The sequence below is a fragment of the Theropithecus gelada genome, chromosome 20, assembly GCF_003255815.1.
Source record: "Theropithecus gelada isolate Dixy chromosome 20, Tgel_1.0, whole genome shotgun sequence".
Lineage (NCBI taxonomy): Eukaryota > Metazoa > Chordata > Mammalia > Primates > Cercopithecidae > Theropithecus > Theropithecus gelada.
Window position 1 is genome coordinate 17,570,825 of NC_037688.1, and position 72,089 is coordinate 17,642,913.

Sequence of the window (72,089 nt, forward strand, 5' to 3'; positions counted from 1 at the left end):
TATGGGAATGTGATTTTGATTTTACTGAGCAGCGAGATTATCAAGATCACATATTCCATGAAAAGCAAAGCTAAGTCAGTCAGTGGGAGGAAGATAAACCAAAGGACCAGAAAAAAAGAATATGGGAAAAAAGTAAAGATAAATTTCAATATCTGCACCTTTTCCTTTCTACAATGAAGAGTACGATGGCTAATAGTTTGCTAATTTCTCATATTTTGTTTGCTTGACAAATTGTTTGAAGGTAAGGATAATATTGTACATCCTCCCCATTCCATGGGCTTGGTCTATACACATTTAATTCTGAGTCCTGGCACATGGAAACTGGGTTAACAAAAGTTGCCCCTGATAATGTGGCTTCAGGTAAGAAAAAAAAACAAAAAACAAAAAAAACACAACAGACCCCAACACAAAGATATATTGAAGTATTGTGATAAAGCTTGATTATCTTGGATGTTCCATTTCCAGTATTGAAAACTTTCCCACCTGCCACTTGATATCTATATATTCACTCAAGTGCTCAAATGCACACACTTGTGGCTCATGGACACATATTGAACATGCACAAATACATACACACATACTTCACAGAATAAAACAAGAGGAAAATGAATGATCATTTCTGTTAACAGGCTGAGGGAAAAATGAGGTCAGATTCTGGACAAAAGCGGTAAACACATGCAGTGGTCCCAAGGAAGAGACCTATGGATCTCCTATGTCCAGTTCATCTGTACTTCCAAACCCATTATTCCCATACACTCTTTATAACATTGGCAACCACAACTTAAACCTGAAACAAACACTGTTCTATAACATTGTTTTTGCTACAGTTACTATGAGATTGACCAGCAATGTTTAATAATGGATCTTGTTGCTGGTCATTTTCATTATCTGGAATGAAGCGCTGATTTCACATTTGATGTTTGCAAGCAGATCTGTTCATTTGTTCATACATTAGTTACCAAAAAACAATTGATTTGGCAAAGGTCTTTTTTTTGTAGATGACTATTTTTTCGCTTTTGTATATAAGCCTCATTTCACTTTTGTTATTGTCTTCAGTTCCCCCATGCAGTGTTAGCAAAAAGGGCTTACTGTCTTTATTGTAAAGAAAGTGAGATGTGACTTTTCATTAGCATTAACAGCAATTTAACCTGTCACCTATCATATCCTGGTCTATATGCTCAGGACAGAGAGAGCCTGGTTTATCAGACCAGGCCTCTAGGCATCTTCCCAAATATATAAGGAATCAAGGGCTCACTGGGCCCTAATATTATAAAGGTATTTCCCTGCAGGTTTTGAGCTGGAAGGGCTGGTTTTGCCTCTGCTGGCGTCCTCAGATTTTCTAGCCACAGGGTCAGAATTAACAATGCCCAGAATTGCCACTTTCTGAGTGTGTACGAAGTGGCTTGTTTCCCTGACTGTAAATCACCTCTCATTCTCTTTTGTGTGCAGAGATCTTTGGAAATATTGAGATTCAGTGTGTGCACTGGAGCTTGAGCTAAAAAACGAGAAATAATGACAAACTGCAAAAAAAGTCCCCATGATTATCTTAACAAAATATCCTCTGATTTCTTCCGGTGACATCTATACGAACATAATCCACTAATCTAAATTTGAAACTTTTATCTAATTATGATGTCTTAGGTTCACAAAGCAACACATGCTTCAAGGTGCTGTACTCCTTACTGCCACTCTGCTTTCACTGATGTCCTTTTTTTTTTTTTTTTTTTGCCTTTTCTTGTTTTGCCCCTCTTTGAAGGCCCAGCTCATGTATGTAGCCTTCTCCTGTCAATTAAATCTAGGCAAGATACTCAATTGCCTGGGTTATCAAGTTGCCCTGTGCTCCTTATTCTGATTCCCCATCCTTGTCCCATTGGAGCTTGTGTCCTTTTTACTAGTTGTGTATGCCTCTCATCTTGCTGGAGCTCTTTGAGATCAGGGACTGTGACTCATTCACCTAAACATGGAAGGATGTGATTTTCTGTTTTCTTCCCGAACTTCGTTCCTGCCCACTCCTATTTCTTATGGGAAAAGAGATTTTAGAAGAATATTGGGTATTCCAGATTTCTATAGAGAATGATTATTTTCTTATTTTTTAATTTTTTAAGGTACATAGTAGGTATATATATACATATTTGTGGGGTACATGAATTGTTTTGATACAGACATGCAATATGAAACAAGCTCATCATGGGGAAAGGGGTACTCATCTCCTCAAGCATTTGTCCTTTGAGTTACAAACAATCCAATTACACTCTTTAGGTTATTTTAAAAATGTACAGTTTATTGACTGTAGTCACCCTATTGTGCCATCAAATATGTCTTATTCATTCTTTCTATGCCCACTAACCATTCTTATTAGCAAAGCAGAGGCTTAAAGATGCTCCTCACTAAAGTTTACCTATTGCCATCCAAATTGGAACCAGGGTGAATCCTAACAATCTCAATTATAAATAATAGGTTCAAGGTTAAGCTAGAGCCTTTGAAGAAGTGAAGAGGAGTAGAAGCTGAAAGAAGAAAAGGGAGCAGGAAATAAGGAGCATTTGGGCCCTATCTATGGTTATGGCTAAAAGAACTGACAGAGTTTGGCTCTTAAAAGGACTGACAGAGTTTGGCTCTGTGTCTCCACACAGATTTCATCTCCAATTGTAATCTGCACGTATCGAGGGAGGGACCTGTAATCCTCAGGTTTCAAGGGAGGGAACTGTAATCCCCATGTGTGGAGGGAGGGAGCTGTAATCCCCACATATCGAGTAAGGGGGGTGAATGGATCATGGGGCGGTTCCCCCATGCTGTTTTTGTGATAGTGAGGGAGTTCTTATGAGATCTGATGGTTTTAAAAATGGCAGTTTTTTTCCTGCTCTCTCACTTCCCTTCTGCCACCTTGTGAAGAAGGTGCCTGCTTCCCCTTTGCCTTCCACTATGATTGTAAGTTTCCTGAGGCCTCCCCAGCCATGTGGAACTGTGGTCAATTAAACCTCTTTTCTTTATAAATTACTCAGTCTTGGCCGGGCGCAGTGGCTCACGCCTGTAATCCCAGTACTTTGGGAGGCTGAGGTGGGCGGATCACCTGAGGTCAGGAGTTCAAGACCAGCCTGGCCAACATGGTGAAACCCCGTCTCTACTAAAAATACAAAAATTAGCTGGGTGTGGTGGTGGGTGCCTGTAATCCCAGCTACTCCAGACGCTGAGGCAGGAGAATAGCTTGAATCCAGGAGGCAGAGGTTGCAGTGAGCCGAGATCATGCCATTGCACTCCAGCCTGGGCGACAAGAGCAAAACTCCATCTCAAGTAAGTAAGTACGTAAGTAAGTAAGTAAATAAATAAATAATAACTCGGCTTCTGATATTTCTTTATAGCAGTGTCAAAATGGACTAATACAAGGACTCAATATAGTCTCAGCAGGCAAAATAAAATTATCAGTACTCTCATTTGGGACCTTGTTACATGAGATTATATCCTGTCTGGTTATAGATTATATCTGTAAACCCTTTGAAAATAGTATGGGGCAAAAGAGCAGAGTTTAATAGATAGATATGGATAGAGAGCCAGAGAGCCAGAGAGATACATGCTGTAGGCACTTTGTACCTAACAGTTGTGCAATATAAATATTTGACAAATTCAATGGCTTGCAATTCCTGAAAAAAAAAATTGCAAACATCATTTCATCCTGAGTTCATCCTCAGTCAAGTGAGCATTACAGAGTGGCTTAGTGTAATCCTCTGCTTGAGATCAGCAGATTCATTAGCTCAGACAGGTGGAAAAGAGTAAATACATGAGCTGCTAGACTGCAGCAAAAGCCTGCTTCTCTTGTTCTCGCTCGGTGGACCCTGGCACACTGGCTCTCTGCTCAGAGTCCCTGTGTTTGAGGGATGGCTTAGTATAGCTCAGCTGCAACATGATGACACTTGCCTAGGATAAAGGAAGATGGAAAGGAAGATGGAGCCACTGAGCTTGCAGTGGGTGGGACATGACAAGTATAGCTTTATTTATTTGGACTGAAAATCACAGCTGGAAAGTGACTTGGACTATGTACCCATATACATCGTCGTGGGCTGCAAATCGCCACAAACTTTTAGACAATACTTTGGTAATATTTGTTAAAAGTATAAATGCATAACTTTTCAGCAAGCAGTTCATCTTTTTTAAAGAATACATCCTATAGAACTAATAGCACCAATGCAGTTGTGTGCACAATGATGAGTATGTAGCTATTAAAAAGAATGAGTTATTTACATAATGACCTGAATGATGTATGTTATACTGAGCTTAAATGCATATGCCTGAGATATACACACACAAACACACACACACATGCTCTCTCTCTCTCTTATGGACACAAACACACACACACATATATATGTGTGTATGTGTATATATATATATGAATTTTTCCATTATCAAAGACTGCAATAACTATATATGTATTTATGCATATTCTTATAAGCATAAAGGAAGGTATAGAAGGAACTTTCTAAAACCAGATGAGCTGTAACATCTCTGGCATTTATACATAGATAGTTCTTCCCAGTCCTAGAGAAAAAGAACTGAATCTCAAAGTGGTTATGAACCTTTTCCACAGTAATAAAACTGGAAAGAAGAGGAGATGGAGCTAAAATACAGATAAATCTGTCTGAACTACACTGCTTCCTATAAGTTACACTTTTATTATTATGTGTGTGTGTGTGTGTGTGTGTGTATTGTGTAGATACTTGTGAAATGGTAAAATGGCTCATTTTATACTTTGTAGAAAGAGGTTGCCTTTAGATTTGGAAAATCTCGGCCTAAGTCCTTGCTGTGTCCTTTATCTCTTTGATTCGAGCTACTCACTTAACATTTCTTTGTCTTTTCTTTCTTTTTCTTCTTTTCTTTTCTTTTTTTTTGAGATGGAGTCTCACTGTCACCCAGGCTGGAATGCAATGGCGTGATCTCAGCTCACTGCAACCTCTGCCTCCCAGGTTCGAGCGATTCTCGTGCTTCAGTCTCCCAAACAGCTGGGACTACAGGTGTGCACCACCACGCTCGGCTAATTTTTTTGTATTTTTGGTAGAGACGGGATTTCACCATGTTGGCCAGGCTGGTCTCGAACTCCTGACCTCAGGTGATACGCTGATCTTGGCCTCCCCAAGTGCTGGGATTACAGCCATGGGCCACTGTGACCGGCCTTCACTTAACATTTTTAAGCCATTGTTCCCTCAATTCTGAAAAGGGAATAATAATTCCAGCCCACATCTCCTTACAAAATTGTTAAGAGTTAAATAAGATAATACAATACATATAAAATAGACTAGGCTATAAGCTTCATGTAACCAGGGGCTATCCATGTTTCTGTTATCATTGTGTATCCAGCACACAACACAGTGCTTAGAATAGAACAACTGCTTCATAGTCCTTTTTTAAAAAATGTAAAGTTTACTGAAGTATAATTTCCATGTAATAAAATTCACAAAATTTAAATGTAAAGCAAACATGTATACTTTTTTTTTTTTTTTTTTTGAGACGGAGTCTTGCTCTGTTGCCAGGCTGGAATGCAGTGGTGTGATCTTGGCTCACTGCAACCTCTGCCTCCTGGGTTCAAGTGATTCCCCTGCCTCAGCCTCCCAAGTGGCTGGGACTACAGGCATGTGCCACCATGCCCAGTTAATTTTTTGTATTTTAGTAGAGACGGGATTTCACCAGGTTAGCCAGGATGATCTCAATCTCCTGACCTTGTGATCTGCCCGTCTCTGCCTCCCAAAGTGCTGGGATTACAGGTGTGAGGCACTGCGCCCGGCCACATGTAACATTTCATAACAACTGCTTGATTAAGGTAGAGAACACTACCATCACCCAGGAAAAGTTCATGATGCCTGCCTCACCTGGTAAACACTGATCTGATTTCTATCACTAAAGAATAGTTTGCCCTATTCTAGAATTTTATATATTATCTTTTGAAGAACATAGGTTTTAATTCTGAGAAAGTCTAATTTATATATTTTTCATTTATTAATTGTTAATGCTTTAAACATATTAATTTTTGGTGCTATTTTGTAGTAAGAAATAATTGTTTACACCAAATTAACAAAGATACTGTCCTGCTTTCTTCTGGATGTTTTATAATTTTAGCTTTTACATTTTGGTCTATGATACAAGTTTAAATGTTTTGAATCCTGTAACATAAGGGTCACATTAATGTGTGTTTCTGTGTGTGTGTGTGTTTATACGTCTGTTTATACTGGCTGTAGTCCCAGCCAGTTGTTTCAGTACAAGTTTTTGAGGAGACTACTCTTTATTTACTGGATTGTTTTGGCACCTTTGTCAAAAATCAATTGATCAAAATTAGAAAAATGCAAATCAAAACTACAAGGAGATGCCACTTCATACCCACTATGATGGCTATAATAAAAAAAGACAATAACTATTTTTTGTGGGGAAAATGGACTCTTCATACACAACTTGTAAGAGTATAAAATGATGCAGCTGCTTTGGAAAACAGTTTGGAAGTTCTCCAGATGTCAAGCATTAAGTTACCATTTGATCAAGTGATTACATTCTAGATACAGACCCAAGAGAAATGAAAACATACGTCCACAGGGAAATTTATACATGCATGTTCACAGCATCAATATTCATAATAACCAAGTGAAAACAATCCAGATGTCCAACAATTAATAAAGGGATAAATAAAATGTGGTACATCCATACAATGGAATATTATTTGGCCATAAAAAAGGAATGAAGTACTGATACATGCCCAATACAGATGAACCTTGAAAACACTATGCTAAGCAAAAAAAGCCAGTCACAAAAGAAGACCACATATTGCATGATTCCATTTATATGAAATGTTCAGAATAGACAACTCTGTGCCAACAGAAAGTAGATTAGTGGTTGCTTAGGGTTGGAGGAGATGTTTAAGGAAAAAGAAGACAGACTTTTAATCCTGTGGGGTTTCTCCTTGGAGTGATAAAAATATTCTAAAGTTGATTGTGTTGACTGTTACACAACTCTGTGAATATACTAAAAATAATTTAATTGTACAATTTAAGTAGATAAATTGTAGGATGTGACTTGTTTATATTACTCCAGTAAAGAGTTTATAAAAATTATATATAATCAATTAATTATAAAACTACAGTATTCAAGACACGATGCTATAAACATAAAGACAGATACATAGATAAATGAAGCAAAACTGTATTTCTGGTTTATCTATTTTTATTTATCCATATCTATCTTTATATTTATACCATTGTGTCTTGGATACTGTGGTTTTGTGATGACTAATGGAAATAGGGAATGTAAGTACTTCAACTTTGATTTTTCCCCAAAATATTTTTGACTATTTTAGATCCTTTATAATGTGCCATATAAATATTCTGAACTCAGTCTGGAAATTTCTACAAAAATGCTTGCTGCGATTTTCAGTGAGATTTCATGTGGGAAGAATGGGCATCTTAATAATATTGAATCTTTCAATTTGTAAATGAGAGACATCTCTTCATTTATGTAGACTTTTTAATAGTTCTCTCAGCAATGACTCTTTCCCACTAGTTTTCTGTTTTTACTATAGAGGATTTTAATGTTTTTGGTGAAATTCATTTTTTATTATAATTTTTTTTGTTTTCCAATCATTTTTTGCTAGAATATAGAAACATGAATGGCATTTGTATATTTACTTTATATCCTGCAATCTTTTTACAAGGGGACTTCAAAAAGTTCATGGAAACTATTATGAAAAACATAAGCATGAATTTCAAATTATTTTTGCACCAAAATAAATTTGGACTAACTTGTTACAACACATCTGAACAGGATCTAGCTTGAGGCACTAGGAAGGATAAGACATCAGTTTCAAAAGAGCTCCTATCAGAGCAATATGAATTCTGCTCAAATTGAAGCAAGGACAGACATCAACTTTATGGTGAATCTTGAATGGAATAATGGTGAAACCATTGATCTTCTACAAAAAAATGGAGACAATGTCCCAAATAAATTAGCAGTCTAGAAATGGATAACTTATTTTAAGAAGGGACAAAATAATGTTGAAGCCAAAGCCCACAGCAGCAGACCATCAACATCAAGTTATGAGAAAAAAATTAATATTGTTTGTGCTCTAGTTAAAGAGGACTGATAGTTAACAGCACTAACTATAGCCAACACCACAGACATGTCTGTTGGCTCAGCTTACACAATTCTGACTGAAAAATTAAAGTTGATCAAACTTTCCACATTACAGGTGCCAAAATTGTTGTGCCCACATTAGCTGAAGACAAGAGCAGAGCTTTCAATTGAAATTATATACAAGTGAGGACAAGATCCTGAAACATTTCTGAAACCATGCAATGGGCTCTCCTTGCCTGCTGCCTAGACAGAGCTGATTTATCAAGACAAAGGAATTGAAATAGAGAGTTTAAGTCTCCCAGAGCTGGCTGTAAGAGAGACTGGATTTTTATTATTACTCTGATCAGTCTCCCAAAAAATTCACAGATTGGGGTTTTTAAGGATAATTTAGTGAGTAGGGGTTTGGAAAGTGGGCAATACTGATTGGTCAGGCCAAAGATGAAATTGTAGGGAGTCGAAGCTATCCTCTTGCACTGGATCAGTTCCTGTGTTGGGACCACAGATCAGATGAGCCAGTTTATCAATCTATCTGGGTGGTGTCAGCTGGTGCACTGGAACACAGGGTCTGCAAAATATCTCAACCATTGACATCAAAATTTTACAACAGTGACTCCTAAATCATAATTTCTAATCTTGTGACTAATTTGTTAGTCCTGCAAAGGTGGTCTAGGCCCCAGTCAAAAAGGGGTTTTGTTTTGGGAAAGGGCTGTTACCATCTTTGTTTCAATGTTAAACTATAAACTAAGTTCTTCCTAAAGTTAGTTAGATCTATGCCCATGAATGAAAAAGTGCAATTTGGAGGTTAGAAGCAAGATGGAGTCAGTTAGGTGAGGTCTCTTTCACTATCATAATTTCCTCAGTTATAATTTTTGCAAAGAAGGTTTCATTTCTTTGAAGACTTGTAACAGCAGATGAAACATGGCTTTACCAGTACAATCCTGAAGACAAAGCACAATCAAAGCAATGGCTTCCAAAAAGTGGAAGTGGCTCAGTCAAAGCAAAAGCAGACAGGTCAAGACCAAAGGTAATGACAACCATTTAGGGGGATGCTCAAGGCAATTTGCTTGTTGACTTTCAGGAGGGCCGAAGAATGATAACATCTGCTTATTATGAGAGTGTTTTGAGAAAGTTACCCAAGCTTTAGCAGAAAAGCACCCAGGAAAGCTTCACTGGAGCATTCTTCTGCACCACAACAATGGTCCTGTTCACTTCTCTTATGAAATAAGGGTAATTTTGTGAGAGTTTCTATGAGAAATAATTAGACATACACCTTACAGTCTTGATTCGGCTCCTTCTGACTTCTTTTTCTTCCTAGTCTTAAAAAAATCTTTAAAGAGCACCAATTTTTCTTCAGTTGATAACGTAAAAGATACTCTTTCGACATGGTTAAATTCCTAGGACCGTCAGTTCTTTGGGGATGAACTAAATGGCTGGTATCGTCGCTTAATCAAGTGTCTTGGCCTTGATGCAGCTTATGTTAAAAATAAAGTTTATTATTTTTATTTTTATCTTTTAATTTCATTTTTCCATGAACTTCTAGACATCTCCCTATAGATTCATTTACTAAGTCTAGCAATTTTTTGGTGTGTTCCTTATGATATACTATTCAGACAGTTATGTTTTGCTTTCTATTTTCCAATCTTTATGCACTTCATTCCTTTTTTGTATTATTGCAATGGATAATACAATACTGAATACAAATTTTAAGAGTGAACATACTTTTCTTGTTTCCAATTTTAGAGAGAAATAATTTGGTCTTTAACCATTATGTACAATGTTGTCTGTAGGATTTTTTTATAGATGCTCTTTAACAAGCTAATAAAATTTTATTCTACTTACAGTTTACCAAGAGGTTTTATTTATTTTTTTAAGGAATGGTGTTAGACTTCATCAAATGCTATTCTTTTTCTATTAACATGATCATGTAACTTTCTATTCAATTAGTGTGGTGGCTTATAATAATTGATTTTTGAATGCTAAATCAAGCTTGCATGTATGGGATAAACCCTGCCTGATCATAATATATGTTCCTTTTTATGTACTCCTAGATTTAATTCTCTAACATACTCTTAAAGATTTTTGCATCTATTTTTATGAGAGATATTGATCAAAAAGTTTCTTGGAATTTTTTCTTTGGAGTCAGATTTTAATAGCATGATTACACTGGCCTTGTTCAACAAGGGTGGAAGTGTTCTTGATTTCCTAAAAGTGTTTGTGTATTGGTCTTATTTCTTCCTTGAATGTTTGATACTCACCATGATGCTGATTAGCAATTTTTTTCCAAATTGATTTTCTCTTTTGCTTGCCTCTTTTCTGTTCTGTTGATTTCTGCTCTTATCTTGAACATTTCTTGTGTTTTGTTTGCTCTTTAAGCTTCTTAAGCTTCAAGCTTCTTAAATTGGAGAGCAACATATAGTGCTTGATTTCAGTCTTTCGCTTTTTCTTAAATATTTAATTAGATTTATAAAATTCCCTCTTGCAATGACTTAAACTGAATTACAAAGATTTTAGTGTTGTTTTTTCATTAGCATTCAATTCAAAATATTTTCTAATTTCTTTAGTAATTTATTCTTGGATTCTGGGTTATTTAGATGCATGTTATTTAATTTTCAAATATTTGAGAATTGTCTGAATACCTTATTGTTACCGATTTCAAATTCAATTCTGTTGTATTCATAGTATATACTTTGTAAGATTTTAATATCAATAAAAATAAATTTAAAATAAATAAATGAAAATATAAAGATTTTAATTTCTTGAAATGTACTGAGACTGTTTTTGCTTCTCTTTCCCAACATGGTCTAATTTGTTGAACATCCCATCTGTACTTGGTCAGTGAGGTAAGGGTAATTTATAGAGTGATTTAGATTATATATATTTTTACTGATTTTTTTTCTACCCTGTTCTTCCCTTACTGAGAGTGGGATGCTAAAATCCCTGGCTATTCTTCTATATTTGCTTATTTCTCACTCTAAGAAATAAGTCTGTGCTTCATGCACTGGGTGCTTAGTTATTATAAGCATACGTGTTTTTGATTGATATGTCTTCCTAGTAAATTGTTTCTTCCACCATTATATAATCTCCTCCCTTATCTCTCATAAAACTCCTTATCTTGATGTCTCTTTTAATTTGGAGTTAAAATGGTCACATGTATCTTCATATGCTTACTCTATGTACCCTGTATCCTTTTAATCTCTTTATTTTATTTTCTTTTTTTTTCTTAGAAATTCAAACATATTTATTTTATTTCTTCACTTTAGGTAAAGATGCTTGAGTTAAGCATAGTTTCAGCTTAAGGCACATTATCACCATTAGTTTGTGAAAGTCTCTTCTCTTCTTTCTATGTATTCCCTAGTAGGCCTATTCCTCCCTCCTTCAATTGGCAGCCATTTTGCTGTTCTTTAATAGTATATCATTTTTTAGGTAAGTTCTTGCAAAATGTGTATTATTGTTCTGTATGCATATGTATTTTTAATTTACATGAATGAAACTATACCTCTGTTTTTCTTATTTTCTTCACTGTGTTGTTTTTAAGATATATCCATATTTCTGTATGTACATGTAGTCCATTACTTATTGCAGCATGGTGTCCTGTGGCACGTATCTACCACAATTTACCTCTTCACTACATTCATACCGTAAATTATACATTGCTTCATGCCATACACACCATACATCTTCACTCTTCAGTAACAGACCCTACAATTGCCTTCAAATTATAACTATTCCACACATAACACTATAAACAACCTCATAGTGCTCTTTTCAGAATAGTGGTTCCCACCCCAGGGCCACAAACCAATACTGGTCTGTGGCCTGTTAGGAACTGGGCGGCATGGCAGGAGATGAGCAGTGGGCAAGCCAGCCAAGTGCTCACACTGCTGTCTGAGCTCCGCCTCCCGTCAGATCAGCAGTGGCATTAGAGTCTAATAGGAGCACAAACCCTACTGTGAACTGCGCATGCAAGGGATCTAGTTTGCCCACTCCTTATGAGACTCCAATACCTGACCATCTGTCACTATGTCTTATCACCTCCAGATGGGACCATCTAGTTACAGGAAAACAAGCTCACCAATTCTACGTTACGGTGAGTTGTATAATTATTTCATTATATATTGCAGAGTAGTAATAATATAAATACAGTGCACAATACATATAATGCACTTGAGTCATCCTGAAACCATCCCTCCACAACCTGGTGTATGGAAAAATTGTCTTCCAGAAAACCAGTGCCTGGTGCCAAAAGGTTGGAGACTGCTGTTTTAGAATATGTGTAAGACTTTCTTAAGATAAATAGTTAAGAATGTAATCGTTGAGCCAAGGAGTTTCACTATACTTAATTTGATCAAGTATTGTTACATTACCTTCAGAATACCTCTATTAATCCTTACATCCTTCAATAGGGTATGAGGATTAACATAGCCCCACATCTTTGCCAATTCTTGACATTATCCTATTTTTAAATTTTTGCTGATTGAATAAATTTTTTTTAAATGTTATTGCATTCTTGTTTAAATTTATATTTATTTGATGACTAATACATTTGAGCATCTCTGCATGCACATTTTAGTCTCTTGGGTTTTTATATCTGTAAATTTACTTTTTCTGTAATTTGCCCATTGTTCCATTGATGTTGACTCACTCAAGTTCCTTGTATATCTTAGATAATCATCCTTTGTTTGTTTTAGATATTTCAAGTATCACTTCCAAATCTGTCTTTTGTCTCTTAACTTTGTCCATATTGTTCTTTGTTGAACAGAAATCATTAATTTAATTTTATATCAGATTCACTGAGATTTTATTCACATACAGCAAAATGCACTAGAGATATATGGTTCTATGACTTTGGACACATGTATGCAGGCATGTATCAATCAAGATGTAAAATAGTTCTGTCATCCCAAAACTTTCTCTCAGGAATCTTTGTTGACAATCTTCTTCCCGTCTCCAACTCTGGCAATCAAAAGTCTAATTTCTGTACCAGCAGTTTTGCAGTGACCAAACTGTTGTATTAACAGAATTTTAGAATAAAATGTTTTAAGGATTATCCACATTACTAAATGTATCATCACTTTTTTACTTTTTATTTCTAAATAGCATTTCATTGTTCAGATATATCACAGTTTGTTTGTTTATTCACCAATTGATGAACATTTTAAAGGTCTATTTAAAGGCTAAAGCCAGCCGGGCGTGGTGGCTCACACCTGTAATCGCAGCACTTTGGGAGGCAGAGGTGGGCGGATCACTAAGTCAAGAGATTGAGCCCATCCTGGCCAACATGGTGAAATCCCATCTCTACTAAAAATATGAAAAAAAAATTAGCTGGGTATGGTGGCATGTGCCTGTAATCCCAGTCACTCGGGAGGCTGTGGCAAGAGAATTGCTTGAACCCAGGAAGCAGAGGTAGCAATGAGCTGAGATCGTACCACTGCACTCCAGTCTAGGTGACAGAGCAAGACTCCGTATCCAAAAAAAAAAAAAAAAAAATAGCTAAAACCATACTTTAGCCAAGCACGGTAGCTCATGCCTATAATCCCAACACTTTGGGAGGCCGAGTTGGTTGGATCATTTGAAGTGAGGAGCTCAAGACCAGCCTGACCAATATGGTGAAATTCCGTCTCTACTAAAAATACAAAAATTAGCTGGGCTTAGTGGTGGGCACCTGTAGTCCTAGTCACTCGGGAGGCTAGGACAGGATAATTGCTTGAACCCAGGAGGTGGAGGTTGCACTGAGCCGAGATTGCGCCACTGCACTCTAGCCTGGGCAACAAAGTCAGATTCCATCTCAAAAAAAAAAAAAAAAAAAAGTCCATACATTAATTTTTATGTGCCTCACATCTGGCCCTTTCTCGCTTCCTAACTCACTCTCTTTCCCCACCCCCAGCCCTGCTCATTTCCTACTTTCCTTACCACTTCCTGTTTCTTGCTTCTCATTCATATACCCCACACTGCAAAGTAATGATGCTACCACACTGTAATTGTATGTGTGACCTCCAGTCCTTTGTGCAATTGTCATCATACCCTTTACTTCTAAATATTGTAAATTATATTTTTGCTTTAAATAGCTGGCTGTATTTTAAATAAATTATAAGTTGAAAAACACTTTTAAAAATATTTGTCTATTTTAAAAATGATTTCTAGTGCACCTTATTCCTTCCTGTAGATTCAATTTTCCATCTTTCTCTTTTGCCTTGGTATCATTTATCTTTTGCTTTCAGACATCCTTTAACATTTCTTATAGTGCATATCTATTAGTGACAAAGTATCTGTACTTTTATTTATCTTAAATTATCTGTATTTCACCCTAATGTTTGAAAAAATATATTTTTTAGATATAGAATTCTGTGTTGAAAGTTTAAAACATTATTTTCATCACTACAAAGATATCATTTCATTATCTTCTTTTATCAATTGTTTCTGATAAGAAAGTCTGTATTCATTCCATTCCTGTTCCTATGGACATGATATATCTGAGACTTTTGTGGTGCGGTAGGAGGTTAGTGGTCCTTGCTGCCTTGAAGAATTTCCCTTTATCTTTGGTTTTCAGGAGTTTCATTATTATATGCTTAGGTATGGTTCTCTCTTTATCCTGCTTGAATTTTGCTAAAGATTCTTGAACCAGTAAGTCAGACTTTTTGTTTATTTGTTTGTCTGATTTTTCATCAACATTTTGAAGACTTCAAACATTATTTTTTCATTTATTTTCTACTCCAGTTTTTCTTTTTTATTTCAGGTGATGATTCCCATTATCTCACAGGTCTCTCAGGCTCTGTTAATTTATCTCCCAAATTTTTATTGCTATTTTCCAAATTGGATAAGTTCTATTAATCTGTCCTTAGATTTACTGACATTTTTCATTTCCCAATCTGATCTTAAGTTCCTACAGTGAATTTTTCATTTTAGTTATTTTGCTTTAGGTTTTCCAAATTTCCATTTGCATCTTTTTACTATAATTTTATTTTTCTTTTCTGATGAAGCACCTTCTCTTTGTTAAGACCACATTTTCCTTTAATTCTTGAATATATTTATAATAATAATAATGCTTTATATTCTGTCTTCCAATTCCACCATGGACCATCAGGTTCAATTTCTGTTGACTTTTTTTCTTTATCAGGAATCACAGATTTTTGGTTTTTGTTTTTCATTTATTTTTATTTTATTTTTTTACATTTTGGAAAGTCTAGATTTTTATATTTTTCCCCTGGAGAATGTTGACCCTTTTTTTTTACCAGTCAGTTCAATTACTACCTGATCATCTTAAACTTATATAGACTTGGCTTCATACTTTGTAAGTGGGAATTTGTGTACAGTGTTTCTCAAATGATTCAGTACTGTTGAGGCTCAAATTCCTAGAAGATTGTTTTAGGACTTGTTTTATGCTTTGTAAAAATGAGTGTAGGATAGGTTTTATTCTAGGGCATGACAGAAAGGTCTAGTCATGACCTTTCTGTGATCTCTGCTGAGTGGCAGGTATTTTAACAGGGTATGAAGAAGATCTCTTTAGTCTGACAGGGCCTGAATTATAAAGTCTTCCAGCTGGCTCTTCTGTGTGACTGATTATCCTCTAGTATTTTTGATCTCCTATTAACCTCACAGCAGCTGAGACTGGGCAAGCCTTGTGATCTTGACCTGCCTATGTGCATCTCCGTCCTCTTCCAGGGACTTGTGTGAGACCTCCTTGTAGACTCCTCGGCCTTCCTCTCTGCAAAAGTTCCTCCTTTCCCATTCCCTTTTCATCAAATGTTCATGTTACCCACGAGTTCCCCTCAAATCTAATCTTAGAAGTACTACTATATCATTCTTGGAATTGTTTCTGTGCTGCTTTAGGAAATTGTTCCTTGTTGGAGAGCTGGGGGATTGTGGTGATTGCCTCAAGAGTTTTCCTTCTGTTTGAGATTTCATGCTTGTGTTGCCTACTTAAGAACTATTGTCTCATAAATTTTATCCAACTTTCATGTTGTTCAGTTGAGAGGCCTATAGTTTGGTGCCAGTTTAATTATGGTCAGAAACAGAAGTCTCTGCTGCATAAACCTTTATTGAAAGGATAAACTAATAAATCAGTGAAAGAAGTCGATACTTCTATTTATATGACTTACCAGATAATGATGACTTTCTAAATATATAATGCCCTCACCCTGTCCAGCTGACATAATCACCTGAACCTACCTATTCTTGGGGGCAAGGGGTAGGCAATTTGATTCCAGAAAGAGATATACCACTTACCTCACTTAAATTATGACTCTATTAAGACTCTTCTGTCAAATGTGGTGTGGAAAGCTCTCATACTTTACAAGTGAAGATTACTTGATCCTAAATATAAGTTTGTAGATGAGACAACGGAACTCAATATGGACCCTGAGGCTGTGTAAAATCTCCACTCTTATCTTGCTGGTGCCACTCTTATCTCATTCCTCTTGTTTAGAACTTTAAGTTGTACCGACTCACCAGTACACTGTGTGATCATCTACCCATTAGATGACACTGGCCCTTCCATGCCCCCAATAGCCACTACCGTTCCTTACTTCTATTCTAGACTTTTCTCCTTTTCTGCATCTTTCTAGTTTTCACTCTTCTAAATATTTAGCTTGATTCCCATTTCCAGACTTTTTTTTTTTTTTCAGTTTTGACCAGAGTTGAACATAAATTAAATCCTTACTGTTAAGGACATTCGTGGCTAAAAGGCTAAAAATTAGGGAAATCCTCTTCTTCTTGCTGTCCCTAAATTAATACATATATTCTTTTAATATGGCAGTAAAAAAAGAATAAGAAATTTTCAATAGACATCAGCCAAAAAGTTTTTCTTCACTATGCCCTTTTCTTTGTGTACTTGAAATAATATTACGTAATGATTTCAAAAACCCTTCTTTGTTTTCTAAGCCCTCTTTTGTTACAATTTATCTCCTTATGTTGTTTTAGTTGTTGAAACAAGGAAGATTCCCACCTCTTTTGTCTCCATCAGTCACAGTACAGCTCCATGAACGTGACCTGCTTTGCTAGAATTTAAGGTTACCTATATCCCTTTTGAAACCCACAACAATTGATGATTACCCAACTTTTACCTTCTTAATCTGGAAGTTCTTTAATAGAAATACTATGTATAACCAAGCAATAAATATTTTTATAATGTTGAGCAAGAGATATTAAATGTTACTTAACATTAATACCTTTTGCTTTTGCCTTGCTATAATGTATGTTGATTATTTCCAGGGAGTGGGATGGCTCAAGCCTTTCTTCAGGAGTGGGACTAGGGTGAGGCAAGTGAGATACCTAGGGTACAACATTTATAGAGGCTTTCACTCTCAGAATCATGTAAGCACCAATTTTAACCTGGTAACAGCTGATCAAGCCAAGGCCATCTTTTACAATGTGGTGAAAACTTGTCACATAGCAAATAATCCAGTACCTCCACTAACCACCACACTTAATTTAGCACAATTATGTCAATCTGTTTGGATTGTTTCACAAACTCTGCCATCTACTGGCTGGCCAGTACTTTCCTTTCTTCCTTTCTTTTTCCTCCTTTCTTCAATTCTTCCTTTATCTGTTGTCTTTAAAATATCAATTCACACTCAGTTTTATAACAGGCACTCTTGTAGGTACTGGGAATATAATGGTGAAAAAGATTAATGTCTCTGTTCCCCATGGAAATTGGTCTTTGGGAGAGAGGAATTAAACACGTAAAAACTTTGATTTTAATAATTTCTATAAAAAATAGGATAATATTATATTTATTTAATATATTTAGTAGATGAAATTTCACAGATATTTTAATCTGGGTGCTTAATGAAGACCTCTCTGAAAAGATGACTTTAGATGATACTGAATAACTAAAAGTTGTCCTAATGACAATCATTAGGAAAAAGATTTCACAAAGAGAAAACAGTAAGAACACATACCATAAAGCAGGAACAAGTTTTGCAGGTTCAACAGAAGGCACAAAATTCTTGTTTTCTGAAAGTCAGGTGAGTGAGCACAAGACTATTAGGATATGTGGATAGTAGGTGCCAATCATGTAGGGTGCATGCCCAGACAGGGCTCTCCATGCTCCCCTATCAGTTTAGAATTTTACATATGATATTGAAATTATTTTTAGATCTCCCATACTTCTGATACAGGATAGAAGAGTAGAGAGACAGAAAAGATGAGCCAAGTTGAACATCTCGATGATACTGCTTCTCCCATTGTGTGGTGATAGAACTGATTAATAAGACCCTTGCCCTGGATAAATCATCTTATGAGTAAATATATATCTAGAAAACCTGGACATAAAGTTTAAATGCCAATATGTTTAGGTGTTAAATGAATTTGATAGTAGCATATTTGGGAAAAAACTTGATTGTTTTTTCTAACAATCTAGATTTCTAAAAATCTCCAATTTTACTAAACATCATTTAATATAGAAAATAGGTGGTAGAACATTGTGTCAGAGCAAGTTCTTTTCATTCACTTATTTGCATATATAGTCAATTCCTCATTCATTAGATAAGGAATACATGAGGACAAAATCAATACCAAGATTTCAAAGATTACTAATAAGGTACATTTCACAAGGACAGGCATGCACATAATACAACAGAGCAGGGTGTGCCTATGTGTCTATTAGATTGTACAACATTTTACTGAGAAATTTACCCTGTCTATATGATGCATTGACTAAACCCTTGTCAATTATCTAAGTCCAGGAAATTAATTTAGATGTCGTTGTATTATTCCACTTCATAAATGAAGAAGCTGAGACCCAGAAAAGTTAAGGAAATTTTACCTTTTACTTTTTTGTCTTTGGACCAGGCTCACAGTAATAAAGTGGGGGTTGAAATTTTGGAATGCTAAACTCTGTGGTCTTGAGTATATGACTCACCTTCCCACTATGTTAAATATAAATGTCAGTCTTCTAAGCATTGGTCTCAATACTGCATGTACTTTGCAAAAGATAAAGTGTTGTACAATGTATGACTTAAATGTGGGTATTGCGTGTTCCTACTTGTCTGCCTTTAAAGGAATCTTTGTTTCTGGGAAAAATGGAATGGATTAGATATTCTTAAAGAGTACATTGCTGTTTAGGACTAGCCAGTGTTTTTCTTCTTTTTTTGCTTATAGCACCTGGATTAGTCTATTCTCACACTGCTATAAAGCATTACCTGAGACTGGGTAATTAATAAAGAAAAGAGATTTAATTGGCTCATGGTTCTACAGGCTGTACAGGAATCATGGCTGGGGAGGTCTCAGGAAGCTTACAATCATGGTGGAAGGTGAAGGGGAAGCAAGCACATATTCACATGGCCGGGAGGAGAGAGTGTGAAGTGGGAAGTGCTACTTTTAAACAACCAGATCTCATGAAAACTCACTCACTATGACAAGAACAGCAAGGAGAAAATCTGGCCGATGATCAAATCGTCTTCCACAGGTCCCTCCCCCAACATTGGGGAATACAATTCAACACAAGATTTGGGTGGGGATACAGAGCCAAACCATAAATGATATGAATGCTCCCATGGCCCCTCCCAAATCTCATGACCTTCTCACATTTTAAAACAAATTATGCTTTCCCAAAAGTCCCCCAAAGGCTTAACTCAATCAAACATTAACTCAAAAGTCCACATCCAAAGTCTCACCTGAGACAAGGCAAGTCCTTTCTGCCTATGAACATGTAAAATAAAAAACAAGTTAGTTACTTCCAAGATATGATGGGGGTACAGGCATTGTGGTAAATGCACCCATTCCAAAATGGAGAAATTGGCCTAAACAAAGGGGCTAGTGGCTCCATGCAAGTCTAAAACCCAGCAGGGCAGTCATTAAATTTTAAAGCTCTAAAATAATCTCCTTTGACTCCATGTCTCACATCCAGGCCACAGTGATGTAAAGGGTGGGCTCCTAAGGTCTTGGGCAGCTCTGGCCCTATGACTCCTTAGGGTACAGCCCTCATGGCTACTTTAATGGGCTGGCATTGAGTGCCTATGGCTTATTAAGCTGTGCAGTGCAAGCTGCCTGTGGATCTACCATACTGGGGTTTGGAAGATTGTGACCCTCTTTTAACAGCTCCACTAGGCAGTGCTCCAGTGGGGACTCTGTGCGGGGTCTCTAACCCCACATTTCCCCTCTGCAACTGCCCTAGTAGGCAGAGATTCTCCATTGGAGCTTTGCCCCTGTAACAGACTTCTGCCTGGACATCCAGGCATTTCCATACATCCTCTGAAATCTAAGGGGAAGCTCCCAAGCCTTAGCTCTTGCCTTCTGTGTAGTCACAGGCCCAACATCACATGGAAGCTGCAAAGGCTTGGGGCTTACACCCTCTGAAACAATGGCCCAAGTTGTAACTTGGCCCCTTTTAGCCATGGCTGGAGCTGGAGTTGCTGGGACACAGGGCACCATGTCCCAAGCCTTCAGAGAGCAGTGGGGCCTTGGGCCTGGCCCAGGAAAACATTTTTGCCTCCTAGGCCTCCAGGCCTGTGATGGAAGGGGCTGCCATGATCGTCTCTGAAATGCCCTGGAGGCATTTTCCCCATTGTCTTGGCTATTAACATTCAGACCCTCTTAACACAAATTTCTGCAGCCTCGAATTCCTCCTCAGAAAATGGGTTTTTCTTTTATGCCATATGGCCAGGCTGCAAATTTTCCAAACATTTATGCTCTGTTTTCCTTTTAAATATAAGTTCCAATTTCAAATCATCTCTTTGTGAACACATATGAGTATATGCAAAGCAGCCAGGCCACATCTTCAATGTTTTGCCCCATAGAAATTTTTTCTGCCAGATACCCTAAATCATCTCTCTCAAGTTTAAAAATTCCACAGATCTCAAGAGCAGGGGCAAAATGCTGCCAGTTGGTTTAATAAAGCATAGCAAGATTGATTTTTACTCCAGTTCCCAAAAAGTTCCTCATCTCCATCTGACACCACCTCAGCCTGGATGGACTTCACTGTCCATATCACTATTGGCATTTGGTCACAACCATTCAACAAGTCTCTAGGAAGTTCCAAACTTTCTTTCATCTTCCTGCCTTCTTCTGAGCCCTCCAAACTCATCTAACTTCTGCCTGTTACCCAGTTCCAAAGTTGCTTCCACAGTTTCAGGTATTTTTACAGCAGTGTCCCACTTCTCTGGTACCAAATTTCTGTATTAGTTCATTCTCACCCTACTATAAAGAAATACCTGAGACTGGGTAATTTATGAAAAAAAATTAATTGACTCACAGTACGACAGGCTGTATAGGAAGCGTGAGTGGGAAGGCCTCAGGAAACTTAAAAATCATGGCAGAAGGTAAAGGGGAAGCAAATGCCTTTTTCACATGGTAGAGCAGGAGGAAGAGGGCAAAGGAGGAAGTGCTATACACTTTTAAACACTAGATCTTATGAGAACTCACTATCACAAGAACAGCAAGGGGGAAATCCACCCCCATTGTCCAATTGCCCTCCTACAAGGTCCCTCCCCCAACATAGGGGATTACAATTCAACATGATGTTTGGAAGAGGACACAGAGCAAAACCATATCAGCACCCTAATTTTACTTTGGAAAATGACTACATCCTCATTTCATGTTCTTCTGGTGGGAATGTCAATCCCTGGATTACAAGTGTTTGCTTCAAGGCTGGGGAGATGTCCTAAGGCTGACTAATAAGAGCCCTTGCCCTAGCGCCTCCTCACTCTCAACCCAGGGTTTTGGCCAGAGCTATTGAGAATGATTATTTTCTAAAGATAGACCTTGGAGTGCCCATGCAACTGAAATGCAGGTTAGTTACTTGCTGCTTGCAGTTAACAAGAGCAAGATCTGGTATAAAGAAAGTGATTTACTCTAAAGCTAGCTTAGGGGAAGTTATACAGACTTCCCACTTTAAGGGTACTGCTTTGCTTTTGGATAAGAAAGAAGGCACTTTTTAAAATGCAGGGGAGGAAGAGAGCAAGGAGGGTGGTCCATATGCCAGCTCTGGTGCTTTATCTACTGGGCAGTTAAGCTGGTTGACTGCTGGTGCCTTCCTGGGCAGGACTAGTCAGAAAACTCCCCAGGTGGAAGCGAGTCTTGTATCTCTTGTATTCCCTCCTGGTGGGAGGGAATCTCATAGAAATGATCTGTTATCTCTCAAGGTAACCTCCTAGTGGGTGAGAGTTTCTTTCTGGAACTTGTAAGCAGTAGTTAGATGAACTTGCCCTGGAGTGACTGGTGAATGGGAGGTAAAAGGCTATATTTGCATTTCTAAAGGGCAAAGTAGGAAGTGGGGAATTGTGAGGCAAAGTCAAGAAAAGAGGAAAAAATTATTGAACTATCTCTTAGAAAAATGGTGGTACTCAGTTACACCCAGTTGTATAGGGCAAATTATTTCTTTTTTATATATAAGTTAGTTGATGTCCTTTTATCCCCCTAAAACTTTGCACATGGCCATCTCCTCCATGAATGGTAGATTCCCGAGAATATCAGTGCTTTATTCATAGTAATTTTTCTCACACAGAGTACAGTCCTCAGAACATGGGAGACTTTCAGCAAATATCTACAAATTGACAGGAGTTTATTTTAATACTTGCAGATATTGACTTCTTTAGGGCAGAGAACAAGTCATCCTAAGTACTCAAGGGCTTAATGTGTGGGCACCCCATTACATCCTCCTCACACCTCACCCTGGCACATCCAACCAAAACGGTGCTCAACACATATCCAGCTTGTTCCAATATTAAAAGAGCTCCTCTCACCAATTGCTACTGAGCATTGAAATGTGTGTTTATGCTCAGAGAAAAGGCCCACTTTTTTTTTTAATGTAATTATGTTCAATAGTCAGGTATCAAAGGGAAGGGGGAGCTCCAGCTAAAATGGGTGCTAAGTAATGGCTGCTGTGTCCTTTGCATTTCTAACGCTCTCTTGTCTCAGAGGAAGGGAGGAGGAAGGGGAGGCATAAGTGAGCTGCTGAATATTTTAAGACTGATGAACAAATGACTTCATTATGGAAAAGATTGCTGCTCCTCTTGTGTAATGTCATAACTTTTGGTATAATTCAGCTTTTAAAGACTCTATAGGGAAGGCTGACTCTCAGAACAAACTGCCATTAATATTTAACACACACATACACACCAAAAAATATTAGCCCCTTAAGCTTTTATGAAGTCTTTATGGGAAAAAAGAAGACAAAACTACAAGCGAAGTCACAGTTCCAAATAAAAAGCAACAGTCTTAACTACAGCAACTGTGGGGAGAATTAAGAAACCAATTTCAACTTTGAGTTCTTATATCTGCAATAAATAACTATTTAAGTCCTTGGGAAATGACACCAATTCTTTTTATTTTTGTTTTTTACTCTCTATTGATTTGATTTCTTTGGTTGAGAGTGCAGTTGCAGAATTATAAACTAATGGTGTAACAACTGTAATTGTCACCAAATATGACCTACCACTGACCTGTATATTTTATTATAAATCACTATTTCTTTTTAGAATTAGAGTGCTAGATATGTAGCATTGTAGAGTAAGTCCTCCCTCTCCTCTCACCCCTCAACCAAACTGGAAATGTTGCCTAATTAGATCTTGAGCCAAAGCTAGGGCTAAGCTGGAATTTTCTCGCTCTCTGTTTAATATCAAGGCCCCCAGAATCCTGGCCCTCAGTCCTTGCTTGTGTCATTCGTGGGGACATTGGTAGGTAGTTCCATGGATACAGAGAGTTATATTTAGACAGCTAGGATGTGTTTGGTTGGTACCTTCACACAATTTCCATAAATAAATAAATAGTAGTAAATAGTGTTTGCCCAAAAAGGCAATTGAGCTGAAGCACTGAAGGTCAAAATGCAAAGCACTCTGTGAGGATTTTTTAAAAAACAATTTTTATGTTTTTAAATTACCAGATTACATTGTATGTTTTTATCATGTACAACATAATGTTCTGAAGTACATATACTTTGTGGGGTGGTTTAGTCTAGTAATTAACAAATGCATTACCTCGCACCATTTTTGTAGTAAGGACATATAATATCCACTCTATATTTTTCAAGAATACAATATAACACCATTAACTATAGTCACCTTGCTGTACAAGAGATCTCTTGAAATTTATTCTTTCTATGGAGGATTTCTATTCTGAGTCTCTTTACTTGGTGGCAAAGGACAGAATCAAAATAGTGTGGAGGAAGAACTCTCAAAATGTTAAAGGTGATCATCACTACTAAAAGCCCCTTGGGGCTAAAGGCAGAGACAGATGGATGAGGAAGCAGCAGCAGATTATGGCAGCTGATTCACCGCGGCAGGTGTTGAACTTGGACTCAGCTTTGGTTTCCAGCCAGTTTCTTACCTTTCTGTGTTCTCTTATTAATTTTAAAAGCTGTGAAGTTGTTATGAGCCTTGAGAGTTGACTGTCAAATTCCATTTAATTTATTATAGTTTCTTGATTTCTTCAGACACTATATAACGATATATTCATTCTTCAATGCTAAATAATAGTCATTTACATGTTGCATTCTGATCTTTTGGTAGACACATGATTCCTATTGTTCATTTGCTGAATTCTTCCTCATTCATCAAGATCAATTATTTTCCCTTATAGATAATAGTAAAAGTAATGATTGTTAAAACAGCATAAAACAAAAATAATCATATGATCATTCAGTGACTGCTCAATACTCCTCAGGCACTTGGCTAAGCACTTTGATTTGGTTACATCACCTGATCTCCATAACAACCCTATGAAGTAGATTCTCGATTTTATCATGTATAAAATGAGGCTACTCAGAAAAATCAAGAATTTAACCAAAGCTAACACAGTTATAGGGGCAGTGCCAGGATTAAAACACAGGTCCACTCATGTGACTCAGAAGCTGATTCCTTAACTGTCATGCCTTACATATTGTAAGGGCTGACAGTTCTCACCACAGTCCTCCTGCTGCCATATCAAATGTGTGCCTCCATTACTGATCATATTGTATCACAATTATTGTTTTTAGTATTATTTTAATGTTTTGAGCCTATGCAGTCTCTGAGAATGCAGGCACAGAACAGAGCCTGTTTTCTTAGAGGTCACACCCAAGCTAGAGCTCCTGTCTTTCTGCAGCTACCACCTACCTGTTCTTGCTGCTTCAATTCTGCCCTGTTTCAGGGTATTTTCCACAATGCAGCCAAAGTAATCACTCCAAAATCCAAATCTGATCATGTCACTTGCCTGTTTCAAACCAACCCATGACCTCCACTGCTCTTAGGACCAAAATGGAAATCATTAGTACAACTTACAATTCCCATGCATTCAGTGCCTTCCCTGAGACAACTCACCCTGTTCTCTGCTCCAGTCACACAAGCCTTCTTGCACCTCTCAGATGCGTCACCTTCCTCAAAATACCTGGTCTGGAAGCATTGACTCCCCTTCATGTACATGCTTCCCTCTGCGTAGGATATACCTGTCTCATGTACTTCATTCCCAGCCAACTTTCTTATCTATGCTCAAAAGCACTTCCTCAGGAAAGTCTACTTTGACCTCCTCCCTGAAAGAGGAACATTTTCCTTTTATAATTACACACAATTCCACAAATCTCTCTTTTTTTGTAGCTCCTTCCTGGTAATAATTTGCTATTTTGTAGTGTGATTATCTCATGTCCCTATAGATTCTAAGTCCTAAGAAGGCAGGAATTGTGTCTGTTTTTTACCCACAAGGTCTAGTAAATTAAGAACTCAATAGATGGTTGTTGAAAAACCACAAGGTTGAGTGTGTTCTAATGGAGGATGTACAAGGAACAGTGCGTGGAGGTGCAAGAGGAAATGTGCATTGTGATTAACAAGGGAGATTTATTTGTCTTTTCTTAGCAATCCTATCTCAAATACACAAAGAATCCTGAAGTCACCTTATCTAATTCTCTTGGCTACTTGAGTTCAGATACCATTTTAGACCTTTGATTAATGTTGGTAACTTTGATCTCCAAAGAGGTTGGTAATACAGAGCCTGAGTGTAAGTAAACAGAACTTCAACACTTACCATTCTCTCGCCTCAGGCCTGCAGTGTTTCTCACCTGTCTGTGCTGCCCATGTGTATGCTTCTGTTCTAATTTTTTTAATGAGACTGTAATTGTGATAGATTTCATCATTAAAGCAACACTGTGAGAAGGGTAAGGAAGTTACTGTTATACAAATCATGTGACAGACAAAGAAATGGAAGTTCATTGAGCAATTATCAAGAGTACACACCCAGTTCCAAAAGAGGATAGAGTTGAACCAAGGACACTATCTTTCCTGAATGACGTTTTAGTTAAGGGTGTGTTAATAATTTTGATCCTGTCACTTGCTAACTCTACAATCTCGTGCCTTCTACCTCATTGCTCTGTCCTTAGTTTATATTTATAAATGGTAATTATATATAATAGTTACACATATTAATACATGTATGCATGTGTGTATATACATACGCATATGTATATACACACACACATATTAGAGACAGGGTCTTGCTCTATTGCTCAGAGTGAAGTGCAGTGGTGAAGTCACAGATCACTGTACCTTGAACTCCTGGGCTTAAATGATCCTCCTGCGTCAGCCTCCTGAGTAGCTGGAACTGAAGGTATGTGCTACCATGTCCGGCTAATTTTTTAAAATTATTGTTGGTAGAGACGGATATCGCTATGTTGCCCAGGTTGGTTTTCACCTCCTGGGCTATAGTGATCCTTCTAGCTCAGCTTCCCAAAATTCTGGGATTACAGGCATAAGCCACTGTGCTTAGCCAATAGCTGGACATGTTAACTTAATAATATAACTAATGAGCATTGTTATTATAACCATTAATATTGTTGGAGCTGTCTTTCCTATGCCTGCTTTAGTGGTATCTCATTCAATATTTGAGAAATCTGAATATTCAATTTATACTATATCTCTTTCTTAAAATCCAGTGTGTTTCTGACAGCTGACAGAACCTACTTCCATTCCCTTAGCCCAGCTCTGCAATTACTGTCTGTGTGACCTTGATCAAACAACATAGCTCTTCCAAGCCTCAGTGTACCTTTATCTGTAACTTGGAAATAATATTTCTCCTACATATTTATTTTTAGAACTAAATGAGTGTAACATATAAAACATATTTATCCCTTTTTGTGCTCTTTCTGAATGCTGGACTAATTGTTGTAGATAAAGTAATTAATAAGAAAAATAATGATTATTATTGTAAAAGGACACTGTTCTTCAAATCGGGCCAAAAGTATATGAATTAATTTAGCAATATACTTCTCACATTTTAAAATAGAAGTATTTTTCGATTTAGCATTTGTGGTCGTAGACTTATATATTCATTTAAAATGGACGTGAATCTACTCCAATAACACAAAAAGCCGAATTTAAATAGCTAATAACAATTTCCAATGTCACTGAATGTTTCAATTCTGAGGAAGACTTAATAGATTGGGTTTCTTTCAATAGGGCAGGGGAGGTGACTTGAGGCCTTGGTTAAATGGACAGGGAAGAATAGTTCCTGATATCAGTGTAGTTGGAATCTCATTACTATTCATGGCTCTTGCTGTCCCTTTGTTCTCTGTACTTTCTAAGGCTCCAGGCATTTTTTTGGGGTTTCATTTTCATTTCATTAATTTTCTGATTTCTTTCCCCTCAGCCTGGAGACTTAAATACAATTTTGCCTTGGTCATTCAAAGGCAAAGGGCAAGCTCCTCTCCTCAGTAGAAGAGTAGGAATGTCCCTGTTTGTTTGCCTTTTAACCCTGCCTATTTCCAAAGAGGGTTTTCAGGCAACTTATAGCAAGCATGCAAGATATGATATCATAAGTCATTTGCACAGATTAGAAGTCAAAATCAAGTACTGAAAAAGGTAAGAAAGGAAAACTATATACGGAAAAGGAAGCCAAAAGAAGCTATAGTGTTTAGACATAAAACTGGGTTTCCTATTTTTCTTTGGATGAGGGGGAGAATCGCTTTCACTTTCTTTGCTTTTTTCCTTTTTGGTGTTGGTGTGTTAAGCCCTCGAGCATTATTTAATTAAAATTAAGATATAGTTACAGGAATGTAGACATTCTGGGGGGAATAGTCTTCATTATATCTTGGAGTCCCTTCTGGAGACCTGCTAAAGAAATGTGCTTTAGAAGTCACGCCTGTAATCCCAGCATTTTGGGAGGCTGAGGTGGGCGGATCACAAGGTCGGGAGTTCGAGACCAGCCTGGTCAACATGGCAAAACCCCGTCTCTATTAAAAATACAAAAATTAGCCGGGTGTGGTGGTGGGCGCCTGTAGTCCCAGCTACTGAGGAGGCCGAGGCAGGAGAATCGCTTGAACCCTGGAGGGACGGAGGTGGCAGTGAGCCGAGATCCAAGATCAAGCCACTGCACTCCAGCTTGAGTGACAGAGTGAGACTCTGTCTCAGAAAGCAAAAAAAAAAAAAAAAAAAAAAGAGTTCAACATAGAAAAAGCCTTAAGGAACTAGAGTTTTCTCTATTCCGATAAAGACCACCAGTATGAACACCCATATCCTCCCTTTTCCCTTGCCTATCAGGGAGCTCAGAACCTGAGGTTATAGTTGTAACTCCAGTTTAACAGTTATAAATACTGTTATCTGGATAGTTGATATGTTGTTCCCTTTCAATGAACAACACTGTTTGATTTTTATTCTATTTCTATACTTCCTATATACATATGTTTTGCTGTATACTACTTAAAAAATTTTTTAGAAAGAGGTTATATACTATAACAACAAATTTGTCTTTCCTGCTAAGAATCATGGTGCACAAATAAGAAATCAATTTCTTAGGCATCCCTCATTTTGAAAGACTACTACAACTTTTACTATTAGTGTTACGACTCTTATTCATAGTAAACAATGTCATCTGTCCTCAGGACCAAGATATTATTGTTTTCGTTATTTTACCTTATGCTCCTAGAGGAAATTGCACCTGTGTTCTTTATGCATACATTATTGAGCAATATTTTTAAAAGTTCATGTCCTTGAAAACACTTTTATAAACATCTGAAGAAGTTCCTGGTATATCCACCCTCACCGAATCATAAGGTTGATAGGGACATCTTTACTTGCAAATCACTGGAGATGTATTAGAGGGCAGTACAATCTAGTTCTTATGTGTAGCTTTGTAGATGGGAGCCTACATACTGTTGGAACTTAAAAATTCTTGGAGTGGGCTGGGTGCGGTGGCTCATGCCTATAACCCCAGCACTTTGGGAGGCCAAGCCGGGTGGATCACTTGAGGTCAGGAGTTCGAGACCAACTTGGCCAACATGGCAAAACCCCATCTCTACTAAAAATACAAAAATTAGCTAGGCATGATGGTGTGCACCTGTAATCCCAGCTATTGGGGAGGCTGAGACAGGAGAATCACTTGAATCCGGGAGGTGGAGGTTGTAGTGAGCCGAGATCGGGCCACTGCACTCCAGCCTGGGCAACAAGAGCAAAACTCCATCTCAACAAAAAAAAAAAAAAAAAAAAAAAAAAAAAAAAAAAAAAAAAAAAAAAATTCATGGTGTGAACAGTTAACAGTTTTATTGGTTTATCCCTAATGCATATATGTATAGTACATGTATCCTGTTGACTTTTCCTTTTTTAAGGAAAGACAAGTAGTTTCATTTTTCCACTGATCAGTTTTTAAAATAGTGTTGTTTGTTTCTCTGTAATCCTTCAAAACTGATAAATGAGGTTTGTTTTTCAGAATTATCATGAATCTGTGAATTGAAACACCTATGTGTTTCAGGCTATTGAATGTACTGACTCGATGCTTAAATTACCCTAACTTCTGCTAGTAGTAGCATATGCAAGTTGACTCCACATGAACCTATTTTCTTTGAAAGCATCTGTGCTCTGATCTCCATCATTTTGTTTATTTCTTTTTCTTTTCTTTTTTTTTTTTTTTTTTTTTTGAGATGGAGTCTCACTCTGTTGCCAAGGCTGGAATGCCGAGGCGCAATCTGGGCTCACTGCCACCTCCACCTCTTGGGTTCTAGCAATTCTCCTGCCTCAGCCTCCCGAGTAGCTGGGATTACAGGCATCTACCACCACCTCTACTTAATTTTTGTATTTTTAGTAGAGAGGGGGTTTCACTATGTTGGCCAGGCTGGTTTTGAACTCCTGACCTCAAGTGATCTGCCTGCCTTGGCCCCGTAAAGGGCTGGGATTACAGGTGTGAACCACTGTGCCTGGCCCATTTTGTGTATTTCTTACTCCAGAACTGGAGTGAGCTGCTTCTTTAAGGAAGACTGGCTCCTAATAGAAGGGAATGGTATTTATATACCAAGCTCTAGGCCTTAAGAGATGCTTCTGGCTATGGGGTTGGTCAATGTTTCTGGGCCTTTTCAGTAGGCATAGGTAGAATGTCTGTTTTTATTTGTTTGTTTGTTTGTTTTTAGGATAAAATACATCATAAATTCATACTGATATTTTCTACTCAATTTCAGGAGTATGGGATTTTTCTTTAACTACATTGATCTTACATCTCCCTTCTCCCAATTTGGAAACCTGGTTTTCAATGATATCAGCATAAATACCCATTTTATTGATCCTATAATAGCAATATACACAATAATGTTAATATGGCAATAGCTACACTCCTACTCATAATATGATTACTAAAACAAACAAACAAAAATGACATTTCATTTTGTAGTGTTTTTGCCTTAAGGTATATTCTACTATAAACATGTTGTAAAGGTCTTGTTTTATTGACCCCTGGCAGACTTTCTCACTATTGCTGAAAATAACATATATAGGTATCTGTTCATTTGTTGAATTTTACTTCTGATTTTTAAAGGAGTGTTTTGTTATTAAATCGTTTTATGATTCCATAAAATATTTACATTTTCACAGTCAGATCTATAAAACAAGGTATATTCAAAGTAGTCTAGTCTAGTTCATCCTTGACCTTTTCATCTCATAGGTAATCTGTATTTCATTATGTGATTTATGCTTCCATTGAAAAGAAGAGGTGAGAGAGAGAGAGAGATTGAGAGTGTATGTGTGTGTGTGTGTATACACTCTTACTAGGATATGGTATCATTGGCTGTGCGTGGTGGCTCATGTTGGTAATTCCAGCACCTTGGGAAGCTGAGGCAGATGGATCACTGAGGCCAAGAATTCGAGACCAGCCTGGCCAACATGGGGAAACTCTGTCTCTACTAAAAAAAATAAAAAATAAATTAGCTGGGCATGGTGGCACATGCCTGTAATCCCATCTACTCTGGAGGCTGAAGCATGAGAATCACTTGAGCCTGGGAGCCAGAGGTTGCAGTGAGTCGAGATTGCTCAACTGCACACACACACACACACACACACACACACACACACACGCAAAATAGAATAATTATATTTCCCTCCTTACGGCTCCTTGCTTCTTTTCGTTTTACTGTATTTTCTGGATATCATTTTACAGTAACTTATAGATTTATTCTGAATTACTTTATCCTGTTTCATGATACTGTGATGTGTAGTTGTACAGTATTTTATTGAAAGTGTCCTCTATTGATGAAAATTTATTTTACCTCAGTCTTTTGCTATCACAAATAGTTCTGAAGTAAATGGTCTTGTGCGTATCTTTTAAATATTTTTCTAAGCATCTTCCAGTAAATTCCTGGAAATGGGATTTCTAGATCAAAGAGTAAGTACTCATTTTATTTTGCTAGATATTGCCAGATTCTCCTTCACAGGAGCTTGTTTCATTTTGCATTTCCACTATCAATGCACAAGACTTCAGCTGGGCTTTTGACCACAGATATTCACAGGTGAAGTCTTCAGTGAATATCTGAAGGGTGATGAACTAGGCATTGCCTGACAGAAAATGCATATCATGTGTGAACTTCAAAAACACAGATCCTTCAAGACTCGATTCCAGTTGTATCATCTCCTAGATTTAATATTTATGATAGCTATCCTCCTCCCTCTATTTCCAGCTATAGTCTGTATAGTTTGTTTGCTTTTGCATTTCAGTAATAACCTGCATTTAGCTCTTTCATAGCTCTTGTGATAGTTTGCCATAGTTATGTATCATATTGTAGACCATGAGTCCTTGCTGCTGTGGACCATGAATGCTGATTTTTACATCATCAGTGCCTAACATTGTGACTTACACATCATAGGAAATTAATACATGATTGGCTTATTGTTTACATTGGTCTTTTGAGCTTTCTTTTAGGTCCTTCGGTCATATTTGTACATCTTTTATAAATGTATATCAAGGAAGTTATATTATTTTACTCCTAGAGGTGACTACACTGAGTATAGAATCTGGCACAATTCCCACCTTGTGGCTCTAGGCCTCCAGCCAGAAGCTACATATGTTAAATTATGAATATTTTTCTAAAGGGGATTTCAAATTCCTGATAGATTGAAAAAACTTAACACCATTTGTTGGTCAGAAGCAAGATTCTTTTGGTTGTTGTTGTTAATATGCCACAACGAGTTGAAATGAACTATGTACGATCCTCAGGAGGCTTAATTCCAACACAGTCTCTCTATGCTTTTCATCTGCAGTAAAAGCATAGCCTAGTTACTGAAGAAGGGACACCACAAGTATTACCCAGTAATCTCCCAAGGCACTGCGGATTTATTGTAACAGATGGTTCACACACTAGACCCTTCCTAAAATTATATGACTTGGTATATGTGTGGGAGTTATTAAGTGATTCAGTTGCTGAATCATGGAACAATTACAGCAAACCAATACACTGCTCCTGTCCTGTTCCTTAACATAAATATGCAGGTATAACACTTGTGAATGCTGCAGACAGAGCTGCTGAAGAGAAAGTTACAGTGGCTGCCATCTGTTAATTTCCAACATGGAATACTTAATGTGGTGTAGCAGTTTACTACTTTTTCATAGTATCTGATTTGATAGTGATCAACTAAATCAAGCAAATGTTGCACTTTGAGGAATTTTTGTTTTCTTTACATCCAAGAATACATGGGATGGTACATTGCATAAGATCTTATTATTCTTGTAATACAGCATAAATAAAATAAAACACACATATGAAAGAAGCAACAGAAAATCATAAAAATGAACTACTGCAAAGCCAAGACCTGCCTTGCAGCACAGGGCAATAGAACAGGTCAGACTTTGGATTAAACAGACTTGGTTTGGAGTTGTGCGAACTGTGGCAGATTAATACATTTCTCTGTCTCAGTTTCCTTATTTTTGAAAGCAGTGATATTAATTTATGACATATAGGATCATTCTAAAGATGAAATGTAACTATGTGTATAAAGTATTAACTATAATGCTTGGTCATATTGATAGTAGACAGAATAAATGGGAGCTCTCAGTTATACAGCAAGATATTTAATATTTGAAAACATTTCTTATGATAGCACTTTGTACTTCTTTGGGATATTTTATATCTCTCTATCTATCTATCCATCTAAAATAACTTTGTTATCTGGCCTTAGAAATATTCCACTACACATTAGCCTAAATATTAATTATACATATATACACACAATATATACACAGATATATCTATATCTGTATACATACTCATACACACAAACACACATATGTGTGTGAATGCTCTTTTCCAGTGGTTCTCTCCCATGGTTTAAGTTCAAAGGTTTGATTCTCCAGTGTTAAAACTTTTACTGTATTCTCTCTTTCCCATTTGGACATGTTTTGTTCTTGCAGATTTTTCCCCTATCAATTGAGTGCTATTTTCCTAAACATTGTAGGCAATATCTATTCACCAAACTACTGTTATCCGCATTCTATCTTTCACCATTAAAACCTGAGTTAAACATTCAGTACCTGATCATATACTTGAAAATATGCTGACCCCATCACTATTTAGTTTTTAGAGATAGCTTCAAACCTCATAATGACAGAGGCACCTGCAGAACTCTACATAGAGTGTGGGTTGGGAGAAGATAGTCTTGAGTGATCCTTTACTCTCTCAGAGCCTGCTTCCTGTTGGTAATAGATGGCAAATGATTTGATGTTCTCAGAATTTTCATGGGATTTAAATGAGCTATTATGTTAATCTAGATAACTTTGCATGTCACATTTCCCCATGACAGGCACTACCACTGCTTTACTGGTACCTGGCCCTCCTCCACTCCCTTGCTCACTGGAGGACTGTACTGCAAATGCACCCTGTGTTGGCCAGCTTGGGCCGCTATAATAAAATAGCATAGACTAAGACCACAGTGGTATTTTAAATGGTTTTACCAGTACGGTTTCAGTTTCTTTGAATATTTTTAAAAGGCAAAGCTTAGTTTAACAAAGCACTCAAAAATTATAGTTTCATGCATTTAATGCTATTTTTTTTCAGATAGCAAATGAGGGTGGTTGTCTTCAACATGACTAGGATTGGTATGAACAAAATATAGCTCAGAGGAGTGTGGAAGGACTTAAATTCTTATCACACCAATGTTATGAATTTGCTGGGAGATTTACAAGAACATTTCAGTAGTTGATTTTCTCATCTTTCAAAAGGAAATATGAGTGCTGGCTCATCCTATGTCAGGGGCCTGTTGTGAGGACCAGATAAAAGTTTAAAAATGTTATATATTATTCTTAAATTTCTCCATCAATAGATTTGTTTTTATTATTATTTATGCTTTCACAATTACTAGGGGTCATCAATTTCATTTAAATAGCAAATAAAATCTCAGTGGTATTGTATACTGCTTCCTACTGCTTCAGAATGAAGGAGTTCTATACTAATTTTCAAAACTAATACATGGAAATTTCAATTTCGTCAAAAGATGTACTTTTGTTGATAATAACAATTAAAATACAATCAAGAAAAAAATAGTTCATCTCAGCACACCTGTGAAAAATGTGACTTAATTGAAGAATAAATGTGTTAATATTTGGAAAATGAATTAACAAAACTTAGTTTTTATGATTAAAAATTGCTTTTACTTATTGCCTGTTTATATAAATTTCTAAATTGTCAAAACTTCCAGGAGCTTCATTCCAGCAAGCTTGTTTTTATTATCTGAATACTTTATAAAAGCTGGGATTGTGTATGTGTGTGTGTGTGTGTGCGCGTGTGTGTGTGTGTTCACGACAAGTAAAAAATACCCTGCTTCTTATCCATTACAATGATTTTTCCTCTGACACCCAAATACTCATTTAATCCTAGATTGAAACCAAATAATAGAGAAAACAATCATAATAAATATGTACATGATCCTTTACCATTTGTAATGAGTTCTCAACATTATGCCTCATTTACCCATCACAAGTGTCTTAGGAGGTTAGTCATGTTATTTACACAAAATCTACAGGGAAAGTGAGACAGTAAGTTTGGGAATAGAGTCTCATTCAAATTCAGTGCCATTATTTTTTGTTTCTCCAATACAAAGTCCCATAAACTGAAGAGAATTTTATGTTTAAATCCTCCAATGTCCGTCTTTCATCTATACATTTTTTTCTCCCAGGTTTGCACCTCAGCTTGGTTTTTAAAAAAGAGAATATTTTCTTATTATTCTCAAAAAGGACTGTATTTCTTGGGAGAAAGAAAGCCTGTCTTGCTGCATTTGTGTCTGTCTAGAATTCTCACTGATGGCCATTTATACTGATCAGAGACCTAAGATTTTTTTTTTTTTTTCTGGTTACACCTTAGTGACTGCTGTTTTATAGCTTATTTGCCTAACATTTTCAAAATCTGTTTATATGCAAAATCATCAAATATAGTCGCCTTCTGAATGAATTACACTTTTGACTTTGTTTTGGTCAGTTTGCAAATGCCTTTCTAGAACTATAATCTTCTCTGTAATTTATGTCAGAAAAGATTATATCTTATTTCACATGCTAAGATTTCTTTAAAATTATTTATTATTCATGTTACATTTTAAACTGGGGCTGGTCTATGCAGATTTTAAATGTGTTTGTCATATACCATTAGTCACTGTGTGAAATCTCTCAGTAATAGTTAGCCCTTGAATTTTCTGCAGCTAAGGAGAATTTAACACTGATTGATAGCAGATCACTTAGCTGGTTGGCAGACTTTCCAATTTACAGTGGGGAAATTGCTCTTTTCTTTTTGTTCATTCCTTCTGCTGCTTGTGCTGAGCAATAAGACATATGTATCAGACTTCATGCAAGAAGCAGCAGTGGATTGGCAATATGGCTTGACTTGTTTACCATTATGATTTTATCAGTTTCTCAAACTGTACAGGGAATGTCAAATATCTTCGATGACATTCTTCCATTATCACAGGCAGCTTATTTATGTGTCTTTTGTACTCTGGCTCCCTATATGCCCTGCACAGCCTACCATCTTTTGCATGATAAACTTGTGTTGTGCTCAGATGTCCCAGGTATTTTGCTTATGGGCTGCAGACTGACTCCACTATCAATTTTACCTTTTTCCCCTCCACATGTGCTGAGGAAAAATAGCTTTCCATCATGTTGCCTTACCTATATTAGTTACAAAACACAGTGGCCTCAAGTAACACAAAATTCAACCTAGAGTAGCTTAAACAAATGGTGGATTATTTTACTCTCATAATGAGAAACGTCAAAGTAGATGGAATCTGTTACTAGTTCAGCTGTTCACAGATGTTTTTAATGATATAAACTTTTCTTGTTTTTGCATGCCTCCATGTTTCCACAGTGAAAACCAGCCAATGTTATAAATAGTGGTCTTTTGATTTCCTGGGGAGTGTTCCTTTAGAACACTGGCCTTATTCTTCATGAGTGTAGAATGGCCGTGGCACCCTTACATGCTAGAAAGAGAGGAAAAAATATTAAAAGGCAAAGGTGTTTACCTAATAAGGTTTTGTCTATATATAATTGACCCTTGAACATAGGTTTGAACCGTACAAGTCCACTTATACCTACATTTTTTTCTGCCTCTGTCCCCCTGATACAGCAAGACCAACCCCTCCTCTTCCCCTTCTTCCTCAGCATACTCAACATGAAGATGATAAGAATGAAGACCTTTACAAGGGTCCACTTCCACTTAATGAATACTAAATATATTTTCTCTTTATTATGATTTTCTTAGTAACATTTTCTTTTCTCTAGCTTCCTTTAGTGTGAGATGACAGTATATAATACACATAACATACAAATTACATGTTAGTTGACTGTTTATTTTACCACTTCTGGTCAACAATAGGCTATCAGTAGTTAAGTTTCGGCAGAATTAAAAGTTATGCACAGATTTTTGACTGTGCAGGAGGTGGTGCCCATCACCCCTGTGTTGCTCAACGGTCAGTTATATTGAGGTTGGGAGTGGAAAACCCTCCCAAGAAGACTTCCTTAAATGCCTTATTAGCCAGGAAAACAATACATTGCCATACTTGGACCAATCAATGTCCAAGAAAATGAGGTTGCCATGATGTCTGTTTTAGAGGAATTGACCAGCTCTGCTGTAGTCGTTTCATTTGCACATTTGTACAAGTCTTCCAAATCTATATTTTAAGAAATAATTCTTCTTCTTAATTTCTGCCTTCATTTAATGTAGGCTATTAAGCATCTCAAATTTAACATGCTGTAAAACTGAGTTTTTCCTTTCTCCCTCCGTAAACCCACTTGCCGCTATTGGCATAGGCCAATATACGGAAATATATGGAAATTTCAACTTTGTCACAGAATATAAAACTCTTATTGATAACAGCGATTAAAATTCAATCAAAGAAATGTGGTTCATCATGGCACATCTATGTGCTTCAGGCCTGGAATTTTGCCTTATATTTCAGGACTATTCCTTAAACAGTCTATGTTATAGTTCAAACCTTTTCCTGTTGTTAATGCAGAACAAATAATAGTAATGTGATGATAAAAATACACAGCCATAAATACCACTTACTAAATACTTTCTATATTACAGGCATTTTGTTCTACCCCTTCATACATTATAACATTTTGTCCTCCCAAGACAATATGAGGTGAGTATTAGCATCCCCATTTTCCAGGTAAGGAAACAGGCACTGTTACTATTAAGTAATTCACAGCATAGACACTCTTTCTGCTAAACCCACTTCTTAATGACCTTGCAATGTCCTCTTCTTCCCAGGACTAAATTATTCAAAAGGGTGGCTGTCACTGAATGGCTGTCTGATCTCACTCAGGTACGGTGGGTACTGAACACACAGGGATACAGCTCTAAACTGATGCTTTTTGACCCTCTTCTTGCCCTTCACCCACAGAGCTAATCCTTAGGTTCAGTAATTTTCCTTTTGCTCTCTGTGTGTTTTCAGGGCATGGAAGCATTTACTGCAAAAAGTAGATTCAGGAGCATTTCCACAAAACCCAAAGCTCAAGCTCTATAAATGATGCCTCTGTGCAGCACAAGTCAATGTCCTTAGGATAAAATTATAGACTATTTCTACTGTTGTAATTGGAGCATTGGACAGTCTTCTCTACCCTCTGCCCTTTCAAACCTACCCCCATGCAGTTTCAGGGTCCTGCTGGAAGCTCCAAAAGGGGCTTTGATTGCATTAGCTTCAAAGGATGTGCTAAGTCACTGGTGAGATCCCACTCTAGTAAGAACCCCAAACTGACTTGTTGGCCTAACTGCCATGCTGTTTGTTCCACCAACCACTTTCAGATGACTGAGGTCTCTGGTTGGGCAAGACACTCACCATTCTTCTTCATTTTTAAATATAGGCAGAGGGTAAAAATTGTGTGAATGAGATTCAATTAACTGCCCTTTTCTCCAGACCTCACCAATGGAGGCTTTTTAAAGTTGACTTAGCATTGCATTCAAAAGGCCTATAAAATGTGGTTTTATTAAAAAGTTATCCATTTAACAAATATTTAATGAGCACTAAGTCCAGCACTCGTCTTAGCACCAGGGATAAAACATTGAATTAAACTGACCAAAATCGGCGTCCTCATGGATCATATATTCTCCATCCAACTTAATTGTCTTACTGAAATAATTGCTTCATAATGAGCAGATTAACTGCTACCTTTTCTGTAAGATCTTCATACTACTTTACCTATCTCACCTCAAAATGTCTCATTTAATGGTGGGCTGAAGTGAATTCATATCAGTATTCAAGAGAGCCGGGTTTTTAAATTTTCAGAAATTTTGCAAACCAATTGTTAAACGTGGTCATTGTTTTAAAAATAATTATATATGAATTTACAATTAATTAAATTATATTAGAAATCAAAATAATACACAACAAAAATCATTACTTCCTGATTGTTTCACCACATTGCTGTAATCTATGCTCTGGGTTTTACTTATTACTTATGTATATTGTATGAGAATGGTGGAATTATTATGTAATAATGTGTTACTGCCTCCCATCTCCATGTTCAGTGACATGATGTTGAAATGAGACATAGTGAGAGATTTACATAATGAAAACCAGCCAACGTTACAAATGGCGGTCTTTTGATTTCCTGGGGATCCGGCCACTAAATATTTGCCAGCACACCACTAGTACCATCCTACTGTGAACCTTTTCTTTTATTAACTTTTACAGCATTTACTTTTGTTATAACATATTCATTAATTCTTTCCACCAACATTTGCTCAGCATGTATGGAATGTTAGGCACTGAATAAGATGCCGAGGAGTCAGAAAGAGGATGATATTGTCTTTGACCTCTAGTCATTTAGAAACTAAGGTGAGTCAGATAAATGAATGAATAATTATGTTATAGGATAATGGATATTATAACAGTATAACTAGAGCTAAGAAAATAGAAGTAATTAATGTTGGGTAAGTCAAAAGTCTTGACGTTTGAAAGAAGAGAAGGTGTCTGCTAGGCAGAAGTGGCAAGAAAGGCATTCCACATAAAGGAAAATGTTTACAAAAGATCTGAGGCTTTGAACAGTTGGGTGAGTCTGCACAGTAATCGCTCAGAATGACTGAAGGTTTTAGGGGAATGGTGGCAGACAAGGTGGAACAGGTATGCCAGCATTAGATCACAAAAGATTATGTTTTCATCATCTTTGCATCCCAAGAGCATGCATGAAGTTTGAAACATAAAGGTTATTCAATAAGTTTTCGCTCCGTAAATATTAAGAAATTTGAAGTTGTAAGATCTCCCTGTTTCCCCGGTTTTTTTTTTTTTTTTTTTTTTTCCCCTGTGTCCTGACTGAAAAATCACTGAGTGCTCTGACAACTGTCACTCAGTCAGCTGCAGGTTTTTCCTAGCAGGATTGAACCCAAACCAGGTCCTGAATATTCCCAGGCACTAATAAAGGAATCTAGGTTGTTGCCCAAAACACAGAAAGAAACTGGCCCTGGCCTTGAGACAAGTTCCTTAAACCCTCAGAAAGACTCCATATCCTGATCCCCTTTCTGAAGACATACCTGGAGAGAACACCCATTTTTTCTTGATGACCATTGTGAGGATTGCTGCAGCACCTCTCTAAGTAAGTTCTCCTAATAAATGCTTTGGCTGGATCCTCCACGCATTGAGTGCTGTTTTCTTCTTTGAAATCACAACTAGCCCTTTCCTGGGAAGGTTTGGGGCACTCCTTTGTGGGAACTCCCCTGCTGCTGCTTTTCGGGTGAATCCAACTATGGGTTTAGCAGGACAAAACTGTTGCCTCTCCCGGCAAAGGGGAGCTACCAACTGTGCCTGGTATTTTAATTTTTCTTTCTTTTTTTTTGCCCAGTACAGAATCTTAAACCTCTTTGGTATTCTGAGAATTTTCACTCTTTTTCCAACCTTTCTTCCTGTAATGGGATTTTTAAAAAAATACTTCAGCAAAGGTGGACAGTTTGAGATACAGGCTCTATACTGATGCCAAGTAGCCATAAAATGACATACACCATATAGGCCAACAATGTATGTGCAATCACCAATCAATGGTATTCCTGTAAACCAATGAGAATTCCTGACAAACAACTTTTGTAATTGCCCTCTTTTCCTGATTCACCCTTTAAAAACGTGAGCCTCAATTAGCTGAGCATGGTGGCAAGCGCCTGTAGTCCCAGCTACTCGGGAGGCTGAGGCAGGAGCATCACTCAAACTCAGGAGGTGGAGGTTGCAGTGAGCTGAGATGGTGCCACTGCACTCCAGCCTGGATGACAGAGTGAGACTCCGTCTCAAAAACAAACAAACAAACAAAACAAAAACAAACAAACAAACAAAAAACCCATGAGCCTCTCTCTTGTTCTCCAGAGCATCAGGCAGCTTGGAAGTGTGTCCTGGGCTACAGTCCTCTACCTTGGCTCAAATAAACTCCGCATTATTTTTGTTTCCACTACTTTTTGTTAGGTCGACAAGAAGAGAACAGAGTCCTCCGAAAGAGAGGGCCTCATACAGCACAGAATTCGTTAAAGCAGGAATATGCTAGGTCCCCTTTAAGAGGCTGCATGACTGGTGTGCCCGAGTCTGCACGGAATGTGTTAACAAATCTGAGGAAAGAATATGGATACTCCAAGGCAATTTGGTCAGCAATGGGAGTTCTGGAGGAGAATTAGTACATAAGCTAGTTCATATTGTCCAATTCTATCTGGTTAAGTTCCAGCAAGGGTGGAGGGAGAATGAACTCTTTTTCTACAAGCATTTGCAATGGTCAGAATGCTACATTGCAATTGTCAAGGATATTGTACAAATAGAAGCATCAATCTATCAAGTTTTTCAAAGGAGAACTCTCTTTGCTCTGAGTCATGTTCACAATTCATCCTTCTGATTATCATGTGCCTAATCACACAGTCTCTCCTCCCACAAGGAAACATCCAGCTCAATCAGAATTTAATTAAGTTCATACTAAGTGTCAAGAACTTTATAGAAAAGAATTGTAATATTCTTTCAGTTTAAGGACATTCTACTTCAATGGACAATTAAAATTTTCACTGTGCATAAATAAATTGTCCTTTTGATTTTATTCATTGGTTTTATGAATTTGAAGACTATGAACAGCCACCCCACTTCCCATTGACGCATGCACGTACACAGAACTGCTTTCTTTGAGTTGACAAAAGCATTGTTGAGACTGCAGGAATGAAGTGGGTCCTGTGCTATGGTAATGAATGCAATCCCAAGTGAGGGCTATGGAACGCTGGCAGCTGGTCTTTCCTGGTGACCCTCCCCAGCATCAAAGACCACCTTTCCAGAAGTTTTAGCATTTTCATGAGTTAGAGATCAAATAAAATGGGATAGTAAGTTAAGTCGAAAATACGTTGTATTCAGGACGGTCGCTAGCATTTCAAAATAAATCTGTAGTCTCCAGTGTTTTATTTTGATTCTTCTTTGCTATTTGTTTGCTTCTTTTTCTGGAAAAATATTCAATAAATAAGTGGTACAATAAGATTCCATCTTATCAGTCACCTCTGTAGCTACTTCTTAGAATGTTTTCTTCCTCAGTATTCCTTGACTCTTTCATACTATTCTTATTTCTGTTCAATGTTTTTCTCCTATTTAACATGACACCTTTCATCAGTCTTCATCCCCAGATTCCGTGGTTTTTTTCTTCATAATACTTACACAATATAATACCAGATATGGATAGCTACTTGTATTCTGTTTCTTCTGTCAGAAAGTAAGTTCTCTGGTGAGAGAACCTTTGTCTTATTTTCTTTACTGTCTCCAACCCCACTTTTGTTGTCATTTTTTGGGAACTATAGGTTAAATATTGCTTATTGGAAATGCTTGAGACCAGAAGTGTTTCAGATTTCATTTTCTTTTTCAAAATTTTGGAACATTTGCACATAACATAATGAGATATCTTGGGGATGGGATCCATGTCTAAACACAAATTTCATTTATGTTTTACATACACCTTATAGACATAGCCTGAAGGTATTTTTAACAATATTTTAAATAATTTTGTGCATGAAACAAAATTTATGTACATTAAACCAGCAGTCCTCAACCTTTTTGGCACCAGGGACCGGTGCCAGATTTTTCTATGGCCGGTGACGGGTAGGGATGGTTTCAGGAGGAAACTGTTCCAGCTCAGATCATCAGGCATTAGTTAAAAGAGTCTTGGGGCGCACAACCTAGATCCCTCGCATGCGCAGTTCACAACAGGGTCTGGGCACCTGTGAGAATCTAATGCCTCCGCGGATCTGACAGGAGGCAGAGCTCAGGCCATAATCCTTGCTCACCCTGTTGCTCACCTCCTGGATGCTGCCAGGCTCCTAACAGGCCGCAAACTAGCACTGGTCCTGGGCCCGGGGGTTGGGAACCCCTGCATTAAATCATCAGGAGGCAAAGGTGTCACTATCTCAACCATCCATTTGGCCAATCTGTGATTGTTTGGCATCACCATCATGCTGTGCATGGAAAAGATGTATCACAGCTGAACAGGGCTGGGAGGGGGCCTTTTATCCCTTGGGGACGCTGAACAATTGCACCTGCAATTTGATCCAGACCCTTCACATGAGTTCAGGGATAAAATTTTCCACTGTGGTGTCATGACAGCACTCAAAAATTTTGGATTTTAGATCATTTGGAGTTTCAGATTTTTAGATTAGGGATGCCCAACCTGTAGTTATTTTGCTTACTAAAATCGATTTAGATTTACATTACCCCGAACAAATCCCAAACTTACCTATATTTTATAAAGTTTCCATCCAAATTAATATAAGGAAATTACATTTTTCTTCCCAGAAAGTTACTGTAGTATGATGAACCATTAGAACTGTAAAGCAAAGTATCTGAGTTCGTTTGGATCCCATATATCGGACTGTCTTATATAATATTGAGCAGTGTATTATATAGTATGCTGTGTAAGTTTGGATGTATCACTTTTTTCCCTATGGATTTTCTACTTTTCCTCTCTACTTTCCAGGTTCATGGTGAAAATCAAATGAGAGCATACATAAAATCCTTTTTGAATTTTTAAATGGAATGTTATTAGGATATTATTATTATTGTTATTAAACTAAGATGGCCCAAACACTTTCTCTTGCCAGCTAAGAAGACACTCAAAGAAAAAAAGAAATATATATATACACATTTTCTTTTCTTAACTCAATCAAATCTCAGTCTTAGGCTTCTTCAGTTATTCAGCAGATAAGCTTTCTTGCTTTTGTTGTCATTTTATTGCCTGTGAGTGCCTATTGTCTCTATTCAAAGATGGGAAATACACATGAAGTCATGACAAGCACATGAAGTTAGACGATAATAAGTTTTACATGTGTTTCCCTTATGTGAAATAGCATCCTTACCTCCTTAAGTGGAGAGTGATTTCCCAGCCTCAGAGATATCCTGCCAGGTGTTTATTACAGCTCCCCGCGAGTTCCAAACCCTATGACAAGAAATGCAAATTGAAGTATTTATGTCATTGGTTTGTGGGGCAGCCCACAGAGAAATAAAAATGTGTTTGTAAACTCTGAACATAGGTAGGCATTTTTGAGAGCCTCCAGATCTGACAGAATGATTTCCAACTAAGAGTGTGGTATTGTTTATTACAACTTTGAGTGGCAGTCTAATATATTAAATCAGTTCCAAAGATTGTAAAATGCATTAGCATTAGCAATTTAATACTGTCAACAAATTTAACTGTCACTCAGGAGCTTATCTGCCCTTATTGTAAAAAAAAAAAGAGCCAAAAATGAAACTCCTTTCTTGATGGACAATAATGTTCAAGGAGACAAAAGCTTTTCCATGTACACATCCACACACAGGAAGGGTAGACTGCATTTAGTAAAATTAAGTGGCACAAAATTAATATAGGCATTTGGCTATGGCTGGACAACTTGAAGCCTTAAAAAATAGTTTGACAAAATGATTAACTGGTCACCACCTACTACTCAGGAAATCTGGCCCATAAAAATGCATAGGAGATGTCCCTCCAGGAGAAAACGGCCTTCCAGCATCCATACGCACCTGTCAATATAGTACTTCTTCCATTAATAGGGATGTTTACGAAGTATTCTTAACGGCATGGTAAATGTTACTGCTCTGATATTAATTGAAAAAGAGCAGAACATAAAATTCCATATAAAATATAAGAATAATATTAGTAAATTATTATCAAAAGCCTATAAAGGACAACTCGCCAGTATTGAGCATTATTTGCCAGACATCGAAATATGCCCTTTATTTATTCCATATTAGCCTTTCAAACAGATTTGTGAGATCCATTTTTAGGCGGAGAAACTGAATCTCAGAGAGTAAAAGTAACTTGCTTAAGAGCTCCCAGCTCCTAAATGACAGAGCCAGGCTTTGATATGAAGTCTATTAATTTTGTTAATTATAAACACTCTGCTAGGTTATCTGAGACATGCTACTTTAGTATGCCAGGAGTCTTGCATGCATTATAGACATTAATACTCACAATCACAATACACTAAAAAAATTTTTTTCCCATTATACAGATGAGATATCTATGATTATAAAAATAAGTAACTAGCACGATTCTCAGAGAGCCACAATACTCCCTAATCGTATCATTATTTGTCAATGAGACTTGCAAAAGAAAAAACGTTACCCGTGAATACCATTTGGAGAATAGATTAAGGTTATTTATTATAGTGCTTAAAATTTTTAAGCAGGGAGTGCATGTGCAGATAGACAGACAGAAAGAAAGAGGATAAATATTATCTGCTTAGCAACTTGTCAGTCATATGCATGGTCAGAATGATCTGGCTATTCAATAGCTGAATGTGGAGTAGAAAAGCGAGTCCTTCCCATAATCCTCATGCCAACCACCTGGAATGTTTTGGTTTATTTTGAGCTCCTTCTACCGCGGCCTACCTTCTGGATCCTGTAAAAGTTAATGCTGCAGTCTTGCTTCCCAGTGTTTTTCACATGCATGGAAGCTCCTATATCTCGTATACCAGCAATAGATATACATTGAGGCATATTTTAAATTGAAAGCAGCCACCTTGTTTTTTACTCAAATCTCATTGTCATACATAATTTGAGCTAACACATGCAAATCTGCAAGCACAAATTTCTGGACCGTAATAAGCAATCAACAAATTGTAATTTTCTTTCTTGATTCCCCAAAGCTCCTCCTCAACAATAATCTAAGAAGCCTTATAAGGATTTTCTCTCTGTAAGAAGAAAAAAATCCTCAAGCTTGCCTTTGTTTTTACTTTTAGTAATAGTAATTTATAAGGAATAATTTTGAATATATACAAAAGTAGAGAATAGAGTCCAATAACCCTAATAAGCCCACACCTATCTTGCTTCATGTGTATCTTATCTACCCCAACATCCCCCACCCATAATATTTTGAAGAAAATATCTTCTTATAAATATTTTAGTATGAATTTCTAGAGATGAGATTAAGAAAAAAATAGTCATAACATCACATTTACAAATAAGATTCATTCCTTCATATAATCAGTATCCACTTGAAATTCACATTTCCTGATTTTTAAAGATTGAGTCATTTGAATCATTACCTAATAAGGTCTATATATTATTGGACCTTATTTGATGTCTTCTACATCTTTATTCTCTTTCAGTTTATAGGCTTCCCTGAATCTGTTGTTCTCACAAATTTTTGTTACAGAAATTGAGTTGCTAGTCTTGTAGATTTTTTCCACAAGCCATACACTTACTGCTGATATTTCTCTAGCATTATTTAATGATCCTCTTTCCCTTGTATTAGCCCTAATCATATGAAATTACTAATATTCAACTTGCCTTAATTTACAAAATGGCAATTTTAAGTGGTCCAACCTAGTGTTTCTTGAAAATTGGTAGTTTGGTCTAGACTAGACCTAGTCTGCCTTTGATAGCTTGCCTGCTTTCAGATATGACAAAATGTTCCAGGTTCATATTTTATAGGTCCTGCCCGAGATTGGTAGTCAGAATTTCTTTAAGTGTTGATTTCTTCTTAGGAAAAGGTAGTTAGCAATCAGTCTAGATACCATGAGTGCATTCTGGTATTTTAAGTTGGTTCTTCTTTCTGGGACTTTTCAATGCACCAAGATACTGCATTTTATAATTTTAAGGTAAAATACATAATGAGCTCATACTAATGATTTTAAATAAAATTCAGGCTTTTACTTAATCTCATTCATGTTATATCATATTGCTATTTAATAATGGCAAAATTCCAATTAACAATCAAGTTACTCATTTTCTTTATGCTATATCATGTATAACAATAACAACAGTAGCACTAAAAATCCGATTACTGAAAACAGTTTGTTTGATTCTCTTATTTATCTATTTACTTGACGTTCTTTATACCAAGAAGATTATATGCTACTAGGGATGTGCAGGAAAATTAGCATTTTATAGTTATTTGGAACAACTCTCTAGGTGGTTATGCTGACAACTGAATACATAATAAGATCATTATTCCATGTCACTTTTGTTTCTTATGAGTTGCTTTTTAAATTTTGGAAAATAGTTACGTAAAAAATGTGTATAGTTCCAAATTCAAGCAAGGTAGATACATAAAAGTCCGGATTCTCTCTTTGTTTTCTCCATCCTTCTCCCTCCTTTTGCTTAAAAGCAGCCCTTTTATTTTACAGTTCATTGTCCCATTGCCTTTTCTTGAGATGGAAGATAATATATGAATTATTGTGGTAGCATACTAACACATTCCCTCCATCTTGGTTCTCTTTTTACTTAACAATGTACCCTAAAGAATACTCCATTGTTGTTTACAGCCATATTCCTCATTTCTTTCTACAGGTGCATAATACACTGTGTGCCAGTATCCTATTTATACATTTGCTGCAACTAATAGCCTTGTTTATATGTCTTTTTAATATGTTGCCACTGTGTCTTTGGGATAGATTCCTAGAACTGTAATTGTTTCATCAAATAGTAAATGAATATGTAATTTTTTCCAGATATTGCCAAATTTCCTTCCCCAAGAGTTTTAGCATTTTGCATTACCATCAGCAATGTAGAAAAAGTCTGTTTACCCACAGCTTTGCCAGACTGTGTTGTCAAACTTCTAGAATTTTGCTGATCTGATAGTTAGAATAGTTATCCTAGCAAAGTGTTAATATGGATTTCTCTTTCTATGAGTAATGTTGAGCATCTTTTCAAATGGGTGAAAGGCATTTTTGCTTCTTTTTATTTGAACTATCCAAGTTTTTACAGCACTGCTAGCATTTTTCTCCTCTGTTCTTGAGGTGCTTTTTATATTTCTGGGATATGAATACTTCATGATATAGGTGGCAAACACTTTTTCCCACTGTGTCATTTGGCTTTTTACTTTGCTTATGTCATTTTAATTAATTAAATTTGTCAGTCATCTCATCTTTTAAGAGATGAAAACTAGTTTCTTAATCTCTTGGGACTCTTTTAAGGGTTGGCTTCAATCCCTTCCAGCCCAACATTATAAACAGAAATTCTGTTTGTTTTGTGTCCATATCCAATGTCCATATTCAATGAGGGTAAGCTGAGATTTATGGAATGCTTTCCACGTGAGACACTTTGTGCTTCCACAGTCTTAATTAAAACCAAAAAAGGTTATGATATCTTCTCTGGCTTTCCCATTACCCAAGTAAAGTGATGCGATTGGCATCTGACAATCTAAGGATTTGATATTAGTAATTTAAACTTCCCAAAGAATGTGCTATTCCTTCACAGCTACACATAATAATTTTGTTGTAAAAAAAAGTGGGATATCATGCGGAGGAGGATTACCTGTGGGGCTAATGTTGCTGAACAATGCTAACAGAGATTCGTGCATGTCACTCATGGGAAGAAAACAGTCCCGAGATTTCCGGCTAATCTTGAGCAATGAATTGTCACCCATGTTTTTTTCCCTTGGGTGGGTATATTTTTATTGTTAATTATCTTTATAATGTCATAATCTGATGGCACTGAGTTTCATATTTTTCTTCTCCTTTGCAAATAATTTATTTTTGCACTTGGAATTAAGTATGCACAATATGAAGGCACAATTAATTGATCACACCTACAGCAAAATATACATAGTTCCCTTTTAGTTTGACAATAAAAATATTAAAAAGATTTCATTAATTATCTACAAACAAAACACTTGTACACATTTAAACGACATAAATTTCTCTATCCCCTGTCCCTATCTTATCAAAATAATTTGAAATCTAGTTAGACAGATAAATTATATGTTGTTGTTTCAGACATACGTCTTTAGACATCTCAATAGGAAAACAAAAAGGGATATTTACTATCTTAATATTCTGAAATTAGACAATTTTTGATTCTGCAATGGAGGTAAGTACATCTTCCAAAACAAATATGAGAAAACTTGTTTTGGTTTTTAGCCTGATAATAACAATGCTAAACATTATAAAGGTAATTTGCAGCTTTCATGAAGGCACTTTCTGTATTTGACCATGTTTTCCTAAGACTGAGATTGTTAAATCACTGAGGTAGCTTTTTCACACAGCCTGAAACATTCACATGTAAAAATCTGATCCTACGTCCACAATTTTCAAGAGAAAGTATGTTTTGTACTTCTTACTGTGATGACTGAACTTGGTGATTTATTTGTTTGATCTGAGGCAAACTAGGTGTTTGATATGTTGCTTTTTTTTTCTTTTTCTTCAATTCATCTAGCTAAATGAGGACTGTTTCAAGTGGTTAAGTAGAATCTTTGTGTTTGTGCCTTTTAGGCTCATCTTAACTCATTCAAAGGGTAACCGATTATGATTTTTTACTTATGTTGCTGTTTCCGTTTATTATTTACTGTGCCATCTTAAATTTAAAAAAATATGCTTTTGTAGGGCTATTGGTTACCATAATATTTAATAATGCAGGTATAGGTCTCAGATATTTGTGATGCCCAAAAGTAACAATTTATTATATCATTTTTACTATGGAAGTAACTAGTAAATATCAATAATGTTTTTCTGGTAAGAATTTCATATAGAGATAACTCCTATTCTGAACACTGTACTACATATTTATCTTATTATGTTTAATCTTTACAAGGACTCTATGAATTTTCCCAGTTTTCATTTGCACAAACTAAGTCTCAGAAATTAACCAAGTTTACACTCCTATTAAACAGACAAGTTAGGAATCAGCTGCATAAAGTTTAGATCCAGACTCTATGACTTAACTAACACAGAGACCACGTTACTTTACTTTGAACCAATTAATCCATTTCCCCATCACATTTGAAATGAAATGCATGTTTAAATTTAAAAATTTGTGAAGGTATTCTGTTGTGGATTATCACCACATAGCAACGTCATTCAAAAAGTCAATCTATTGATGATGACCATGGTTGTGACCAGGATAAATTAAGATCTACTGACTATGAAATATATTTTGCCAGAATGAACTCCATTAAAATTAATTTTCAATGAGTAGAAAGATAACGATGGGTTTATTTTTAGATTTAGAGGAAGCAGTCGGACTCCAAATCTCAAATAATATCACTGTAAAATTGGAATTTCTATAACGACAACATTTGCTAAGATTTGCATTTAATTCAGTATTTCAATAGCAGGTTATGTGGTAATCAGAATTCCACATGAAATGATGTGAATTTCACTAAACTGGTAGTTAAAACTTTTGGAGAGGTGACGTGTCTGCTTTGTTCATTATTCTGGCTCCGGTGTTTTGCACAATGGCTGTCTTGTTATAAGAACTCAGCTGAATCCAAGTAAGGAATTAATGTATTATTAATAATTGATCATTAATCATCATCTTTAACTCCATTCCAGCAGCTCCCTGGCTTCTGATCATTTTTGTTATTTCTACTGGGATCATTCCTTGGGCTACGTTCATGTTCCTATTAGATTTTCCCTTCCTTCTGATCCTCAGAATTTTCTAGGACAGAGGTTTTATTTAATCCTTTGGGGCTTTCTAGTTCTAAACTTTGAATGACCATTTATGCCTCTGGAAATATCGGCCTAATATTAGTACCCTGACCAGAAGCCCTGCTAGGTTCACTCCTACAAAATATCAGAGACTATCAGAAAGATCTTGACAACTACAAAGAACTATACAAGGAATGTCTACTTGCAGACCAGAAAATCCACTGCTGGTCTGGGTTGTTTTCTGTGTGTTTTTTCCCTAACTATGAAAGCCTTATTTAATAGAGGTAAATGACACTACTTAACTTATAGTGAAATGTATTGATTTTCTCTGCTTCTGCAAAGGTGACCTCTAGGCAATGGTAGACTCCAAATTACAGCAAGGCAAACAGGTATTATAGATTTAACTCAGCAGTTTGAAATCTATCAGCCAGTTAATTCCCACCTCTCTTTACAGTCCATTAAGTACTCTATTTTTAATTGAAGTTATAATATTTATTTTCTCATTCTCACCTGTTTGGGTATGCTACATTTCTTTGGTAATTTCTCTAGAGATTTTTGCTTGGATTAAATTTTTTTCCCATTATTCTCAGTACATTTGTCCTTTTTTCAAGTGTGTTTGGAATCGATTGTCTAGAATTTAGAATAAACTTTTTTGAAAAATGGAAAAGACCTCATAATTCTCAGTGAGGCAAACAAACCAAACCCTTCGTTGTTCAATACAGGAAATAGAAACATCCTTGCTATGGAGGAGAAAGTTAGTATAACTCAAATATCTGATCCTCAGTTTCAACTCACATAATTAAAATGTGAGAATTTACTCATTCTCACTGTCGAAAGTATTATAATGAAATGACTATCCAGACTGTTATAAAGAAAAAAAAAACAAATTATGAGTGATGACTATTTGTAAAATAGAATGCACTGTATACATTTGTTCTTAATCATAGATCTAATAATTAATTTCTACCTCCAATACTAATTAAAGTAAAAAATTCTGTTTTGGTGTATTTTATAATCAGAATTTCACCTTTGAGTGTGATTTGTGACTACAAAGAAGAAATTACATTTAGGTTGATTTTTATTATAATACAAGTTGAGTAGTCTTTATCAGAAATGCTTGGGACCAGAAGAGTTTCACATTTCAATTCATTTTCAGATTTTGGAATATTTGCGTATATATAATAAAAGATGTTGGGCATGGGACCCAAATCTAAATATAGAATTCGTTTGTTTTATATATACCTTATACATATAGCCTGAAGGTAATTTTCTACAACATTTTAAATAATTTTGTGCCTGAAACAAAGTTTGTGTACATCAAATTATCAGAAAGCAAACGTGTCACTATCTTAGCCACCCATGTAAACAATCTGTGATTGTTTGGCATCACCATCATTTCTGATTTTGAATTTATATATACTACTGATAGGCAATCATCTTTTACACTTATTCACACATAAGTACTTAACAGTAAAAAAACATATGACATATAATTAACATAGTGAAAAAATGACGTGCTCCTTTATCTGCTAGCTCATGCCTGCTTCCCAACACGTTGGGAGGGCAAGTTGGGTGGATCACTTGAGCCCAGAAGTTGGAGAGCAGCCTGGGCAACATAGTGAAACCCCATCTCTACAAAAATTACAAAAATTAGTTGAGTGCCGTGGCGCACACCTGTAGTCCCGGCTACTTGGGAAGCTGAGGTAGGAAGAGCGCTTGGGCCCAGAAGGTCAAGGCTGCAGCGAGCCATGGTCGTGCTACTGCACTCCAGCCTGGGTGACAGAGTTCGACCTTGTCTCAAAATGAAAACAAAAGCAAAAACAAAACAACAACAACAACAAATGTGTTCAGGGTATTAAGCGGCACAGTAGCATCCTCAGAATAACTGTACGTGTGTTAAAAAATAGCAATAGCAAACAACAGCAGGCTTTCAGTCTCCACCTATGATGCTATGTTTTGGTAAAAAGGTTACTGTGCGTTGTATTATTATAATTTTTTCTAGGTGAGAAGAAGCACCAGAAGCAGTTGAGGGACAGGAAGAGGGCTCTCTTTATTCCTAAAGGGATAAGGAAGCATTCTGCTAGATGGCTTTTTAAAGTGTTTTCACCAGAGTCACCCGTCTTGTTAACAATGCCTTTTTTTTTTTCTTTAGAATTCCTCTCTTTGATTTTATAAACTGTCATGATTGCTTGTTCTACTATGAACGCATGCTGCTGTGGTCCCTCAATAAGCCCATCATCTGTCTTCACTATGTCATCTACAGGCACTTTTTCAGTGTTAACAAAGTCACATGAGGTCAGGTGTAGAGTTTTCCACCTTGGGCATCATGTTGGCTCTCAAAAATTTTCAAATATTGCAGTATTTCAGATTTTGTAGTTTTAGATTAAGGAGACAAGTATTTTGTAACATAAAAATGTTTAATTAATTGAACTAATCCAGTTTCTAAATGGAGAGTCATGCAATATGTTGTAATATGGAATGACACTAATACAGTGTTAGAAGTATTACTCATTTATTTGGCAAGCCTTTCTTCAGTTTCTCCTATAAGCCAAGACCTATCTCTTGTTCTTCAACACTTAGAATTCAACGTGGAAGCAGATAGACTGGCTTCTGCCCCCAAAGTTCTGAGCCTTGGCAACCTCTTCATTAGTAAAACAGCTATATAATCATCATCTTTTAAAATTATATACTGTGTTCTAATTTTTAATGTGAATTTGCACCTGTTGTTTCATTTTATTATTACTTGGCATTCAAGCACCTTATATGTAGGCCATTTCTTAATACAATCCTGGATGTTTAGCAGGGGATAGGGTAAATGAAAATATGAATAAAAATAAAATAAGGATAAATAATTGGCCAAAACAATCCTTCTGATAATTCAGAAGTAGTGTACAGATTCCTTGGGTTTTTCATATTTTCTAGTTTCCAGAAATTTCCAAGTAGGAAATTTACTTTACATTGATCTGGTGTTATCCGTGTTTTCATGTTTGTAATTAACCTCACTGATATAGCTCTTTTTTATATTAGGTGTATTATTTTAAATACTGTACACGTTGGATAGTTACCCATGCAGACATGTCAGTTTGCTTGGAAATTTCTTGTTTTTCTTTTCTTATTTATTAGCATCATTCTGACTTTTTTGACATAATTCATGCAAAGAGATCATTGAAATGTTCATTATGTAATGAATAAGGGAAGCAATGAATATTTAGCTTTTATATATATAATTTATAATTTTTTCATGCTGCCTTTTATTCCATAATATTTCAGTATATGGTATATTAACTTTTTTTCAGTGTCTTAATTATGGCCATTTAAATCAAATAGCACTGATGTATCTATGTTTAGTAGCATGTATTTGAATGTATAATACATATATTTGAAAAATTTGAATGAAGAAATTAGAATCTGGTTTCAAAGGAAATACTTAAAGCAAGGGTTTCTGGGAATAATTAATCTTTAAAAAGACTATCAAATATGTCAGTTATAAATAAATTCCAGCTTTGGAGACAATGAGATGTTTGTATTATAATAAAAATTCTTTGAAATATTGCTAACTAAAAATAAATGTTAGAGATAAGTTGTTAATATAAGCATGGCTGTAGTGTGGATTGCTAAAAAGTGAACTGGAGTCAGGAGACTTGGTTTCTAGGGCTGATTCATCTCTTGATTTTAGGCAAGTCATGGGAGTTCTCCAGGCATCAGTTTTTTATCTAAAAATCAGGATTTAATAAATACACTATGATTCTTATCTAGTTCATTTAGTGCATTATTCAATGATCCCCACATTAAATGTTAAGTAGTGGTTATAATAGTAAATTCTCATATACTGAGAGAAAAAAAATACATGCAATACTAGACCAAAAATCTGTGGACTACTAAACCATCAATGACTATTGGAAAAATGCTAAAATTATTATGATATATTGCAGAAATAACCATAAATTATCATCCTCCCTGTATTAATGCCTTTACAGTGTGACTTCCCAGATCCTACTTTAAAAGGTCAAGTCTATTTTCCAATTTCTTGAATTTGTTCTGGTTGTGTGACTTGCTCCAGTGAACAGAATGCGGTAGAAGCAGCATTGTACCAGTTGAGCGTTTAAGCTCCAAAAGGCCTTGCAAACTTCTAGTCTCTCTATTGCAACTCTGAGAAGAACCCCAGGCTGCAGCATGGATGAATGGCCATATTGATCAGATAGTAATTATCCCAACCATGTGTGCATGCCCAGCCCAAATTGGCACAGCTACCCAAGCTGCTGGCTGCAGATGCCTGAGTGAGCCCAGCAGAGTCCAGAAAAACCACCTCACTTCACCAAGCCTAAAATTCCAACCCCAAAATATGAATATATGCTTTTTAATAAACCACTATACTTTGAGATGCTTTTCTATGCAGCAAAAGCTGATGCAACTATGAAGTCCTAATTTCTCCCAGATACAATAAAAGTTATTGTAGAATAGATACAGATATTAGACGGAACCATATTTTGCCCTCAATATTTCATATCTGGTCACTGTTATAAAAAAGTGATCTCCATAGTGTAAGAAAGTGGTAACATTCTATAAGAAGGGAACAAGATAGGAGAAGGGAAGTCATAGAGTAAGACAGCATGGTGACAAAAGTTAATAATTATGTGTTGTATACTTCAAAATTACTAAAAGAGTAGACTGTAAATGCTCTCACCACAATAAAATAAGTAGATAGATGATGGATGTGCCAATTATTTTGATTTCATCATCTTACAATGTATACATGTATGAAAACATCACATTGTATCCATACATCTATGCAATTATTATTATTAAAAAAAAAATAAAAAACCAAGTCCAACAAACAAAATTGCCAAAATAAACATTGTTCCTATTACTAGGCCAGACTACTTTTTTTTTCTATTGCTGGAAAATAGAGGAAATACTCAATTTATTGAGACAAAATAAGTCAACTCCTTGCTGCTCTTAAATACTTCTTTCTTACTTCAGTCTTGCTGACTTTTATTTCCAGTAGTCCTCCAAGATGATTTATTACAAAATGTTGTGCGGTTATATATTATTGTGTATAGCAAATGTGATTTGTTTTGAATTTTTGTTGCTTTTATAATTAGTTAGGAAGAGAATTTATATCTCTGTTAGTATAATTCAATTTCATGGACATGTCTTGACAGGAACTATCTTTCCCATGCTACAAAGTTAAATAACGGATTGCATAAAACTATGAAAAGTAAAAGATCTTTCAATATATTAGTGAGAAAATATTCCACGAGCCAAGAAGAGCATATACATTTTAATACATAGGTAATCTGAGTTTTTCTAAAATTGTTTCATATCTAATAACTGTTCTGTTATACTCACATTAATATACTTTATGATTATCAGACAATGGGTGATGTTTTTGTTTGGAAAGATATAGCCATTGTATATTAACTGTTATATAACATGAAGATGAATATATATGCATCAAAGAAAAATATTTTTTAAAATGGAAATGTTGATAGGTTATATTAGTATAGATTCTCCAGAGAAATGGAACCAGTAGGAGATGTGGAAATTGGTTCATGTAATCATAAAAATTTCATCATCTGCTTTTTCCAAGCTGGAGAATCAGAAAAGCCAGTGCAATTTAGTTTAAGTCCAAAGACCTGAGAACTGGGTTGGGCCGCTGGTTTAAGCCCCAGATTTCAAAAGCTTGAAAACCAGGATCTCTGATATCTGGGGCGGGAGAAGATGAATGCATCAGCTAAAGAAGAGGGAGTAAATTTACTTTTCTTCTACCTTTTTGTCCTAAGGGTGCCTCAGTGGAATCTATGATGCCTGCCTACACTGGTGAGGGTGATCTTCTTTACTCAGTCTGCCAATTCAATGCTAATCTCTTTTGGAAATACCCTCACAGATACACCTGGAAATAATGTTTTGTTAGCTATCTAGATATCCCTTACCTCTGTCAAATTGATATGTAAATTAACCAACTGAAGTCTACTACTTCTCAAATTGGCACCCATATTCATTTCCTTAAACCAAATCTAATTTCCAAAGACAATAACAAGGTTATAATTCCACCTCTCATGATAGAACTGTCCTATGTACAACTCAAAACACACTAACCCCTTTCCAGAAAGAGCACGCAAAATCCTTGAATAATGTTTACTTTTCTTCTGATAGCAATACATCATACATTACATAATAAGGGAATATGAGAGGAAAGAGAACAAAGATATTTCTTAAGATATTTATATATACACAGAAACATATTTGTAACAAAGAGAAAATACTCATGACAATTACAATCCCCATTCCTATAACTGCTCCTATGGTCATAGCTGGAATTTATAACTAATGTCCAGTAGCCAATTTATTTTCCCATTGCCTTCAGTAAACACCTCAGCTTGTTGCAGTTCTTTACTTGGCAGGTTTACCCAAACTTTCATTACTGAAGAGTCTGGGCCATTTGTAGTCTTTCCTGCGTTGGGTTATTGTAGTTTTTATTGACCTTAATTACACACATGGTAAAATACTATCAGATACCCTAAAGCATCTCCTGGGTTTCAGATACACTCTTCCTTAGCTCCATTGTGGAGTAGTGGTTCATTTTCCCCTTGGTGGATCAGATCAATCACCCCAGGCATCGTCGCAACTCCATTCTTTTCCTGTGGACTCAAAGGTATGAGGAGACCCAAGTGGCCAGGTGGCATCTTAACTTCCAGTTCAGTGGAATCATTGTTGTGTTTCCTGGAGGAACCATTCCTCCCTCTGAAACTAAGACCTCTAGGACAGCAGAGCCAGGGGAACAGAAAGCCAAATTTTGCTAGTGGGTCACTTGGGGTAACAGTGAGTGGTGCCACTCCCATTTCCACTCCTTTATTTCTGGATTTTTGCTTATATAAATAAAAAAACTCAAGTAGTTTTTTTGGAGTATAGCACATTTCCTCATCACACTTTCTACCTTACATCTAGAAATCTTCCGGGACTTATACTATTACACTTATTAATATGTTTTATTATTGTCAGACAATATGTGTTGTTGCTGTTTGGAAAGACAAAGACGTTTTATATTTAGTGTATAACATTAAGATGAATACATGTATATCAAAGAAAAATATTTTTTAAATAAAGATATTGAAAGGCAAAAAGATATTCAGGGGAAAAGCTTAAAAATTAGCTTTGGGTTTGAAATGTAAATGATGTTTTACTGAACTATGGAGTGGGACTCAATGCCACCTCCTGGGAAGTCAGTATGGACTTCCCAGGGAAGGGTGGAGAAGAGGAGGATTAAAAAAAAAAAAAGGCCGGGCGCGGTGGCTCAAGCCTGTAATCCCAGCACTTTGGGAGACCGAGACGGGTGGATCACGAGGTCAGGAGATCGAGACCATCCTGGCTAACACGGTGAAACCCCGTCTCTACTAAAAAATACAAAAATCTAGCCGGGCGAGGTGGCGGGCGCCTGTGGTCCCAGCTACTCGGGAGGCTGAGGCAGGAGAATGGCGTAACCCTGGGAGGCGGAGCTTGCAGTGAGCTGAGATCCGGCCACTGCACTCCAGCCTGGGCGACAGAGCGAGACTCCGCCTCAAAAAAAAAAAAAAAAAAGGCAGAGAGAAGAGACAATTCTGAGATTTAAAATATTAGAAGGAAAATGTAGAGAGAGGCCTGACAAGAAGTGACCACTGAGACAGGTTCAGTGGTGTAAGTAGATACGCAACTCACAAAGAAGGAGAATGGGAAGGAACTGAAGACAAAAGTGGAATGGCAGAAGTGCAAATGAAGAGAGTAGGACATTCTTTACTGGGGTTTGGTTATAAAGGGGAAAACAAAATGATTGGAAAGCTGGAGGAGAAAGTTGTTTCGAAGGAAGTTTTAGTTTGGTTATTTCTGAAGGTGGAAGGTGTCAATGTCTTTATTTGCTAATAGAATGATGAGAGAGAGAAAACTAAATTATACAGGAGAAAGAGGGGGTCATTTAGCAACGAAGTCGTGGTTTAGATGAGAGCAGACAGGCTCTGGAATCATAAACTTTGCCAGTCGTTCTGCCAAGTCACTGAGCCATTTATAGGACCGCAGGAGATCTTTGAGGGGCCTTCTAGTTGTGATTCCCAGTGCATTAGGTAGTGTCATTCTAAGGCACAAAATGTCTTCTTAATAAAAATAATAGCACTAGAAAGGGTGCACAGGCATTATTAGTCCTTTCTGCCTATATATTCAAAGATACTTTTATTTATAATTTTTCTTCAAAATTTGCATTTTCTCCTTTCTAAAAAAAAACAAACCTTTGTTAGGTAACAAATGTGTTTTTAGAATATTCTTAACAGAACATTTTTTTTGTGTGTTATTGAGTACTTTAAGATTGTGGCTATAACAAATCATTACCTTAAGGGGTTTTATCATCAAAACTAGAGTGAATCTACGGGAATAAAGGAAGAAGAAGAGGAAATAATACAAAAATCAGATGTCTTTTTAGATCAATGATCAAAGGCTGTGTTTTGACACTTTTGAAAACATGAGTTATTACTCATTCTCTCATAGTTGATATTTTTGCTCCAATAAAATACCTACTGTTTCTTAGACATAACACATTTTATTGGCTATTTGAAGATTATGAATAAAAGTGACTCATTTGGCCTAAAAACATCTAATTTAGTTTTGATTCCCCCCCCCCATTTTCCAAAAGTCTGTAACTTTGATTTTTTTGTTTTAAAAAATCTCATTTCCATTTTCTGCTAATATCTTGAAAGTGAATCACATTCTCTATTTATTTATTTTTTTAAAATATACTTCAGCTTTGAAATCTATGTTATAATCTAAAAAAATAGTTATGATAACCAAGTTTTAAAATCTGGATAAGAAAACATTCTCAGGTTTACAGTTAATATCTCTGATGATGGAATATCCATTAGGTGAGGTCTGAGGAAACGGGTGGATAAGAAAGAATTGTCAATGGTAGTGGCTCTGAGAGTGAGAATATGTAAACATATAATTTCACATTAAATAAAATGTTTCTGTGCACATTTCATGCGTTGAACAGTATTTTCTAGAGTCAGAAAATGTTAGAGATAAAAGGGATCTTAATGATTACTTATCTCCTTTAGTAGATAAGGAAACTGAGGCCTAAGGAGTCCAGTGACTTTCACAAGATTACATATCTGGCTTAGGATGATTCTCCAGAAGGATGATGTTTTTACATATAATGATTGTTTTAATGTCAGCAAGCAGGGTGAAAACTACCCTCAAAAAGCCTTTAAATCACTTATAAACTACAGCATAGAAAAAAGCATCCACAAGTGGGTCAAGTAGAACATTTTTCTCTTTTTTTCTTTTTCTTTTTTGTTTTGTTTTTGTCTTTGTTTTTAGAATGGAAACATTACTTTCTCTCCTACTGAATCCCAAAGTAAGCAGACATCTTGTTTTCAAGCGACCACATTGTACATAAAAAAATCATACAAAATACCTGGGAAGTGAGACCAACTGAGGGAATAGCCCTGTTATGTTCTTTGGATAAAAATGTGGTTTGAAATAAGTCCACTCATTTGTCGTTAATTGATTTTTGACAAAGATTCTGAGAATACACAATGGGGAAAGGATAGTCATCAATAAATGCTGGTGAGAAAACTGGATATCCACATGCAGAAGAATGAATTAGACCCTTATCTCTAGGACGTTAAAAATAATCTGAAACGGTTAAATGACTAGAAGAAAACATAAGGGAAAATCTTCATGATGTTAGTCTGGGCAAAAAGTTTATGGATATGACCCTTAAAGCACAACCAACAATAGCAAAAACAAAACAAAACAGAAGAGAGGCAAGATTGCTGACTAGGTGCAGTTAGGAGGAACATCTGCCACCAAGGTACCTGGACACCAGGAACGTTGGTGCACTCCGAGAAGATCTTCAGAAGGAAGCCATTGAGAGTGGATGGAGGGAGGACACAGGCTGCATTGAAGCAGGAGGAAGCTGGGAACCCTACATGGGGCTACCATGCACTGAGACTCATTCCTAGCCCCCAACAACTCCTGGAGAGAGAGTGAGTTGAGCAGGTAAGGGTTGACCCACTCTCGCCATGGACCTCTGGCATCCTGGTAGCAGGAGACCTCATAGCCCCAAGGAACACTTGAACTGACAGGGAGAACTGCTTAGAGAGGTAATAGGGGCAATATTCCAGCCTGTGCAGAGTCCAGAGGGTTTGGTGTGGGTATGTCTGCAGGGAGCACAGCCAAGGTTACCCATTTCTGAAGGCTTGCCATGTTTTCTAGGAGACTCTAGCCTTAGGGGAACTGTCAGACCTGAACTGAGTAGGGTGATCTTGCCTTTGAGATGGGGTCAGTCTGACCTGAGTGCTCATCTGTCTGCTGGCCTCTCCCAAGGCCTTAGCCTGGCCATGCCTGCTTGCAGTCCAGCCTCAGATTCCCAACCAGGGTGTATCCCAGGAGCCTGCATCATAGCTTCTGCACTGGTGGACCGAACCTGACCATCAGAGAGCTCCAGCAGAGCAACCTCTGCTGAATTGTACAAGGTCACTTCCACTCGCCCCCACCACAGCCTCCCCATGCCACTTTGCCAGTATGCACTTGCCCAAGGGATACCCTCTCTTCACTTTGCCAGTGCATGTGTGTATGAGAGCAGACCTCACCTCTCCTTCCCTGTCAGTTTATGAGTATGGGTGCACCCCACTTTGCCACTGTTCCTGGCATGAGTGCACCCACCAGCCCCCCGTGGCTACACTGCCATTGCCAGTGGTATCACACAGAGGGACAGTGATGGCCCTGCCCTCTGTGTCATGCCACCATCATAGCTGGCATGAATACACACATGGAGGCCCCAGCCCTGTGGCCACTGGTGTCCTGCCCCTGTGCTGACACTGCTACTGGTGTGAATACGAACATGGACCTCAGCAGACCCCTCCTGCCTTCCCCCCACTACCCCTGGGTGGCCAATGCTGCTGCCGCCAAGATCTGCATGGAGGCCAGCAGCCCTGGGCCTGCTACAGCCCCTTCCCAGCTGATGAACCTGCACCCTGCTGTGCTGTCACTGCTGCTGGCATGGGCGAATGAGCACAGATTCTGCTGGCACAGTCCAACAAAGCTCTTTGGGTGGAACCACTGTTCAGAGTGGGGGCCAGTGGTCCAGGAACTCCTTGACCACTCTAGAATAGCAGGTTTCCAACCATGAGGGGCTACAGATAAAAGCTGGGGGCCCAGTACCAGTCACCCAGAATTAAAGCACATAGCCCAGGGGTGCTGAGCTGAGCCCTGGACCCCCCAAAGTCTACCAGAAATGAAGCTAGTCAACTGAATCCACCTTATACCACAATCAAATCCCTAAGAACATTAAAGAAAATAAAAGAAAAAAAAATCATTCAAAACAAAAAACAGAATAAACAAGACCTTTGAGAAATATGGGATTATGTAAAGAGATCAGATCTATGACTCACCGGCATCCCTGAAACACAGGGAGAAAAAGTAAGCAACTTAAAAAACATATTGCAGGATATCATCCATGAAAAATTTTCCAACCTCACTAGAGAGGTAAACATTCAAAATCAGGAAATGCAGAGAATCCCTGCAAAATACTACACAAGGAGACCATCCCCCAAACACATAGTTATCAGATTCTCCAAGGTTGAAATGAAAGAAAAAAACATAAAAGGCAGCTAAAGAGAAGGGGCAGGACACCTACAAAGGGAACCCTATCAAGATAACGGGGACTTTCAGCAGAAACCCTACAGGCAGAAGAGACTGGAGGTCTATATTCAGCATTCTTAAAAAAAAGAATTTATAATCAAGAATCTCATATCCAGCCAAATTAAGCTTCACAAGTGAAGGAAAAATTAAACCCTTTCAAACAAACAAATGCTAAGAGATGTTGTTACCACCAGAACTGCCTTAAAATAGATCCTGATGGGAGTGCTAAACATGGTAAGAAAAGAACATTATCAGACCATTATCACTACAAAAACACACCGAACTACACAGAACAGTGACACTATAAAGGTACCACGCAAACAAGTCTGCATCATAACCACCTAACAACATGATGACAGAACCAAACCTGCACATATCAATACTAACCTTGCAAGTAAACAGGTGAAATGATCCAAGTAAAAGGCATAGAGTGACTAGTTGGATAAAGAAGTAGGGCCCAATAGTGTGCTGTCTTCAAGAGACCCATCTTACATGCAATGACACCATAGACTCAAAGTAAAGATATGGATAAAAATCTACCAAGCAACTGTAAAACAGAAAAAAAAAGCAGTTGTTGCTATTTAAGTTCAGACAAAACAGACTGTAAACCAACAAAATCGAAAAAGACAAAGAAAGGCATTACATAATGGTAAAGGATTGAATTCAACAAGAGACCTAACTATCCTAAATAATATATGCGGCCAACACAGAAGCACTCAGATTCATAAAGCAAGTTCCCAGAGACCTATGAAGAGACTTAGATAACCACACAATAATAATGGGAGACTTCAATACCCCACTGGTAGTGACAAAGATAATTGTGACCCAAACTCAACACATGGCTAAATTGATATAATAGCAATCTATAGAACATTTCACCCCAAACCAACAGAATATACATTATTCTTATCTGTACTTGGCACATACTCTAAAACTAACCACATAATTGGCCATAAAACAAACCTCAGCAAGTCTGAAAAATCCAACATCATACCAACCACACTCTTGGACCACAGTGCAATGAAAATATAAATCAATACTAAGAAAATCACTCAATACCACACAATTGCATGGAAATCAAACAACCTGCTTCTGAATGACTTTTAAATAAATAATGAAATTAAGGCAGAAATCAAGAAACTCTTCGAAACTAATAAGAACTAAGATACAACACACCAGAATCTATGAGACACAGCTAAAGCAGTGTTAAGAGGGAAGTTTATAGCACTATATGTCCAAATCAAAAAGTTGAAAAGATCTGAAGTTAACAACCTAAAATCACAATCAGAAGAACTTGACAAACAAAGCAAATCAATTCCAAAGCTTTCAGAAGAAAAGAAATAACCAAAATCAAAGCCAAACTGAAGGAAAACGAGGTGTGAAAAACATACAAAAATCAATGAATCCAGAAATTGGTTTTTTGAAAAAAAGAAATAAGACTACTAGCTAGACAAATAAGTAAACAAGAGAGATAATCCAAATAAACACAATCAGAAATGGTAAAGAGGAAAGTATCACCCCACAGAAATACAAAAAACTCTTAGAAATAGCTATGAACACCTCTATGCACACAAGGTAGAAAGTCTTGCAGAAGTGGTTAAATTCCTGGATACACAAAACCACCCAAGACTGAATCAGGAAGAAATTGAATCCCTGAACAGACCGATAATAAGCTCCAAAATGAAAGCAGTAATAAGAAACCTACCAACCAGAAAAAGTCCAGGAGTAGAGAAATTCAGAGCTGAAGTTTACCTGATGTATAAAGAAGAGCTGGTACCATTTCTACTGAAACTCTTCCAAAAAATTGAGGAGGGAGGGCTCCTTTCTAATGCATTATATGAGGCCACCATCATCCTGATACCAAAACCTGGCAAACACACACATGCAAAAAGAAAACTTCAGGCAAATATCCTTGACGAACATAGATGCAAAAATCCTCAACAAAATACTAGCAAATGAAAACCAGCAGCACATCAAAAAGCTAATCAACCATGATCAAGTAGGCTTTATCCCTGGGATGCAAGACTGGTTCAACATATACAAATTAATAAATGAAAATTGTTATTTACTACATAAACAGAATGAAAAACAAAAATCATATGATTATCTCAATAGATGCAGAAAAGGCTTTTGATGAAACCCAACATCTCTTCATGTTAACAATCCTCAACAAACTAGGCATTGTAGGAATATACTTCAAAACAATAAAAGCCACTGTGACAAACTCACAGCCAACATCATACTGAGTGGGCAAAAGCTGGAAGCATTCCTCTTGAAAACTGGAACAAGACAATGATGCTCTCTGTCATCCCTCTTATTCAACATAGTACTGAAAGTCTTGGGCAGAGCAAGCAGGCAAAAGAAAGAAATAAAAGGCATTCAAATAAGAAGAAAGAAAGTCAAACTATCCCTATTTGCAGATAATTTGATGCTATGCCTAGAAAACCCCATAGTTTCTGCTCAAAAGCTCCTTGCTCTGATACACAACTTCAGCAAAGATTCAGTATACAAAAATTAATGTACAAAAATCAGTAGCATTCTAATATATCAATAACATCCAAGCTGGGAGCCAAATCAATAACAGAATATCATTCACAACATATATATGTTATATATATATATATTTTATTTGAATTTCAGGATACATATGAAGGATGTGCACATTTGTTACATGTGTAAACATGTGCCATGATTATTTACGGCACCTATCAACCTATCACCTACGTATTAAGCCCAGCATGCATTAGCTATTTATCCTGATGCCCTTCCTCCCTTTGCTCCCCACTGACAGCTCCAGTGTGTATTGTTTCCCTCCTTGTGTCCATGTGCTCTCATTGTTCAGCTCCTACTTATAAGTGAGAACATGTGGTGTTTGGTTTTCTGTTCCTGTGTTAGTTTGCTGAAGATAATGGCTTCCAGTTCCATCTGTGTCTGTGCAAAGGACATGATCTCATTCCTTTTTATGGCTGCATAGTATTCCATGGTATATATGTACAATTTTTTAAAATCTAGTCTATCACTGATACGCATTTAGATTGATTCCATGTCTTTTCTTATGTTATATTTTTAAGGAATGAAATATTATTTGATAGCGACTTAGATGGTTTAAGTGTTTGGGTTTCAGGTGACTGATTTCAACTTTAGTGTATTTATATAATAACATGTGATATGGTTTGGCTTCGTCCCCACCAAAGTCTCATCTTGAATGGTAATCCCCATGTGTGGAGGGAGGGAGGTGAATGGATCATGGGGACTGTTTCCCCATGCTGTTCTTGTGATAGTGAGTGAGTTCCCACAAGATCTGATGGTTTACTCTAAGGGGTTATTACCCTCTCCTGCCATTTTGTGAAGAAGGTGCCTGCTTCCCCTTTGCCTTCTGCCATGGTTTTAAGTTTCCCGAGTCTTCCCCAGCCATGCACAACTGTGAGTCAATTAAACCTCTTTTCTTCATAAATTACCCACTCTTGGGTATTTCTTTATAGCAGTGTGAAAATGGACTAATACACCATATATGGGTTGCACAGCCCTTGTTGAACTTATTGTCTTGCTGTAGTTTCTTCTGCTGATCATGTATCAATAGGTCTTAATTCTAACCAGAAGCAACCACTAGCCAACTCATCATACATGTAAACACCACACTCTAGGCTCTAGGCGCTGGGACCATTACAAGAGTGAAATATAGAAAATACTATTAATCAAAACCTAAAATGTTTATGACCATTTCCATGTAACTCTTTACAGCTGTTACCCAAAAACTTGTCTTTGAAAGTCCCCTTTAGGAAGTGTCTTAAAGGTTTTCAATGGAAGCTTTGTTTGAAAATCATAGAAATTATGGGGAGGAGAGAGAACCCAGAAAGTAATTTCAATTTTATACATAAATTCATGTATTGCCATGTACTTTCACTCAAGTATGTGTTAATGTGATAAGGGTAATCGTTGGGACACTTAAGATGTGAACTCATGTAAAGAGAGGAAAATTACAGGACTAAGATATCTGTCCAGTAGAATTTCCCACACCCTACTCTGTATCTTTCTTTACCCACTAAAATCTATGCTTTTTTTTTTTTTTTTTTTTTGAGATGGAGTTTCTCTGGCGCAATCTCTGCTCACTGCAACCTCCACCTCCTGGGTTCAAGCGGTTCTCCTGTCTCAGCCTCCTGAGTAGCTGGGATTACAGGCGCCTGCCACCACGTCAGGCTAATTTTTGTATTTTTAGTAGAGACGAGGTTTCACCATGTTGGCCAGGCTGGTCGTGACCTCAGGTGATTCTCCCACCTTGGCCTCCCAAAGTGCTGGGATTACTGACGTGACCCACCGTGTCCGACCCCGTTTAATTTTCTTTATGTTTGGTTCTATGAATCTTTTTCTTGGCACTGAGATTGTTTGGTCCCTACTCATGTCAGTTAAAAAAAAATTCTCTGGCTTTAATTGCATTAAGTAGTCAAATTCACCACCATGGTTCCATCTATTTTTCTCTGCACTTGCTATTGCTCATCCTTATGAACATCTCATCACCACTACCTTCCACTCAGCTCACTAGTATCTCTAGGATAACCTACTGCCTATCATTCTTGAGAAGTGCCAACTTGGCCTTAAAAATCTGGCATATTTTGGGAGGCTGAGGAGGGAGAATTTCTTGAGGCCAGAGGTTCAAGATGAGCCTGAGTAACAAAGTTAAACCCTGTCTCTACAAAAAAAAAAAAAAAAAAATTAAAAAAAATTTGAAAAATTCTCTAGGCATGGTGGTGGGTGCCTGCAGTCCCAGCTACTCAGGAGGATGAGGCAGGAGAATTACTTAATCCCCTGAGTTCAAGGCTGCAGTGAGCCATGACTGTTCCACCACATGCAAGCTTAGGTGGCAGGGAAAAAAACCTGTCTCTAAAAAATAAATAAATGAAAATAAATAAAGTTTAAAAATAACCAGGCATATCAGGCAGTATCTACACCTGGGGTTTAAAACCAGTCAACCAGGTCCTAAGAAACTTGTTTCTTTTGGCTCTCTACCTCTTATTCTGAAATTCTTCCTGGAGTGCCAGTATGATAAACATGAGTCTTTCCTAAGATATGTGCATAAAGTACATTCTTCTTCTTCATAGACTCTCCCCACTCTTCCCCTTCCTCCCACCAAGTAGAGACACACAAGCAATCACATTTTAACAATATACCAATGTGAATTTTAAAAGTAGAGGACATGCAAAATTGTTACAGTTTTAGTATCATATAGTTTAAAATCCAAGGAAAGTCTATGCGTTCAGAAAATATTTGCAAAGTAATACTTGAAAAAGGCAAGACAAGTCAGCACAGGGAAGCTTTAGATTTAGAGTTATATTTTACTTTGCAAATGGCAAAGACTCAGCTAGTGGTAGTTGTGCTCCTAAACAGTAATGTTGACTTTGACTAAGTCATTTACTTTCTTCCATAAATTTATCTGATTTTGTTGTCTCCTGTATACTCTGTGGCATGTTCGTATGTCCCATCACACCTTCATTATTACAGCAATGATAATGGAAATTAAGTATGCATCTTTGAACTAAAAAGTGCTAAATAAAAATTGTCATTAAAAAAATCTTGCAAATACCCTCAAGGTCTCAAGAGTAGTAATGAAAATCAAAGATGATGTGTGAATCTTTATACTCAAATGCAATAAAATTCATCAAGAATTACTAAGTTGCATCCTTTGCAGTTCTCTCCATCTTGTTTTTAGATCTCAAGACAAAATCCTTTGCTTAGCTTGTGTGCATATTAATTAGACTTTTTTTTCAGATATTGTTCACTTTTGGCACATACAACTAATTAAGAACTAACCCCATTAACAGGCTAACATGAAGGTGATGTTTTTCTAATACATTGTTTTATTTCGGAACATGCATAGGGATATTTTTAGCAGTTTGGTTACACACTAAATAAAATATTTTGTGTCTTTTAAAGGATCCCTGCTAATGCATCTATACTCTTTTCTAGAAGCCCAGAATATAATTCTGATTTTATTTTTCAAAATAATCTTTTTCTCCCTTTATTGGAAAATGTCACTTCATCAATCATTTAGCAATAAACTCCTGCTGTGGCTTGACCTCCCTCTGTAACTTTTGTGACTTTACAATTCATCCTTTAAGTGGAGCTGTCATTTTGGTATGATCCTTGGTTTAATCCTGTTAAGCTCCTGCAAGCATCCCATTTTCTATATGTTGAACACTTCGTTGAAATGTAAGACACTTTTACAATCCATTTTTCATTTCCAACGCTGCTGCTGTAGAGTAAATTCACCATTCACTCTTTCTGAAACTGTGCACTTTCCAAGGAGATTGACATTCCTAAAATTGTATCATCATTTTCCTCATTCATTTTACCTGTCATTTCTTTATCTGTTCTCATTCTACATGGTCCTCGGTGTTTCCTGTAACTTACCTACATTTCTTAGAGATTAATAAAATTCACCCCAGCTTCTAATGGGTGCAAAATAGAGCCCCCTTTACGCTGAAGATAAACAGGACATCCTATCTGTAAGTCATAGGCCTGGTTTTCATTCTGGCCCCATCATTTAACAGCAATAGGACTTGAGCAAATCACTTCAATTCCCTTTATTAGTTATTAGTACCATCTACTTCAAATAATCATGAATGATTCAATGAATCTGATAAGAAAAATACACAAAAGACTAGCCACCATTTGTTTTACTACTAAGTTTATTTGATAAAGGATTTAGAACTAAAATGTATTGAGCACCTAACATGTACCAAGGACTGCACTTGGAATTTTACAATTATTCACAAATGTTGTCATTAAAGTTGCTTCAAAAAAGGAATGTGAATTTGTCTTTGCTCATGTGTTATGTAGATCCATGCTATTATAACTATGATATAGTGCATTTGGTCTTTCAATCTCTATAAATTTTAGTCTCCTCATCTGAAAATGAAGATAATATTACTTAATTTTAGGATTCCTTTGAAGAGTAATGAAGTTATATAAAGATCTTAGTAAAATATCTTGCAGATGCTTTAAAGAAAAGTTAGTTATCTGTATTTATTGTAGTCACAGTGGCCATGGTGGTAGAGGTAGCAGGCAGAAATGTTTCAGCTTATGAACAATTTGTGTACTCTAAATGTTTCTAAAATTTTTAATAGTGTATGCATATTGATGTGTTTCATTTTAATATTTGTAAGGTGGTGTTGTAATTAGATGTTCAGGGAGACCCACGAAACCCATTTAATCTGTAGTAGAGCTGGACTGTTTTATTAATAGCACTATATATTTCTCTCATTCTAATGTGTCATCCCTGTACATTCACAGACCTATTTAAGATTTCAAATATTTTCGGCTGGGCACGGTGGCTCATGCCTGTAATCCCAGGACTTTAGGATGTTGAGGCGGGTGGATCATCTGATGTCAGGAGTTTGAGACCAGCCTGGCCAACATGGTGAAACCCCGTCTCTACTAAAAATACAAAAATTAGCTGGGCATGGTGGGGGGTGCCTGTAATCTCAGATTCTCAGGAGGCTAAGGCAGGAGAATCGCTTGAACCCGGGAGGAGGAGGTTGCAGTGAGCTGAGATCGTGCCACTGCACTCCAGCCTGGGCAACAGGGCGAGACTCTATCTCAAAAAAAAAAAAAAAAAAAAAAAAGAAGATTTCAAATATTTTCAAGGAAACCATATTGAACTGATTTTGACAGAGAGTCTTAAAGAATAAAAATATTCTGTAATGCTATACCCAAACTCCCAAACTGATGATAACATAAAGCTATAACATTAAGCTATAGACCTTATAAATATTCAGTGTTTTTATTGTAATTTGTTGCCACGAGGAAGCAAATGTCAGATTCAACTGGAGATGGCACAGTCCTAGAAACAAAAACTCCACATCAATCCCTGAATTGGTCATCTCTGACTGAAATTGGAAATCAAAGGGAGATGCCTGTCTTGTTTACTTATTTTCAAATATCATTGAAAATATAGTTTTCTTACTTGTTAACTGCAATTACAGTGTCTATTTTAAATATTTTATCTTCTGTTTGGCTGTTTTTATGCTCTCATTACAGTCTTTATTTTAGGGTATTTATTTTTCAATTAAGGTTACCTTCAAGACAAGATGATTGATTTGTTTTTATTGAACCTTCTTAAATATCTTGTTAATTACTAATAACCTCTATAATTTTACATGAATTACCGAAGAGGAAGCTGACTTAAAATTTGTATTTTTGTTTAACTGAAAATTCCAACTGTTGTTCTAGGAAATCTTGGTATTTTGCATCTATAAATGTGGTCACAGAAAAGAGAGAGATTTTATTATTTAACTCATTATTTCTCAAAGTGTTCAGCCCATACACTTATAAAATGTGAGATGATTTTAGGTAGTGCGTGAATTTTCCTTAAAATATGTATTATCAAATCCAAATAGCATCTCAATCCCATTATGTCACAAATATTTTAGATAATTGCAAAAAATTATTAAAGTGGATTTAGAGAAAATATAACTATATATGTTTACATATATAAATATATACATAATTTTCTAATATAGTGTGGGCTTTGGAAAATTTGCTAAAACAATAAAATTTTGTGAACTATTGGAAAAGTCAAAGATTGTTGGGGAAAGTTGGCTTCAAACTTCCAGTTGAGGATGTGCTGGGCACATTTGTCATGCACCTCTCTGGGAAAATATGTGTGATTGAAAGTCCAGTTGGGCCTAAGGCTAGAAGGAAGTAAAAATATACAATCATTAGAATTTGTATTAGTAGATATCAACATGAGAGAAAAATAAAGAGTAATGTTATTAAGGGGATATTAATATGTAGCAAGCACACAAACAAACTATAACAACAGTAAGTTTCATGGCTAATAAACTCAAGCAAGTTTCTTTGCAACAGGTTTTCTTAGCACCATTATGTTAATCGCAGTGCAAATCACCAAGAAGCAGATCAAATATAAGCTAATTCCTAAGTATGTTTGATCATGAGGCCCTTCCCTTCAAAAATTCCTATTAATATTTCAAAAAAGCGAGAGTGTGAGGCAATACTTGGTGACTGTTAAAGGAATAATGTTTGAGAAAAACACATGCAATTCATTTTTTTGAACTTCTTAATGGCAGAAATTAATTTTTATATGTCTCTATATTATGTATGCATGAACATAGCAACTGTCAAAAAATAAGGTATGAATGAATTAGTCCAATACTTCATCAGATTTAAGATATTAGAAAGGATAGGATGAGAAATCATTTTAATTGTGAATTAAATTGAGTTGTTCAAAAGAGAGACTTTTGATCTTATTTGTAATCTTCACTTTTATTAATTTTTTCTATATTTGCTCTGAATTCAGAAACAAGCGTCTCCGTATAGATGACCCACGAGGTCCTGAAAGTCAAGTCCATTCTCACTTTTTACACTCCCTTTTTCTACTCTTAGTACATTTAGGACACTATACTGTGTGTTTGTCAAACAAAGTTCTCAATGTATTATAGATGCAGGACAGTGAGGCCCAAAATTGAAGCTTAGCCTGGGAGGGTTATTGGTTTAACTCAAAAAGGAATTAAAGGGTAAGCCAATCGTGTTGGACAGAAATATTTTATTGAATGGTACTGCTCCTTGGGGAGCGGGGCTAACTCACAGGCAGTGTGCCCAGACTGGGCAACGATGGTGACTGTATTTATACTTACTTTTACCCACTTTCTATTTTATGCAAATTAATGGGAAGGTTAATGCAAATTGAGGGGTGGGTTTCTAGGACTTATTTAAAAAGGGGTGGCAATCTCTGAGTCTTTGCAATGGAAAGGGCTGGTAACTTCCAGGTGGTTGCCATGGCATTTGTAAACTGTCACAGCACTGGTGGGAGTGCCTTATGCCTATG